Consider the following 71,016-nt stretch of genomic DNA (forward strand, 5'->3'; position numbering starts at 1 on the left):
TCCAATTGAATGTATTCAACAGAAATGTGTCTTCCACATTTAACCCAACCCTCTGAATCAGAGGTGGGAGTAGAGGGAAAGCCAGACCTTCAACTTCAAGACCTACTGTACAGGAGCAAATCAGACCAATACAATGCCAGAAGCTGCTAAATGCATGGAGATTTGAAGGTATTACATTTTGCTAAAGATTTACAAAGTACTGTACTGTTGAAAGGAAATGTTTGGAATTGTATTACTTTAAATTGTATTACTTTAGTTGAGCAACTATTCTATTTCCAAGGACAAACAATGAGTGGCACAGCTGGTGCCATCAAGGAAATATCAATAGTTGAGCCATTAAGCCCTTCCCCTTCAGTCATCCTCCACATCCAGCACAACCCGGTCAACAATGAATACGACCAGTACTGTAGACCTGGACATCTGGCCCGGAGAACTTCACTGTCCCTTGGGGCAAAATGTGCATCAGCCATCACCAGAGGCACACTGCCAACCCCTGGAGAACGAAGAGAGATGGTGAGAATTACAGTAGGTGCAATGAGAGTTGTTGAACCTAATCCAACCAGAGCAGATTGCCGTACAATAGCCAAGAGGATGGTACAACAGTTGCCGAAAATCTTTGCTGATACAATGAAAGATGGCTCTACAATTGGGAGTGGCCATGGATCCCTGTTAAACCAGATGAAAAGACGCGTTGAGCATAAGAATGGTGATAATCCTCTGGTACGACTAAGAAAGAGAAAAACACTCAGGCTCATTGACTGTAGTCAGTGCAAGAGGGCCAACTGACGAATACGGCTGTGTAAGATGGCAGCCTGACTTTCCCACCGAAGAAACGGAAGAACCTTTGGCGGCAAAGCATAAGAAAACGAAGCAGTTTTATTCCAAAGAAGGGCCTACAGGAGGTGACAGAGGACAACTCTCGCAGCTCATGCAAGCAACATTTGACTTACAGCGCAGTGCCATCAACGCTAGCCCAGAACCTAAGGTAGCCGAGCTGAGGAGTGAGTCACTAAGACTGATTGTCCAAGGTAGTGTATCCAATAAGACTTTCTGTGTGAGTAATTGTTTTTAGACAGGGCCTTACAATCGCAAAGTTTCACAGAAGTAATTGTGAAACATGTAAGTGATCTGATTTCAGGGGACATAACGACTGCTGCCAAATGGGATGACAAGCATCGAGAAGGAGGTCGTGATGACGGTCCACTCAAACTTTGTGGAAGCGCCGGCAGCTTTTTTCCCCCCCTCATTCTACACCTTCAATCTGCAATACCAAGAGCAGGCTTCACGCACCCTAAAGTTCATCCAAAGGTAAACAATTCTTCCTTGGGAGAATTCCTTTGGGGTCGGGGGCTTTAAACGGAGGCATTTTGTGTCACAGCTTGGTTTGATAGGTTAATTGAATCAATATATGTTGATAAGTTTGAAAGGCTCCTTTGTCAGAGCGTAAACACATAGCGAAGTCATTATTTGAGCTGGGGACAATGTACATAGGTAATGCAGCACACTTCAGACACTATTTAAGACATCAGGGGACATAATTATCTTTCAGCAATGTGTGTGCTCTTTGTTTCCACAGATGTTTTGCTGGAGAAGAAGAGCCACACAATGAATGTACATGTCTGTACTCTGCCCAGGAAGATAATGGACTTAGAAAAGCTATAGGCTAGTTCCTATTGGCAATACATTTAATTTATTTGAGTCAATTGTGACCTGCTCAAGTAAGTTTGGTTTGTCACTGGGGTTGGCTCTTTTTTTGTGTTTAACAATTATCCAGTATGCACTGAAATTGACACATTGTTGAGGAAGTAATGCTACTTTGCATGTTTGGAAATGTCTGGCATTTACTCAACTTGAGCAGGCAACCCTTATTAAAGCTTGAGCATGTAGTTTTGGGAAGGGCCAAATTAGAAATCTGGGAATAGGACAAAATATCCATTTATCTTTTCTGACCTTAATCTCACAATTCTAAAGTCTAATTACCCTTCCCAAAAAGACATACTCTGTGTTTAACCTGAGAGTGAAGGTAATGACAAACCTAAGATAAGGCCAGGCAGAGAGCAGGCCTACTTACCCCTCTTAGCAGGAAACAATATATTTTTAAAATGTATAGCTCAAAGCGAGGCAATGTGATTTTTGAGTTACCTGTGTGTGAAAAGTTATTTTTATTTCAAAAGCTAAGATATGTACCAGTGCTTTTCTTATCTGTAATTATGTCACTTTCTATGGTGGAACAGTTGTAAACATGCACCTTATTCAGGACATTGATATATATTTTTTTAATTGATACACTTGAAATCTTTTTGTTGAAAAAAATGGCTTTGCATCTGAATGCAGAATAGCCTTGTGACAAACTATCAATATTTTTTTAATGTCACATACAAGCTAGAATATCATACCAATACTGTTAAGATGAACAATTGTATTTTGTCCTAATGAATCATTTAAAAATGTACACTTTTTGATAGGTGCTGGGGGAAAGGTGTAGGTTTGTCGTTGAGGCATTTATGATGCAGCACATTTGGCTACAGTTTATTGGCATTTCCCACCTAGCAATGGTGAAGTTGTACTATGGGAGCTTATTGAAAGTGTTTGTCACATTTTTGGTTTGTTAACATTAAACCATGCTTAAGAAGATATTATTTGTATTGTGTTTACTTGTTTTGGTCATGCAAAACGTTTTAGAAGTTTACAGTACTATTGGCATATTTTATCTGTAAATGTCATGTTACTTTAAAATCACATACAATATGTCACGCCCTGGTCGAAGTATTTTGTGTTTATCTTTATTTATTTGGTCAGGCCAGGGTGTGGCATGGGTTTGTGTATGTGGTGTGTATGTATTGGGATTGTAGCTAGTGGGTGTTCTGGTTAAGTCTATGGCTGTCAGAGGCAGGTGTTTATCGTTGTCTCTGATTGGGAACCATATTTAGGCAGCCATATTCTTTGAGTTTGTCGTGGGTGATTGTCCTTAGTGTCTTTGTACCTTGTTCTGTGTGTATGTGCACCAGTATTAGGCTGTTTCGGTATTCGTTACGTTTATTGTTTTGTAGGTTTTGTATTTAGATTCGTGTTACGTTTGTTCATTAAACATGGATCGCAATCTACACGCTGCATTTTGGTCCGACTCTCCTTCACACCTAGAAAACCTTTACACAATAGAACTGTAGGAAAATACTGGAAAATAAATCACAGTAATTTAACGGCAATTCGAGTTGCCAAGTGAATCCTGTAAATATCATAGATACAAGTAATTACTGTAAAATAGAAAGTACAATAATATATTGCAATTATAAAGGTGTACAGGTACTGTAAAAATACAGCAAATTGCTGTTAATTATAAACAGTAAGTTATTGTAGTTCATCTACAGCAACATGTTGTTAATTGTTTTATTTTATTTTTAATTCACCTTTATTTAACCAGGTAGGCAAGTTGAGAACAAGTTCTCATTTACAATTGCGACCTGGCCAAGATAAAGCAAAGCAGTTCGACAGATACAACGACACAGAGTTACACATGGAGTAAAACAAACATACAGTCAACAATACAGTATAAACAAGTCTATATACAATGTGAGCAAATTAGGTGAGAAGGGAGGTAAAGGCAAAAAGGCCATGGGGGCAAAGTAAATACAGTATAGCAAGTAAAACACTGGAATGGTAGTTTTGCAATGGAAGAATGTGCAAAGTAGAAATAAAAATAATGGGGTGCAAAGGAGCAAAATAAATAAATAAATTAAATACAGTTGGGAAAGAGGTAGTTGTTTGGGCTAAATTATAGGTGGGCTATGTACAGGTGCAGTAATCTGTAAGATGCTCTGACAGTTGGTGCTTAAAGCTAGTGAGGGAGATAAGTGTTTCCAGTTTCAGAGATTTTTGTAGTTCGTTCCAGTCATTGGCAGCAGAGAACTGGAAGGAGAGGCGGCCAAAGAAAGAATTGGTTTTGGGGGTGACTAGAGAGATATACCTGCTGGAGCGTGTGCTACAGGTGGGAGATGCTATGGTGACCAGCGAGCTGAGAAAAGGGGGGACTTTACCTAGCAGGGTCTTGTATATGACATGGAGCCAGTGGGTTTGGCGACGAGTATGAAGCGAGGGCCAGCCAACGAGAGCGTACAGGTCGCAATGGTGGGTAGTATATGGGGCTTTGGTGACAAAACGGATTGCACTGTGATAGACTGCATCCAATTTGTTGAGTAGGGTATTGGAGGCTATTTTGTAAATGACATCGCCAAAGTCGAGGATTGGTAGGATGGTCAGTTTTACAAGGGTATGTTTGGCAGCATGAGTGAAGGATGCTTTGTTGCGAAATAGGAAGCCAATTCTAGATTTAACTTTGGATTGGAGATATTTGATATGGGTCTGGAAGGAGAGTTTACAGTCTAACCAGACACCTAAGTATTTGTAGTTGTCCACGTATTCTAAGTCAGAGCCGTCCAGAGTAGTGATGTTGGACAGGCGGGTAGGTGCAGGTAGCGATCGGTTGAAGAGCATGCATTTAGTTGTACTTGTATTTAAGAGCAATTGGAGGCCACGGAAGGAGAGTTGTATGGCATTGAAGCTTGCCTGGAGGGTTGTTAACACAGTGTCCAAAGAAGGGCCGGAAGTATACAGAATGGTGTCGTCTGCGTAGAGGTGGATCAGGGACTCACCAGCAGCAAGAGCGACCTCATTGATGTATACAGAGAAGAGAGTCGGTCCAAGTATTGAACCCTGTGGCACCCCCATAGAGACTGCCAGAGGGCCGGACAGCAGACCCTCCGATTTGACACACTGAACTCTATCAGAGAAGTAGTTGGTGAACCAGGCGAGGCAAACATTTGAGAAACCAAGGCTGTCGAGTCTGCCAATGACGATGTGGTGGTTGACAGAGTCGAAAGCCTTGGCCAGATCAATGAATACGGCTGCACAGTAATGTTTCTTATCGATGGCGGTTAAGATATCGTTTAGGACCTTGAGCGTGGCTGAGGTGCACCCATGGCCAGCTCTGAAACCAGATTGCATAGCAGAGAAGGTATGGTGAGATTCGAAATGGTCGGTAATCTGTTTGTTGACTTGGCTTTCGAAGACCTTAGAAAGGCATGGTAGGATAGATATAGGTCTGTAGCAGTTTGGGTCAAGAGTGTCCCCCCCTTTGAAGAGGGGGATGACCGCAGCTGCTTTCCAATCTTTGGGAATCTCAGACGACACGAAAGAGAGGTTGAACAGGCTAGTAATAGGGGTGGCAACAATTTCGGCAGATAATTTTAGAAAGAAAGGGTCCAGATTGTCTAGCCCGGCTGATTTGTAGGGGTCCAGATTTTTCAGCTCTTTTCGAACATCAGCTGAATGGATTTGGGAGAAGGAGAAATGGGGAAGGTTTGGGCGAGTTGCTGTTGGGGGTGCAGTGCTGTTGACCAGGGTAGGAGTAGCCAGGTGGAAAGCATGGCCAGCCGTAGAAAAATGCTTATTGAAATTCTCAATTATGGTGGATTTATCAGTGGTGACAGTGTTTCCTATCTTCAGTGCAGTGGGCAGCTGGGAGGAGGTGTTCTTATTCTCCATGGACTTTACAGTGTCCCAGAACTTTTTTGAGTTAGTGTTGCAGGAAGCAAATTTCTGCTTGAAAAAGCTAGCCTTGGCTTTTCTAACTGCCTGTGTATAACGGTTTCTAGCTTCCCTGAACAGCTGCATATCACGGGGGCTGTTTGATGCTAATGCAGAACGCCATAGGATGTTTTTGTGTTGGTTAAGGGCAGTCAGGTCTGGGGAGAACCAAGGGCTATATCTGTTCCTGGTTCTAAATTTCTTGAATGGGGCATGTTTATTTAAGATGGTTAGGAAGGCATTTAAAAAAAATATCCAGGCATCCTCTACTGACGGGATGAGATCAATATCTTTCCAGGATACCCCGGCCAGGTCGATTAGAAAGGCCTGCTCGCTGAAGTGTTTCAGGGAGCGTTTTACAGTGATGAGTGGAGGTCATTTGACCGCAGACCCATTACGGATGCAGGCAATGAGGCAGTGATCGCTGAGATCTTGGTTGAAGACAGCAGAGGTGTATTTAGAGGGGAAGTTGGTTAGGATGATATCTATGAGGGTGCCCGTGTTTAAGGCTTTTGGGGGGGGTAATCACTGATTAACAGGAAGAAAAAAAATCCTCTTAATTTTATGTAATTTCTATAGTATTTTTTTTTTTACAGTGTACTCATTACTCCACATGCTTAATCTAAGTCACTTTTGTTTTGAGCCGACTTCCAGAACGGGGCATTACAGAACCAGACCGGTTCCAAAATGTATGCAATCACTTTTCACCCGGTGCAAAACTAGGCCTATCCTGGCGCCCAGGCCAGCTTAATCGTATCCAAACAATGACAATTTCATCCTAGATAGTTATTGAGATAAGAAGGGGAATGTCGAGCGGTCAGCCTAATGAAGCCAACTGTAGACGAAAGTTGGTGAGTGAAGTTGGGGTTGATGCATCTGCAACAGTCGAAAGCCAGACACTAGTGGTTTTCCAAAAGCAAGGCCCAGATCAACATGGCAGTGTCAACATAACTGCTAGTGTTTATAAAATAAATTATGTAAAAACATTGAAATAAACATTTCTATACCTGCATATCACACACTCAAGAACTGAAAACTAACGTTTGAACAATATTGGTTAGAGAGAGGTCTCAAATGTAACTTTCATTTGTATACTCTGAAGCATTAGAATTACGGCAAAGTTGGCTCCTGTTTCAGTCACATCTTTGGCCACATTTGTTTGTGTGGGTCAAACAAAAGCACACTAATGATAGGTTGACAAATAGTGCCTCCCCACAATGCAGGCCATGGCTGCATGATGAAGTTGTTGAAGTACAACTGCAGAAACTTGCAGTCAAAACTTAATGAACTTTGATCACATGATTTTTGACCAAGTGCATGCAGTTAAAATGTCGGTGCAAGTCCGATTTTTTTTCACCCATAATGCAACACACTTTGAACAGCGCCGACTTCACAAAAGGGATCCTCTCGAACATGCCCAGACTTCAGTTTTAGAATAGCCAGAGGATAGAGCATGTCCCCCTGCAAGTTCAATGTAGGTACTTGATTTTGAAAATGATTTTGAAATATGATTTTTTTAACAACTTTTGTGAGTCATTATTTATATAAATAGCCATTAAAAGGAATGTTCAGTGTCATGTCCTCTTCAAAGTTGCATGTGAGCTCAACTACCAGAAGCGTCTGCATGCATCCTGACTCCTGTGGGAATGACATGCCACATGTCTGCCTTATCATCTCCTCTCGTTCCCTCCTGTGTCCTCATCTGAGAGGACTTACGGGAGTTGAAAAGAACTGACCGCATTCAGCAGTGCAGCTGTTAGTATTGTCAGTCAGAGCCTAACCAGGGGATCAGAGGTAAATTCCAGTTCAACTGCTGAATGTTCTATTCTCAGAGGCAGAGAGACAAATACACTAATTGGTTTTGGTCATCACCAACGACAGGATAGTTGTTGGATAAGCAAAGATATTTGGAGAATTATACTGGTCATATTTATGCTTATATTTTGACAGTGATGTGTTTCTCAAGGTACTGTATGTTTGTGGCCCAATTTATGGATACAAAGTTTACATTTAACATCCCGAGTACACCATATTTTTGATCAGATGTTTGTTTTTGTTTTGTTATCTCTCTCTCTGTTGTCTCAATTCCCTCATAGACCTTTTTGGCATCTATTATTTCTGTGAACATAGAACAATTTAGTGAGTGTCAGATGAAAACAAGGAGACAGGAAAAGGTCACAGGCTTAGTAATAGAATAGCATGGGATAACGACAGTGAAACATCCATTAATACCAAGGGAGACATAAGGCTGGAGCCCAGGTTAAATATTTTGGATGGAGGAGCCATTAAGAAACAAGTAGCATTCTACATATTTTAGATTGCTGACACAATGACATGAATACTACATCCAGAAATTCACGAGCTCTGCTTTCAAAACACACCCACATGCAATTTAATGAACATGTGTAATACAGATTTTGACCACATAGTGGCAGTGATGCCACATCAATATAGGCCTATTTCAGTGGCCAAGTTATTCTTGGATGGTGATTGAAAAATTGTAAGGACATCAAGCCACTCAACTCTGTTAAGTAGTGAAGGAGAAAGGGTGCATGGGTCATTCTCCCAAAATAGTGGCTTTTTGACCAGCCATTTAAAAAAATATATATATATATATATATTTAACCAAAACATAGATCATTGTTTTTTTTTTTAAACCTAATGGAAATCAACATAAATTACAGCTTAATGTAATTTGACATTTTACTCCATAAAATGTTTGCTAAATGCTTGTGTTGCCTTTCTACCTATAATTTAATGTTAATTCAGGCTTTACAGAATGTAATTTGACTACACCTACGGTGTCTTTGGAAAGTATTCAGACCCCTTGACTTTTTCCACATTTAAAAATAAAAAAACTGAAATACCTTATTTACATAAGTATTGAGACCCTTTGCTATGAGACTTAAAATTGAGTTCAGGTGCATCCTGTTTCCATAGATCATCCTTGAGATGTTTCTACAACATGATTGGAGTCCACCTGTGGTAAATTCAATTGATTGGACATGATTTGGGAAAGCACACACCTGTCTATATAAGGTCCCACGGAAGGTCCCACGTGTCAGAGAAAAAACCTTCCAGAAGGACAACCATCTCTGCAGTACACCACCAATCAGGCCTTTATGGTAGAGTGACCAGACAGAAGTCACTCCTCAGTAAAAGGCACATGACAGCCCGCTTGGAGTTTGACAAAAAGCACCTGAAGAGACTAAGACCATGAGAAACAAGATTCTCTGGTCCGATGAAACCAAGATTGAACTCACGTCTGGAGGAAACCTCGCACCTTCCCTACGGTGAAGCATGGTGGTGGCAGCATCATGCTGTGGGGATGTTTGTCAGCGACAGGAACTGGGAGACTAGTCAGGATCAAGGCAAAGATGAACGGAGCGAAGTACAGAGAGATCCTTGATGAAAATCTGCTCCAGAGTGCTAAGGACTTCAGACTGGGGCGAAGGTTCACCTTCCAACAGGACAACGACCCTAAGCACACAGTCAAGACAATGCAGGATTGGCTTCAGAACAAGTCTCTGAGTGTCCTTGAGTGGTCCAGCCAGAGCTGGGACTTAAACCCGATCTAACATCTTTGGAGAGACCTGAAAAAAAGCTGTGCAGCAACGCTCCCCATCCAACCTGACAGAGCTTGAGAGGATCTGCAGAGAAAATTGGGAGAAACTCCCCAAATACAGGTATGCCAAGCTTGTAGCGTCATACACAAGAACACTTGAGGCTGTAATCACAGCCAAAGGTGCTTCAACAAAGTACTGAAGTACTGAAGTACTTTGTTGAAGCACCTTTGGCTGTGAGCGTTGCTGCACAGCTTTTTTCAGGTCTTTCCAAAGATGCTGACAGGGGTATGAAATAGAGTACACAGCCGTGCAGTCTCCATAGACAAACATTGGCAGTAGAATGGCCTTACTGAAGAGCTCAGTGACTTTCTTTTTTTTTAAATGTTTTTTTTTACCCCTTTGTTCTCCCCAATTGGTAGTAGTTACAGTCTTGTTTAATCGCTGCAACTCCCGTACGGACTCGGGAGAGGACTGTGTCGGGCCGGGTGCAGTGTTAACAAACCTCCAGACGAGATTCAATGCCATACAACACTCCTTCCGTGGCCTCCAACTGCTCTTAAATGCAAGTAAAACTAAATGCATGCTCTTCAACCGATCGCTGCCCGCACCTGCCCGCCCGTCTAGCATCACTACTCTGGACGGTTCTGACTTATGTATCACTACTCTGGACGGTTCTGAATATGTCTACAACTACAAATATCTAGGTGTCTGGTAAGACTGTAAACTCTCCTTACAGACTCATATCAAACATCTCCAAAATAAAATCTACAATCGGCTTCCTATTTACCAACAAAGCATCCTTCACTCATGCTGCCAAACATACCCTTGTAAAACTGACTATCCTACCAATCCTTGACTTCGGCGATGTCAAATACAAAATAGCCTCCGACACTCTACTCAGCAAATTGGATGTAGTCTATCACAGTGCCATCCGTTTTGTCACCAAAGCCCCATATACTACCCACCTTTCAAAGTTCTTGAGATTTTTCACATTGACTGATGTCTTAAAGTAACGATGGACTGTCATTTCTCTTTTCTTATTTGAGCTGTTCTTGCCATAATATGGACTTGGTCTTTTACCAAATAGAGCTATCTTCTGTATAACACCCCTACCCTACTTTGTCACAACAAAACTGATTGGCTCAAACACATGAAGAAGGAAGAAATTCCACAAATAAACTTTTAACAAGGCACACCTGTTAATTGAAATGCATTCCAGGTGACTCGTGGTCCTTCTGTGGCTCAGTTGGTAGAGCATGGCGCTTGTAACGCCAGGGTAGTGGGTTCGATTCCCGGGACCACCCATATGTAGAATGTATGCACACATGACTGTAAGTCGCTTTGGATAAAAGCGTCAGCTAAATGGCATATATTATTATTATATTATTCCAGGTGACTACCTCATGAAGCTGGTTGACAGAATGCCAAGAGTGTGCAAAGCTGTCATCAAAGCAAATGGCGGCTACTTTGAAGAATCCAAAATCTAAAATATATTTTGATTTGTTTAACACTTTTTTGGTTACTACATGATTCCATCTGTGTTATTTCATAGTTTTGATGTCTTCACTATTATTCTACAATGTAGAAAATAGTCAACATAAACAAAATCCCTGAAATGAGTAGGTGCATCTAAACCTTTGACTGGTGCTGTACTTCAGCTGTAACTGGTTCTGTTGCACTCATATTTTACAGACATGGACTATCTTCTTTTTTAACAATAGCCTGTATAGAAATCAAAACGTCTCTGGTCCTGCAGCATACTAAAAAAGATTCTGCTCAATTCTATGTCATATAAAATTACATAGAATTACATGAAATGCATTTATAAAAGGCAATTTGTTTCTCAGTCTGCAAATAATATGATCGATTCATACGGTGCTTTTATTATAATATATAATATAAATATATGCCATTTAGCAGACGCTATAATGGAGATCTTTGTCCCCTACCCCGGTCTGCGGTGGTCTGCGAATCCACATCTGGCTACTTTGCCATGTAATGCTTACAATAGGAGGAACCGTTTTTAAAACTGCATCTAAGCCTCTGGTCTGTCCTAGGACTAAGGGTAAACATGTTCTTTGCTATTCACTTTATGTTTTAATTATTATTTTGGGGATAGGGAAGGGTCACTTGTTTTTTTTCAAGCATTAAGGAAGGGAAGAAATATATTTTCAATTCAGAGAGGTCCGATTTTCTCAAGGTATCCCTCATTATAAGTCATGTACAGTCCCTTAGATTATCATAGTTTCAGTAGGTCTATACTAAAAGGCATATCATGAAAATACGTCCTCTCATCACATAAGCCTACACCTCTAGATTTCAAAGTGCAAAAATATTCAGCAAGAATGCAAGATGAGTGTCTTGTCAACAGTAGATCAAGGTGTGTGCTAAATCACTGATGCTATGAGAGAAGAATGTGCAATGATATTTTGGGAAAGACCAATGGCAAAATGTTTTATTTGGGTAGCTGAGGGGTAGCTTGATCGTTGCGTAGGGGTGCTTGCAATCGATGAGGGTGCTTGCAATCGATGGTGTACATGTGTTCAAATGACATTCTGTCTTGGGAGTGCGAATGGCCCACTGGGCACACATGAGTTGAATCAACATTGTTTCCACATCCCTTCTAGGCTTTTCCCCTGGAGCCTCATGGGAAAAACAGATCTACTACATCCATTGGCCTTAATAAAAAAAATCCAGTGGGAATTTGCCCCCACGAGGAATTTTGATTCTACAAGTTACAGTGCCTTCAGAAAGTAATCAGACCCCTTGACTTTTTACAAATGTTGTTGTGTTACAAGGTGGTATTAAAATGGATTTAATTTTACTTTTTTTTAAAAACAATTTACACAAAATATTCAGTAAGGTCAGAATAGAAGAGAATTTGTAAAACAATTATGGATAAAACACTAATATCTTGATTACATAAGTATTCAACCCCCTGAGTCAATACAAGTTAGAATCACCTTTGGCAGAGATCACAGCTGTGAGTCTTTCTGGGTAAGTCTCTAAGAGTTTTGCACACCTGGATTTTACAATATTTGCACATTATTCTTTAAAAAACTCTTCAAGTTCTGTCAAGTTGGTTTTTGATCATTGCTAGACAGTCATTTTCAAGTTTTGCCATAGATTTTCATGCCAATTTAAGTCAAAATTGTAACTAGGCCACACAGTAACATTCAATGTTGTCTTGCTAAGCAACTCCAGTGTATATTTGGCCTTGTGTTATTGTCCTGCGGAAAAGTGCATTTGTCTCCCAGTGTCTGTTGGAAAGCAGACTGAATCAGGTTTTCCTCTAGGATTTTGCCTGTGTTTAGCTCTATTACTTGTAATTTTATCATAAAAACTCCCTTGTCCTTGGCGATGACAAGAATACATGATGCAGCCACCACCATGCTTGAATATATGAAGAGTGGTACTCAGTGATGTGTTGTGTTGCATTTGCCCCAAACATAACATTTTGTATTCAGGACAAAGTTAATTTCATTGCCACATTTTTTGCAGTATTACTTTAGTATATATTTTACTTTAGTTTACTTTAGTACCTCATTGCAAACAGAAGCATGTTTTAAAATGTTGTTATTCTGTACAGGCTTCCTTCTTTTCACTCTGTCATTTAGGTTGGTATTGTGGAGTAACTACAATGTTGTTGATCCATCACAGCCATTAATCTCTAACTGTTTCAAAGTTACCATTGGCCTAATGGTGAAAATTCTGAGCAGTTTCCTTCCTCTCCGGCAACTGAGTTAGGAAGGATGCCTGTATCTTTGTAGTGACTGGGTGTATTGATACACCATTCTAAGTGTAATTAATAACTTCACCATGCTCAGCTTATGTGACTCGTTTTTTATTACTGAACTTATTTAGGCTTGCCATAACAAATACTTATTGACTCAAGACATTTCAGCTTTTCATTTTTAATGAATTTACTAACATTTCTAAAAACATAAATCCACTATGACATTATACAGTATTGTGAGTAGGCCAGTGACACAAAATCTCAATTTAGTCCATTTTAAATCCAGACAGAACAAAATGTGGAAAAGGGGTGTGAATATTCTGAGGGCACTGTACATGCTAGATATAGACTTTCTCTGTATATAGGCAGACAGAGAAAATAGACAGCAGTGAGGGATGTCAGTCAGGAATACTTTAGCTAGAAATGTCAGCGTGAGAGAGAGAGAAGAGAGAGAGAGAGAGAGAGAGAGAGAGAGAGAGAGAGAGAGAGAGAGAGAGAGAGAGAGAGACAGAGTGAGAGAGAGAGAGAGAGAGAGAGAGAGAGAGAGAGAGAGAGAGAGAGAGAGAGAGAGAGAGAGAGAGAGAGAGAGAGAGAGCAGCTCCAACTCACTGATTGACAGAGACAGGCTTCTAGGCCTACACCGACAGCTGAGTCTAAGAATGGTGGCTGGGCGGGTGTGGACACAGTACACAGGTTATAGATATAAATAGAAGACACATGGAGGAGGCCTAGTTATTTAGAATGTTACTGACATTTACAGTAGAGAGTTAAAGAAAACTAAATTACATTGTGGAACTGTGGGCCAACCAATTCAACTGGGACAGTATTTGGGAGCTCTAGCGCTTACTATAATCAAATATCATTGCACAACTTCACACTGCTCATAATGAGTTGAAAGATATTATAAACAAAGTGCGTACTCAGCATTAATGTAGTCTTTTTTTGGAATGCACACAAATACCACATTAACACACAATCACATTAACAGTTGGGTACTTGCTGATTCACTCAATACATTCTGTAACCCCTAAAAAATGTTGTAAAGGTAATGTGACACCTGCAACGGAGGGTTTTTCCAAAGGCGAGAACATATGTCCCACTCTGTCGGTGTCGATGAAAGGGTGAATGGGTGGAGTGAGACGGGAGCTGAGGGGATGTGGGACAGAGGAATCTCTAACTTCAGCTCTAACAGTTGGACTTTACGGTTTACTGTATGAGCACAAGGACAACGAACACGCCATTGTGGATTAGCATATTTTTTTAATGCTGCATGAGCAAGAGGTGGGCAGTTACCTCAGCAATAACAGGAAGAACAGTGGCAACACGTGGAAGTAAATCCCAAGTGGAAACCTAGTCAAGGTCAGACAAGGCAGGATTCAAATATTATTCAACTGTGGAAAACTGCAAGATATTGAATAACAGATTACGTGCAACATTTGTAGAAATGGGATGTACCAACTGTGTTGGATACAGGAGGTGAACAACTGGATTTGTGCACATTCAAATAAGTGAGCTTCTGAAAGTCAGAACCCCTGCCACTTTATTTAAGACATCTACACATGAAGAGTTGAATGTCAAAAACTTGCATCTCGATTGAATTACCAAACCTTTGGATTGATTCAATGAAAAGTGATTTACACCAACTGAAGGTATTGGTTTTGGATTATAACATACAGGATTGGTCAGTCACACGGGCATAGTAAGCAATCCAGAAACAACAACCTACAGGATCATCGGATACACACATGAACTATAGGGTATAGATTTAAAGCCAGAGGAAGAGATAAAAAGCTTCATTATTGTTTCAGTTGAGACTAGATTTAGTCAGTTGAGATGTTTCTCAATACCCTTCTGGTGGTCTTGACTGACCTGGCAGCCGGACTCATGGGAAGTGCCAAATTCCGCCGCCATTTTCACCTGTTCTTATCAGGCCTGATTGTGTTTGGACCTGCCCTGAGCATGTGGGTCTCCCAACACAGCATCTTTGCCAAAAGGACAAATTTTCTTTACAGGTGAGAACTAAGATGGGCCCAAATAACAATGCATGATTGCCTTATTGTTTGTTTCAAGGTCTTTTTCTAAAGTACACAGCAACTTCAGAAAGTTTTCACACCACCTGACTTTTTACATATTTTGTTGTGTTACAGTCAGAATTTTGAGATTTTGTGACACTGGCCTACACACAATACCCCATCAATTCAAAGTAGAATTATGTTTGTAGACATGTTTACAAATTGATTAAAATGAAAAGCTAAAATGTCTTGAGTCAATAAGTATTCAACCCCGTTGTTATGGTAAGCCTAAATAAGTTCTGGAGTAAAAATGTGCTTAACAAGTCCCATAATAAGTTGTATGGACTCACTCTGTGTGCAATAGTCGTGTTTAACATGATTTTTGAATGTCTACCTCATCTCTGGACCCCACACATACAATTATTTGTAAAGGTCCCTAAGTCGAGCAGTGAATTTCAAACACAGATCCAACCACAAAGACCAAGGGGGTTTTCAAATGCCTCGCAAAGAAGGGCACCTATTGGTAGATGGTATAGAAAAAAAAGCAAACATTGAATATCCCTTTGAGCATTGTGAAGTTATTAATTACACATTGGATGGTGTATCAATGCACCCAGTCACAAAAAAAGATAGAGGCGCCTTCCTAACTCAGTTGCAGAAGAGGAAGGAAACTGTGCAGGGATTTCACCATGAGGCCAATGGTGACTTTAAAATAGTTAGTTAGTTTAATGGCTGTGAAAGGTGAAAACTGTGGATGGATCAACAACATTGTAGTTACTCCACAATACTAACCTAAATGACAGAGTGAAAAGAAGGAAGCCTGTACATAATAACAATATTCCAAATCATGCCTGCCAGTTAATTAAAACTATGTTCCAACCATCTTGTCATTTCTTTACCATTCAGAGCATTCCTGCGCTCAGGCTGGGGATGGACCTGCATCTTCGTCGGCTCCTTTGTCTTCCTCCTTTCCTTCTCAGTGCGCAGATCCCTCGTTCTCTCACTGCGACACCTGTCCAGGCTGGTGGTGGCAGGCGGGCTGTGGGTGGGGTTCCGAAAGCTTCTGGATGTCCTTGAGAATGCCACAGGGAGCTGCTACGAGCCCCTCAGTGTGGTAGATGGCCAGCCCACGGTGGACGGCCAGCCCTTCCTACTACTTCGGGAGGGGGCGAGCAAACAGTTGTGTGTGGGAAACGGCATGCTGTGGCGTGGCTATGAGGTCTCTGAGGACATCTTCTTGCTATGTCTGTGCTGCCTGCTGGTGGCAGAGGAGACGGCCGTGTTCGGGCCCTACCTGACTCTGGGTGGGCCCTCGGGGGCCCCGCTGCGCCTGCTCTTCCTGTTCTGTGTCACTCTGCTAGGCCTCTGGATGTTCTTGCTTCTCTGCCTGCTGGCTTACTTCCCCGCATTCCCCACACAGATCTTAGGAGGGGCTCTGGGGTGTCTTAGTTGGAGGGGCCTGTATCAGGGCTGGTACCGCCTGGGCCCCAGCTGGTACTGTCCTGGACGACCAGGGGTGGGACTCTTCACCACGAAGGAAGGGGGGAAGCCTGAGTGAAAGAACGAGAGGAATGGTTATAGGCATAAACACACCTCATTAAACTTAGACAGGAAGCTAATAAATGTGATGTCTTTTTCAGGAACGAATTAGGGGCTAATTAAACCCTGTACAGAATTCTAAGTCATTTTAACTGATGTCAACTATCATAAAGTTATTGTACATGATAAGAAATATTTGTTTGTGAACTTGTCTACAAGCAGTTTTATGATAAATAAAATTCTTCATACAATTCGATGGCTGCCTTTCAGACCTCAGGTGCCATCATTTTGCAAATGTACATGCATATCAATATGGTATTAACTAGGCCTCGAACACATTGTTACAGTGCATCTGACCATACATCATTCATTACATAATGCTGTATCGTTTTGATTATGCATCTTTGACAGTGCAGGACATGTACAGTTGAAGTTGGAAGTTTACATACACTTAGGTTGGAGTCATTAAAACTAGTTTTTCAACCACTCCACAAATTTTTGTTGACAAACTATAGTTTTGGCAAGTCGGTTAGGACATCTACTCTGTCTATGACACAAGTAATTTTTCCAACAATTGTTTACAGATTAATTCACTGTATCACAATTCCTGTGGGTCAGAAGTTAACATACACTAAGTTGACTGTGCCTTTACACAGCTTGGAAAATTCCAGAAAATGATGTCATGGCTTTAGAAGCTTCTGATATACCAAATTACATAATGAGTCAATTGGAGGTGTACCTTTGGATGTATTTCAAGGCCTATCTTCCAACTCAGTGCCTCTTCGCTTGACATCATGGGAAAATCTAAATAAATCAGCCAAGACCTAAGAAAGAAAATTGTAGACCTCCACAAGTCTGGTTCATCCGTGAGGGCAATGTCCAAACACCTGAAGGTACCACGTTCATCTGTACAAACAATAGTACGCAAGTATAAACACCATGGAACCAGGCAGCAATCATATCGCTCAGGAAGGAGCCGCGTTCTGTCTCCTAGAGATGAACGTATTTTGGTGCGAAAAGTGCAAATCAATACAAGAATAACAGCAAAGGACCTTGTGAAGATGCTGGAGGAAACAGGTACAAAAGTATCTATATCCAGTCAAACGAGTCCTATATCAACATAACCTTTAAGGCCGCTCAGCAAGGAAGATGCCACTGCTCCAAAACCGGCATAAAAAAGCTAGACTACGGTTTGCAACTCCACATGGGGACAAAGATCATATTTTTTGGAGAAATGTCCTTTGGTCTGATGAAACAAAAATAGAACTGTTTGGCCATAATGACCATCGTTATATTTGGAGGAAAAAGGGGGAGGCTTGCAAGCTAAAGAACACCATCCCAGCCGTGAAGCACGGGGGTGGCATCATGTTGTGGGGGTGCTTTGCTGCATGAGGGACTGGTGGACTTCACAAAATAGATGGCCTCATGAGGTAGGAAAATTATGTGGATATATTGAAGCAACATCTCAAGACAGTCAGGAAGTTAAAGCTTGGTCGCAAATGAGTCTTCCAAATGGACAATGACCCCAAGCATACCTTCAAAGTTGTGGCAAAATGGCTTAAGGACAACAAAGTCAAGGTATTGGAGTGGCCATCACAAAGCCCCGACCTCAATCCCATGGTAAATTTGTTGAAAGAATTGAAAAAGCGTGTGCGAGCAAGGAGGCCAACAAACCTGACTCTGTTACACCAGCTCTGTGAGGAGGAACGGGCCAAAATTCACCCAACTTACTGTGGAAAGCTACCCAAAATGTTTGACCCTATAAATTATTTAAAAAGGCAATGCTACCATATACTAATTGAGTGTATGTAAACTTCTGACCCACTAGGAATGTGATGAAATAAATTAAATCTGAAATAAATCATTCTCTCTACTATTATTCTGACATTTCACATTCTTAAAATAAAGTGGTGATCCTGACCTAAAACAGGGAATTATTACAAGGATTAAATGTTGGGATTTGTGAAAAACTTTAAAATGTATTTGGCTAAGGTGTATGTAAACTTCTGACCTCAATTGTTGGTAAGAAGGAAAATTTATTAATTGTGATTTTATTAAAATCAGACCAAATGTGTTGAATGAAAATGTTAAACTTTGCATAAGCACCACTTTTCCATGTCAAATTACAATTGGATAATACAGTCTACTACTGTACTTAAACAACTTCAACATCTTGTTTTTTCCCCCTCCAAGTCAGCTTTAATAATACAATTATTTCAAAAGCTACAGGCACAAAAAAAAAGCTGACATGAATTACAAGTCTAAGACAAATAGACAAGTTGTATAACATGCAAATGACAGGTAAATGCATTTAAAAGAAAAAAGAAACCCACAGACTAACCTAAAGTAAAGGTGAGATGCAAGCTTTTGAAATACAAGCTCAAATGTAAGTCTCTCATTTTTGAAAAATAGAGTTACACCAACATTTCTTTACGAAGACAAGATGGTACCCAAAACAGTGTGAAATAAAAAACAAAGTGTCTGGGAGATGACGAACATTGGTTACTTGATATAATCAAATTAAAATGGAAGAATCAAGTTTCGGCAAAAAAAAAGATCTAATAATAATAATCTCGAGAGACAGAAAAAAATAAGCAAAAGACGTGGACAATATATACAAATGACCAATAATGTAGCTCAGAAACATAATGCGTCTCTACTGGTGATTCTTTTTTTAAAACAACGCTGACATTTTCTGTGTGACTGCTCTTTTGGAGAAAATAGACTTTATACTAAATTCATAGGACAAGTTGAAACAGATCAGGAAGTGGAAAAAGGAGGGATTTTTGAAGTGATGGTATCCAGTGGCTGCCAGTGACAGTTCATTAGTGAATCATAGAGCTCCTCACTCCCCTCCATGTATTCTTTGTTCAGTGCATCCACATCCAGGTGAGGATTGGGTTCTGGCAGGGAAGAGAGGGGAATGAAGAAGAGTAAATGTCAAGAAACCAAGGGTTTTGAATGCAACAGAGTCAGGCAATGGTAACAATACATTTAAAAGGAAGAACAAGAAAGACCTTATATCTGAAACACATAGCATTTTCCTTTAGTGCATGTGAAAGTATAGTGAAGAGTTACCTTCTGCTGCCTCTTCTTCAGGCTCATCTGTGGACTCCTGTGTTTGCTAATGTGAAAAACAAGACAACACAAATGAATCATTGTGAACACCTGTTAGCATGAAAACCATTATTAGACAGATTTCATTAGATTAAGGGACAGGTTATGGGAAATGATGTGGAAAGATCCCAGGAGCATGTAAGGACGCCTTACCTCTGAGGATGTCTGCATGTCTGTGGGCATGGGGGGCATGCCGATGGGGGGTGGGGGTCCCATCATCCCATGGGGGCCTGGAGGGGGGTACCCCCCGTAGGGACCGTACCCACCATAGTTGTAGCTGTTGTACTGGTCATAGCCCCACTGAGGGTAGTAATTCTGGTTGGGTTGTTGATAATATGGCTGTTGGTAATTGTTGTGGTAGGAGTTGTGGTTCTGATTGTTATAGCTGTTCATTTTATGGCTAAAAAGCAAGGAAACAGGAACAATTTATGTTAGGAGCAGTGGATGTCAAGTTAGGAGGACAATCACACATCAACTTTCAACAAAGACAGACCAGCATGACACTAATTGACCCTAATACAGTATCATTTATACACTTATTTCAGAAGATTAGAACCATACCTCTTGTTCACAGCTATGCTGATCCTGATTGGTTTCGTCCCCAGGCCTGAAGCATTCTGACACTCATCGATGGCTTTCTTCTGTTCGTTCTCATCTTCAAACTTGATGAAGCCATAACCTCTGCGAGAGCAAGCAAAATGCTAAAACCCTGAGCACACATTCTGTCCGAACTCGCCGTATCATGCTAATCAAATGCGTAATTAATTCGAAAAACAAAAATGGTATGGTAGAACTGAAACTTGTTGTTTTACTTTTAATATGAAGTAGCATCACTTCAATTGTGAGTTGCTCTTGCTTACCCTACATGGGGAAAACAATAGTTTTAGCATAAATGTCAGAAACAAACTTTTCCAGTATTTTGGGGGAAATATACCAGTGGTAAACAGTGGCGAAGATACCCAACACAGTAGTTTAAATACACACACATCCAATGTAATAAGAATTGTTATTGAAACAATTGTCTATTGTAAAAACGCCATGAGCTTTTACAAGGAATTTAAAATGTAATGACATGTCAGATTAATTCAAATTGTGTTCAAAAGCAGGTGGTGCATAACTAGCCTCACCAAATAACACGAATGTATAAGTCTGTTCAGCACACATACCTGGAGTTACCATACTGATCAGAGACCACTTTGCCTCCTTTGCAGGAAGGGTACTTCTTCAAGAAGAACTGATGAAGCTGGTAGTCGTCCACATCTGAAGACAGATCTCCCACAAAAACGGAAAATTCCGGGCTGAGGTTGCATAAAAGACAGACACAGAGAGAGGGATTACGAAGGTGAACCAACACCAAACCATCTAGCAGTTTCTTTCGCACAATCTTTTTTTTCTGGAGATAGAAAACATCACACAGAACAGTGTGATATACTGCAGGTTCCAACAACAGTTCCAACAACAGAATCATGCATCAAATGAGGAAGAAAGTAAAACAGCTTACCCAGCCTCTGGCCGTTTCCCGTAAGTTGCATAGTTTAACTTAAACTTTCTGGGCTATACAGGAAAAAAGAACAAGCAATCAAGCACCTTCAAAGACAAATGCGTGTAGTAAGGACATATATTGCTGGAAAATAAAGAGTATATTATTAGAGAAGAACATTTTATTTGGTTTACATACCTCCACCACCCAGAACAGGCTTTATTCCATTCGTCAGTTAGTTCCTAACAGAGTTTATTCACCAGCTTTAAACAAAGTCAACTTACAAACCGCCTCAACCACTTTCATCAGGAAGAAAACGGAGCTCAGTAACTTTGCAGTAATGTAAATCTGAGATACTGTATTCCGTTCCATCAACCTCAAATTAAGGTGGGGGCCACTGCTAGCGAAGCTCGGCTACCAACAACACATTTGAAACTAAAACTAGAGGGTGGTTGTCTGCTAATACATCTTCAGTAAGTTGTTCAAATGAACTATGAATTTTAGAAATGTCAAGCTTATGATGAGTGCTCACCGGATTTGATCCAGGAACTAGCTTCCCATTCAGTTGGTGAACGCATCGATCAACGCTGGTTTCGTCTGCCATTTCCACAAAGCAATAGCCTGCTGAACCACTGTAGAACAAGAGATTGTATTAGTGCCAACAGTGTGATACAACAACATTTTAGAAACGGGACAAAAAAAAACAATGTGGGGTAATAAATATTGCATTTTGAAATGACAGTATCAATTCACAACTCTGTGGTAAGTAAACCAAGTAACTTCCCTAAAATGACAACAGGAGGCTCTAGATAAACTGACATTTAAGGTTAGGGTAGCCTGGCATTGTAGCTGAATTACTCACAATGTATTTTAATTACTGACTGATTCTAATTTGGGAAAGTAGTTGCTTGATATATAGCCTACATAAAATAGTGTGGACTATTTAAAAACAAGGAAACACATGGCATTACTTGACTACATTACACAGAGGTGTGATGAACATACCCTGTTACTCTGTGGGTAATGATCTTAACACCATACGCCGTCTCGCCCATCGTGCTGAAGGCTTGTTTGATGAAATTCTCATCCATGTATGGGTCCAGCTTTGAAAAAGATTGTGTAGAGTTATTTGTCTGTAAGATATACACTTGCAAATATCCCATTCACATCCATGAAATATAAAGCTGGCTACAGTACAAGCCATGAAATAGAGAAGTGAGAGAAGGCCTGGTTAGGTTAGACATAATGTTAGCAGTGTGGTTAAAGTTAGGTTTAAAATGTTGCTATAATTATGACTTTGTGGCAATTCAATTCGTCAGACACTTCCTTCACCATGGAGTGGAGTTTAGTCAGCTATGATAACTAGTGACAACCCAAATGTTTAAACAAATGTCTGCTTGGGCTAAGGAGTAGCTGTAAACACGTTAGACTATTACCAAAGACAGGTTTAGAAACTCTTGATATTATTAGGTCCTCTACTACTAGGCCCAGCCAGGGCAGCGAGCTAGCAAAACTGTCGGGATTCGGAAACATTACTTTTGAGAAGTTAACACATTTTAATTCGGTACCTAATACGTCACTGGCTGTATCTCTTGTCCTGTTTTTAAACGAACGTCCACATAACCATACAGATTATACACTTCACATCACAACAAATGGTGAATTTAGCTAGCTGACGTTAGCAAATTAGATAACGTTACTAGCTAGCTAGTCTCCAGTAGCTAAAATAGCTGGCTAAAACGTTTGCCTTCAGTCAGTTAGTAACAACACGATTAAAACAGAGCGAACATACATCACCCATCCAAAGGCTTGTCATCCTGTTGAACATATTGGTGGTTTATTTTCGGAGTGTATCCTACAAACACGAATATGTAGCTACTAGTTAAGTTTTATAAATGGATAGCTCTTCCTGCTGAAACTGGTGCTACTGAAATCAAAGATGGTGAAGACCACGCCTCCGGAAATTCGGTTAGCTAAATAAATGGACTAGCAAGAATGGACACATCTTGAATTCATTTCCGCATTAGATTATGTAGGCGACTTCAAAATGATTGACTTTATAGATCAGTGTTAACAAAACAATATAAACCTCCGTGCCAGTGGTTTGGACCTTATTTTCGCGAGGGGGCGATGTGGATTCTATCCGTCCTTCGAAGAAGTGTGACGATATTTTCTTTCAGCTTTGATTATTCAGGAGGGCAACGGCTACCTTTTCCACCAATCATAGTAACGGATGCTATTCTGCTTCCATGGTAACCTCCCAAATCTTTTGAACAAACCAATCACGACAGCGCATTTAGTAATTTAAAGACAGTTCGTCATTGGTCGTTGAAATTTTAAACCTGAGCTGCGGCAGAAAGGAACACGTTTCAGTGAAGTTGGTGAGTTGATTTTCCCTTCCAGTAGTTCTAAAAGTACAATTTTATCATCAACGACATGTGGAATTAATTTTATAGTAAGTAGCTCACGTTTGTTAACACCTACATTTGGGTTTTGTTGCATGGAATGTAAATAGTAAATGACGGAGAAAGCCAACAGGTTTGCTGGCAAACGTTAGCCGTTCAATTATAGCGTCAGTGAATTAGTTTTCTACGGTTAGTTAACATGCACGTTTAGTTAACAAAATATACGCATTTGTTAGTGTCATATTAAACTAAACTATAAACTACTTGGTTCTAATTATTGCAACGTTACCCTGTAGGAAGTCCGAAAGACAGATTCAGACATGGCTCAATTTGGATTTGACAACGACATTCACAGCATTCTGAAGCTGGATATGCCAATCACTAACGCGCCCATGGCGAGGTGGCAGAGAAAAGCCAGTTCGTCGATGTCGACCAGCTGTGCCAACACCAGCGCTCTATCACCTGGCAAATCCGGAAACCGATCTCTTAGTCTGTCCAAGACGCCCAGTAAAACACCAGGTGACCAGCTATTATTTTAGTTTTTCATGTTGAATCTTGCTCTACAGTACTTGCTTATCTATACTTAGGTAGTCTCTTTCAACTGTCTATGGGTGTGGCACTGTTAACAATCTATTTCACCAAGGGTTCTATTACTAATCTGCACTTCTCTCTTGCTCAGGTAAAAATGGAAAGACACAGTGCACACCTTCCAAGGCAGGTGGTGACCGTTTCATTCCCACTAGAAACAACAAACAGATGGATGTGGCAAGCTTCCTGCTCTCAAAGGAAAATGAACCCATGGACACAAACCCCTCAGCAGCGACATCTGTGAGTCTTTTCTCTAACATTTCCAATCACATTTGTTGTTGGTATGTTGTATTGTAACACAGGCAAATTTGTCATTGTAGGAGAACCAGAAAGCATGGTCTGTTACTCTCAATGGATATGACATTGAGGAGGCAAAGATCTTGCATCTGGGAGGAAAACCCTTGAATGCTCCAGAAGGTAGGCATTCTGTTGGGAATGATAGTGACTTGATGTCAGTTGCTTGCTATCAGAATCTGGTGTCAAATTCTCTTTTCTTTGCAGGTTACCAGAACAACCTAAAAGTTCTCTACAGTCAGATTCCTACCCCAGTCTCCACCAAAAAGAACCGATACATACCATCAGTGCCTGACAGAATCTTAGACGCTCCTGAACTCCGAAATGATTTCTGTGAGTCCTGCCAATACTGTACTACAAATGTCTAAAAACCTGTCTGAGGAGCAGGTACCGATTGACTTAATCTAGGGCTGTGTCATAGATGCTCCTGAACTTCAAAATGATGACTGTCTCCTTACACAGTAAATGTCCAGTAACCTACCTGGGAAGTAATCCTAGCTGTGGGTGTAACATGCGCCTGCCGTAATGCATAAATCCAGTGTTTTACATTTTAGTAATTTGGCAGCTGCTCTTATCTGTGGAGGGGGTGTGGGATTACTTCAGATACTCTTTGAGGAGGTGGGGTTTTGGTTGTTTTTGGAAGATGGACAGGGAAGCTGCTGTCCTATCTTGAGGTGGAAGCTGTGTTGCTTCCGGTGAGACGTTTGTATTCTACGATGTTGTAGAGCATGAACTTGCAGGAGTGAGTCACTGCTTTGATGTTGGCAGAGAACGGGTGTTGTCCAGGGTCCGGCCAGGGTTTTTTGCATTCTGGAGGTGTCATCTGTGATGGTGAGGTAGGCCTTTCCCTGGAGGAAGAGTAGCTTCGTCCTGTCGAGGTTAAGCTTGAGGTGGTCGGCTGACATCCAAGCTGAGTTATCTTCCAGGCTGATATGACTGAGCTGAGTGACTTGGTGTATAGAGAGAAGAGGTCCAAGATTTCAATGGAAGATGGAGTGACAAATGGGCCACATCAAGTTGATCGTGTCCTTTTGTCTTCAGACTGACCTAAATTCATTCAGGGTGGAGATGCGTATTCTTTTACTTTGTTAAAAAGCTCCATTTACCTCCGTCTGTTCCCACAGATCTGAACCTACTAGACTGGAGCAGTCGGAACCTTCTAGCAGTTGCCCTTCACAGCAATCTTTATCTGTGGGACGCCACCCAGGGTGACATCGTCCTACTGATGAAGATGGAGCGGGTGGAGGACTACATCAGCTCTGTGTCATGGATCAAGGAGGGCAACTTCCTTGCCCTTGGTACCAGTGACTGCAAAGTTCAGGTGAACGGTCTGCTGTGAACATACCCAGTGCACATCTAACTGAATTGGGCCTCCAATGCAATTTTATTTTGTTAAAGAATGATTTGATGCCTTTTTTCCATTTTGTACATATCACCTGAATTTGTTGTTGTCCCTAGTTGTGGGATGTGGAGAACCAGAAGCGTCTACGCAGCATGTCTGGCCACACTTCCAGAGTTGGCAGTCTGAGTTGGAACAATCACATTCTTTCCAGGTAAATATTCATGTCTTGGCGGGGGGGCGGACGCCGACTGTATGAATAGTCAGTCCCCCAATGCTTTTACTGTCCCAGACAATGTCCATGTTGTGGGCACATTCTTGGGTCGTAAATGGTTGTGGTACGTCTTGGCTCGTTCAGTGTGACATGGATCTGTCGCTTTGATTACTGCTACATGCGGTCGTAGACCCCTTGAAGAAGTTATACCGTGTCCAATTTTTGGGGGGCTTTATCGTGCAGTGTGGCTGGTACGAGCCGATCCCAGCGACTGACAACTAGGAACACTGCCGGTACAGAGTATGCACACTATATGATTCTTGTGAATAGTCAGATTAATTTAATAGTTCTATTTAATGTTTAGGCTACATACTGTGTCAGAACAATTTCCTGGATAGTCTTATTTTCGTGACTCATCTGAAATCAGCCTACCTGATGGGATTATAATAAATGCACAATCGCCAATCAAAATAATCTTCTACCACAGTGACCATGCTATTTTGAGGAAGCCTATTTGATTTAGAGGTTATTTGGAAATGTTCTACAATGCCTACTTTCAGTTATTTAAATTCAATATACTTGCGCATAAGCACAAGCACATGCTCAGATCAAATACACCACTGCAGTTGACGAGGCCTCGCAAGACTATCACAGAATGTGACGCCAGAACTGAAGCGAATTGTACATCTGGACAGGATGATAAAGATTTTAATTTGGTAACATCAGTGTGACGTGACTAAATGTAAAAGATGGAATCCCATGTAGAGTCTGCCACAGCCTTAAGTCAGTCCCTCCTGGATCTTTTGTTTTTGTTATGCTTGTGTCCAGAATGTTTTGATTTGGTGTTTTTATTAACCATCTTGTGATTTACCTTTTCCAGTGGCTCCAGATCTGGTCACATCCACCACCATGATGTAAGGGTAGCAGACCACCACATCTTCACCCTGTCTGGACACTCTCAGGAGGTGTGTGGGCTGGAGTGGTCCCCTGATGGAAGATACCTGGCCAGCGGCGGCAACGACAACCTTGTGTACGTGTGGCCAGGTGTGCAGGAGGGCAGCGGCCAAGGCAGTAATGCTGTCCACAGCTTCAATGAGCACCAAGGTGCAGTCAAGGTAAGCAAAAAAAAAAACTAAATGTAATTATTGGTGCAACGTGCTAAATAAAATACCATGTTTGAAGGATGGAGTTGGGATTGAATAATTTGATGCACATTCAAGTCCACTCACTGTAAAGAGATGCACAACCACAATGATTGTTTCTTACTAAAATTCCTTAGGCTTTGGCCTGGTGCCCATGGCAACCTAACATTCTTGCGTCTGGAGGGGGCACCAGTGACCGTCACATCCGCATCTGGAACGTCACCAGTGGCTCTTGCATCAGTGCCCTGGACACTCAGTCTCAGGTAACTGCACCCATCTTGATCCCTAGTCGGATTGTCTGTTCTGAAGTCTCATTCAATTTTGTGCTAGATGATATTCCACCTCCAAGGACCTGCTGCTCAGTCATAGCGAAATGAATATTTGCATACCAGTCACTTAAAAAAAAGTTTACTTTGCATAACTGCAATGCCTTTACGATCAGGCATTGACTGGTGGTCAAATCTGCCTTACAGGTGTCCTCTTTGAAGTTTGCGCCAAACTACAAGGAATTGGTCTCCGGCCACGGATATGCCCACGACAACGTAGTCATCTGGAAGTATCCCTCCTTGACTAAAGTGGCAGAGCTCAATGGTGAGTGTCTGGCCTGAAATGATGAATCTTGTAATAACTTTACACAGAGCTTTTAAGTTTGTCATTGATGGATCAGTTGACAAGGACTTTTTTTTTTGCCTAAAGCTGTAAAAGCATCAAAGAGCCTGACAATAATGTCCCTCACCCCAGATTTCTTAACTGGGTAAACATGAGCCTAATTTAAACTAAATTTGATTAATGTCGATTTAATTTATGTAGATTTAATTTGCTTAATGTCAATGCTGAAGCATTTTGGGCATGTACACCTCCCAATCCATCTCAATGATGCATGTTTAAAGATGTGCTATGCTGAAATTGCTCTGCCTTTTCTTGGTTCCTAAAATTCTATTAGTTTGCTTAATTTCAGTTTGACAAAATAAGTAGGTATAGTGTAAAGAATCATCTAAACTGCTGTGAAGTCTTTTCCGTAACCAAAAAGTACATTTTTTTGGTGGCAGTGAGTAGGTCCGGAGTCTACAAAATTGAAAGTAAAATAGCACATGTTTCCAACTGTAGCCATTCTGGGGTAAAAGTTCAACTGAAATCTTAAACTTTTTCTCCCCCCCAAAGGTCATGAGGGCAGGGTCTTGAACATTACCATGAGTCCAGACTGCTCGACTATCGCCACTGTAGCCGGTGATGAAACTGTCCGCCTCTGGAAGAGCTTTGAGCTGGATCCAGTCAAGAAGAAGGCCAAAGAGAGGATGGCGAAGTCCACCAGCAGCAGCATCCACCAATCTATCCGATAATTAACCTTTTTTGTATTGTGTGTTCAAGTTATTGATAAACTCCTAATTCTTTACTAATGTACAAAATGTTTATTCACTGTAAAATAAAGATTGCCACTTTTAAATTTTCTTTGTTTGAATATTTTGCAGCCTTGCTACTCTATGACAAATCTGATTTTCCAGTTAAGAAAATCTTCAAGTATTATAACCTGGGTAGAGTGTAGTGAAATACTGTCCAGGCCCTCATTCAATGTGAAACAGATTTTCTTTGCTGAAACCATATTAGCCTCTGCTTTTGATTCATTTTTCTGTGGTTAACATTATTTTGAAGTACACCTGAGTTTATTGGTGATGCGCTAGTTGAATGTGGTCTTATTCATAAATGGCTCTTTAACCAAGAATGGTGTTTTCTGAAATGCATAACTCGGGCTTGATTAAGTCCAGCCAGGTGGGATGGGTTCTAGGTCATGTGATAACAGCTCAGGTCAACAATCCTCTGAAACTAGCTGTGACCACAGTAAAGACTACCTGGAAAACCAATGGGTGCTTTCCAGTAAGACAATCTGCAGAATACAAGACTGTTGATCGGTAGGTTTCTGAGAAGCAATTCTGCAGGAATTAAGATAGTCAGCTCGGCTAACCCAATTGAGACTGCCTCGATCTAGGTTGGTCTAAACATGGCGGTGGTCGAAGACTTCCATTCCTGTCGTTGAAAGAGATTGTGACATTCAAAATGGGGCTACTTAATGTTAGATCCCTCAGTTCCTAGAAAGTTATGGTCAATTAACTTATTGTGATTGACCTGACAAACATGGCTTAAGCCTGATGAATTGACTGTTAAATGAGGCCTCTCCTGGTTACACTAGTGACCATATCCCCCGCGCATCCAGCAAAGGCGGAGGTGTTGCTAACATTTACGATAGCAAATTTCAATTTACAAAAAGATTGCATTCTCATCTTTTGAGCTTCTAGTCATAATCTATGCAGCCTACTCAATCACTTTAAAGCTACTGTTTACAGGCCTCCTGGGCCGTATACAGCGTTTGTCACTGAAATCCTATCGGACCTTGTCATGGCAGATAATATTCACATTTTTGGTGGCTTTAATATTCACATGGAAAAGTCCACAGACTCACTCCAAAAGGCTTTCGGAGCCATCATCGACACAGTGGGTTTTGTCCAACATGTCTCCGGACCTACTCACTGCCACAGTCATACTCTGGACCTAGTTTTGTCCCGTGGAATAAATAAATATTGTGGATCTTATTTTTCCTCATAATCCTGGACTATCTGACCATTTTAAGTTTGCAGTCGCAACAAATAATCTGCTCAGACCCCAACCAAAGATCATCAAAAGCTGTGCTATAAATTCTCAGACAGCCCAAAGATTCCTAGATGCCCTCCACATACCCAAGGACGTCAGAGTACAAAAATCAGTTAACCACCGGAGGAACTAACTAATACCCTAGATGCAGTCACACCCATAAAAACAAAAAACTTGAGAAGAACAATCCATTTATTTTTGATACTGTCGCAAAAATAAATAAAAAGCAGCATTCCCCAAGAGAGTATGGCTTTCACTTCAGCAGTGATAAACTTCTTTGATGAAAAGATCATGATCATAAGAAAGAAAATTACAGACTCCTCTTTAAATCTGCATATTTCTCTGAAGATCCGTTGTCCTGAGTCTGCACAACACTGCCAGCACCTAGGGTTAAGGGAGACACAAGTTTTTTAATACTATATCTCTTGGCACTGATGAAAATAGTCATGGCTTCTAAACCTTCAAGCTGCATACTGGACCCTATTCCAACTAAACTACTGAAAGAGCTGCTTCCTGTGCTTGGCCCTCCTATGTTGAACATAATAAACAGCTCCCTATCCACCGGATGTGTACCAAGCTCACTAAAAGTGGCAGTAATAATGCCTCTCTTGAAAAAGCCAAACCTTGACAGCAACTCACAGCTTTCCTGAAGACAATGTATACGAAACGTTTCAGTCTGGTTTTATTTTTCCCCCCCTTTTCTCCCCAATTTTGTGGTATCCAATTGTTGTAGTGGCTACTATCTTGTCTCATCGCTACAACTCCCGTACGGGCTCGGGAGAGACGAAGGTTGAAAGTCATGCGTCCTCCGATACACAACCCAACCCAACACTGCTTCTTAACACATCCATCTGGAAACCAGCCGCACCAATGTGTCGGAAGAAACACTGCACCTGGCAACCTTGAGACAAGGACATCCCGACCGAACAAGCCCTCCCTAACCCAGACGACGCTAGGCCAAATGTGCCCCATCATAACACTGAGACTGCACTCGTGAAGGTGGTAAATGACCTTTTAATGGCATCAGACCGAGGCTCTGCATCTGTCCTCGTGCTCCTAGACCTTAGTGCTGCTTTTGATACCGTCGATCACCACATTCTTTTGGAGAGATTGGAAACCCAAATTGGTCTACATGGGCAAGTTCTGGCCTGGTTTAGATCTTATCTTAAAGATATCAGTTTGTCTCTGGATGGTTTGTCCTCAACTGTAAATGTCAGTGTTCCTCTTGGCTCCGTTTTAGGACCCACTATTGTTTTAACTATATATTTTACCTCTTGGTGTTGTGATTCGGAACCATAGTGTTAACTTTCACTACTATGCAGATGATACACAGCTGTACACAGCTGTACATTTCGATGAAACATGAAGCTCCAAATTTGCTGACCCTGGAAGCCTGTGTTTCAGACGTAACTGGATGGTGGCAATTTCTCCCTCTTTTCACTCAGAGGATCTGAGCCCTAGGACCGTGCCTCAGGACTACCTGGCCTGATGACTCCTTGCTGTCCCCAGTCCACCTGCTGCTGCTCCAGTTTCAACTGTTCTGCCTGTGGCTATGGAACCCTGACCTGTTCAGATGTGCTACCTTGTCCCGGACCTGCTGTATTCGACTCTCCCTCTCTCTACCGCACCTGCTGTCTCTAACTCTGAATGATCGGCTAGGAAAAGACAACTGACATTTACTCCTGAGGTGCTGACTGGCTGCACCCTCAACAACCACTGTGATTATAATTTTACCCTGCTGGTAATCTATGAACAGTTGAACAGCTTGGCCATGTACTGTTATAAATTGCCACCCAGCCAAGCCAGAAGAGGACTGGCCATCACTCATAGCCTGGTTCCTCTAGGTTTCTTCCTAGGGAGTTTTTCCTAGCCACCAATGAATGGAGAAACGTATATCGCCCCACCCAGCAGACTGTCAAAAAATCTTGTTCACGTTGTGTCACGCAATCCCTTCTAAAAGTCAGTGTTTGAGTCGAGAAACCTGCCTATTCTCTGCATTGCTTGCTGTTTGGGGTTTTAGGCTGGGTTTCTGTACAGCACTTTGTGACATCGGCTGATGTATTTGATTGTGGATGCCTTATGTGCCTCCCGGTAAGTATGTTTAATGACTCAGCCTTACTTAAAATGTGTTTTATTTCAAAAAAAAAAGTTAAATATAAACAGCACCAAAAAACAAAACCATGATGGACATCAATACAAATCCCATCTCTTTGAAAGAGACCTGGGTCAGCCATTTACAAGCATGTTCCAGTCCTTTCAGTGGAAACTACAATATTTTCAAGCAACACAGGAGTCATGCCAGCCAAACAATAAGTTAAAGTCCAAGGGTGGGCTTTCATTGGTCATTTCAAAACTGGGTTGGAGGTGAATAATAGTGAGGATGAACACCTCTTCATACAGTGTGATCTACAGTTAGTAGTTCCCTCCAACCACTCAAAATTTAACAGTGTGTCAAATAGGGACCAACTGGTAAATCCATTAAGCCATTCATATCCCAAAAGCAGTGTAAATAAATATAAAAAATATACATTTGAGGAAAGTGATCAGTAGCTAACATGTGAAAGAGTAGCATTGTTTTGGAATCTTTGGCATTTTGGAGGCTCACTCAGACAGTTATGCTTCACCGTCCAAAATGACAAAGCTAGACTTCCTTCACTTTGCCGAGTTGGTTATGGCCGTTGACACGGTGCGCTGTTGTCCCATTGCCGTTCTCCACTTGTTTGCCGTTGGGAACCATGGAAATGTTGCCAATGGTAATGCCGTTGGTATGACCATTAGTAACGCCATTCTGCTTGAGCTTTGCCTCCTTGGTTGCTGTAGGCAGCCGTTTACCCTTTATGTAGGCCTGAATCCAGAAGTTGGAGAAGAGTACGAAGAAGAAGGTTCCGTACATCCAGATGAGGTGAATGAACATGGGCACCTGAAAGTCACACTTCTCCATGAAGTAGTATTGAGAGATGTGAAGTGAGATCAGCACAAACTGGATCTGAAGAAGGAAGAAATAAGGGAGAACATATTAATGATGTTTGTAGATTGCACGCAAGTCACCAATTCACAACAGTAACACCGGCAGCTATACACAAATCAATGCTTCCGTTTAACAGTTTCTTCCAATTGTACATCATTAAGAAAGAACACCCACAAGCTGGATTGCGGTCATGTACTTCTTCCACCAGAGGTATTTCTGGAAGCGAGGTCCTGCAGCGGACAGGCCGTAGTAGGTGTACATGATGACGTGGACACATGCGTTGACCATGGCATGGAACGAGCTCATTCCCCCTGCTGGAGATTCACAATGACAGGCACATTATTATAAAACAAATGGTTGAAATGTACCCTTTATTTAATTAGGCAAGTCAGTTAAGAACAAATTCTTATTTACAATGACGGCCTACACTGGCCAAACCCGGACGACGCTGGGCCAATTGTGCACCACCCTAACGGGACTCCCAATCATGGCCAGTTGTTATACCGCCTGGATTCAAACCAGAGTGTCTGTAGTGACGCCTCTAAGCACTGAGATGCAGTGCATTAGACCACTGCGCCACTCGAGAGCCCCATTCAGAGATTCTGAATAGTCACAGGGGCATAACAAAATACATGTTGTTCCTAAATCATTTTGTTAAACTCCTTTTTCCCTGGTAAAATTGTAAAACTTTCCTTTTGTGGTTATGAGGTTTATTGAACAACAAACACCCCCCCACACACAGTTAACTACTCTAAAGTTAAACAGGTTATATGTGCGACTGTAAGCACACTGCATGGGGATGATGTCATTATGAGGTCAAGATTACCAGGAGCGATGGTCATACCCCACCACCACGTGAAGGGCATGAAGGAGTGATGGAAGACATGAAGAAATGTAATCTGGCTGTGTTTCTTACGCAGCACAAAGAATAACTGCAAAGCAGAAAAGAGTTTAAATTACTCTAAAGCAAACAAATTCTAAAATCTCCATGCGTGTCAGAAAGACGAAGTCAGAAGTTGATTTATGCTAACGTCAAAGGACAGTTCATGCCAATATTTTTTTTATCCACACAAACATGTTTTAATAGAAAAAAAACCAAAAACATTCTTACCGTGTCCAGAAGCTCGATGAATTTAGAGAAGTAAAACCACCAAGCCACTCGAACCATCTGACAAAAAGGAGAGAAAAGTACAGAGAATAAAGATGGCATCAAATAATATAATTTGACCTATTAAAATAGCTATGCATGTTTAAAATGTATAATATAAAACATTTTCAATGAATGAAAACATGGATGGCATCTCATGAGATAGAAAGCAGATTCTCTTATAAACAAAGCTTACCCTTAGAGCCTGTGGGCTGCTTGAGTAGTCACAAAGGTCACATCTCCAGGTAAAGGTGGTGCCCCATCCTGACATCAGGAACTGCAATGGCAGAGCACAGAACTGGCTGTCAAATCATACATTCATAAAAGCTGTTTTAATTTTTTTAATTTTATTTTTAAATCGCACCTAGAGTACAGTCTGCCTTCACAACAAGGTTCTTTGAGGAGCTTAAATTCTGCTGAACGACTAACTGCTTTGCTCACCTCATAGACAAGGAAGGCGTTCAGGAACACCATGCTGAAGTTATAGACGATCATGGCCGATTTGAGGTGATAGGGCTTGCGGTTTACCATCAGGCGAGGCCCTGCATACAGCGAGAAGAATACATAGCCCAACAGGATGCTGGTCATCTGGAAGGGGGTCCGCATCAACGGGTAGGGCAACAACCGGTGGTCTGAGGATAAGCAATTTATCAAAGACAACAATACAGGTTACACACACAGCATGGTACAACATGTTCATCTACAAACTGCAATTCAAATGTATTTCATTCATTTACAAATTGTAATAATAAAAATATCCATTTTAGAGAACACACTCACCCGTTCTCTGCAATAAATACTCATACAACGACATAATATTGGATCCCAGTTCTAGCAGCATTTTGATGGCCTCTTTCCTTCTTTATTCAGTTGATCAAAAAACCCTGAAAAAAATAGACGAAAATACAATTTGGTTGAAAAGACAGTGGGTGGTGATAATGGCAGCTAATGCTTTTATGCCTACATGGAAAGCAGTAGTGTCCCCAGAGACATACGGTGATGAACATAGCAGCCTAGTGTAACACTGCCTCCCCTACTAAACAAACAGAGACAGCTGCACAGGCCCATCATATATCTGAACCGGAGGCTCTGCTTTGATGACTGACTATCTATCTGATAGACAAACAAAACAAACATAATTCACAACCGTAAAAATCGGCACAAAGGGCATTGTAGTCGGTCTGACCATGTACTGTAGGTCAGTCAATGCCCAATAGATCCTACTGGGATTTTTCACAGATAAGTAATATTATATGAACTTTTCTATAGTAGCTAAGTGTTTTATTCCACTATCAGCCATGGACATAAAACCAATGATGTAATATTAGGGATTATCTACACAACAGATTGCAAAAGGCAAACAGACACACCAACACAATCACAACTGAACTGCATTTCACTTGTTCAGTGTTTACTTCAGTTTCTAGCAAGAAACAGGGGATAGGTTACATTTGCATGCAGTTGTATACCATAGATGAATCTGGCATACCAGGCAGTTGCAGCCCCACCAGCTTTAACCTACACAAGAATATACTATATAGGCTTTAGCATTGAGTCAACCTAAAAAACAAACACGCCACTATACTAATAAAATCATCTCACACACCGCGACCCAAGATGGTGGTAGTTTTACAAAGAGCTTGTTCAGCAGCATTTAACATTCCCTTAGCGACTCTTTTGAGACAATGTGTTCTCTCAATGACTAACAGATCCAGTCAAACAGGTGAGGTGAACACATTTGAACAGTCAGTATGTGGTATGAGCTCACTAGATAGTAATGGATGAGGGATTGAGAAACATGACAGAGATGGAGTGGCTTGGAGGTGAGCCGGCAAACCAAACTAAGAGCGAAGAACAAAAGAGAGAATATTTAATATTTTATTTTTTATGTCCTTTCCATAAAACGGCAATAAAACCCACTCCACACAAAGATGGGACAGCGTTATCATATCCACCAGATCTAACTACAAGAAAAACCTATCCTGACAGTTTATAAAAGTAAAAAACTTGAAAGACACTGCAGTGCTAGATTGAGTATAGCACTGAGCATTACTGAGATTATACAGACAGACATTTTTTTGTTAACACGACTCACCTACTAAGTTGTCCTCAGTACTGTCCTCAGTACTGTCCCCAAACCCTCAGGCCTTTAGGCACACAGCCAAGAGAGCAACAACCAATGACCCTACAATGGGCCAGGCCCAGCAAAACAGGAGTCAAAAAGAGAGATTCTCTGAAAAAGTGTAATGCTAGTCCCAGAATTTCTTGTTTCTCCCTTGAAGTCCTCAAAATGTTGAATCAAATTACCTTCTAGAAATAGCCACAGAAAGCTCAGGCAGACTAAGTCAGAGAGAGAGATGTGTACAGCTATGAGGGAAGACAGCTGTGTTGGGACTCATTCAACCTAGATTTAAACCAAAGGCTGCGCACACTACTAAGTGACAACACCCAGCTAGTTTCAGGAACACACCCTGTTTCAACATTTAGACCCATCCTCCCCTAACCACTATGCCTCTCTCTGATTGGTTCAGCAGAAAAAGTGGGAATGGCCATTGGTCATCAGAGCAGGGTTGGGTAGTTGAAGGTAGTAAGAGAGGGAGAATCCAGTAGCAACCTCTGTGCCCAGTTTTCAAAAGTTATATGGATTTCACCTATCCGATGGGATTGAATGCATAGAAATATAATGAATAGAACTTCACTTGAATGGGGATTCCTGTTCTATTCATTCCATTTGGCAAAATCTGGATAGATAATTTTTGAAAAACTGGGCCCTGGAGAGTTTGAATGGCCTCTTAAATAATGGGGGCCTATCACATAGTTTTTGTTACATATAGACGTACTAACACATCCCTTATAATAATAAGGGGGATATGAGAGTAAATCACGGGGATGTAATGTGTCCATGTGGCCCTAACTGACAACAGGCACAGAGCCTAGGCTTAAACTCACGTCTGTCCCACCTACAGACACAATATGACAGGTTCCACTAACTTCCAGTAGCTCTGGTTCTACCTGTTCCTCAGACACTGAGAACTGGAAATGAGTGTTGTGGTGAAAGAGGGGGCCTTAAAATGTTATCACTCAATCTTACATTGGTATGAATGGCTGACTGGAATTAGAAGAATCTTGGCATGAGCAGTGTACAGACAAAATTTAAAAACACACACATTGACAACAGTCAGTTTACACAGTGCTTTAAGACTTTCCCTGGGGGAAAGCACATGGGGGGTATACACTGTAGAAGGCCATATACCCTCACGTGATGACCTGGCTGTTTAGACAAGATGACATATCATAGGAATTAGTCCATATTTCTCATACCGAGTTGCCAAGTTAAAATGTAGGCCTACAGCCAGTATGTATTTAAGACAGAGGAGAGAATGATGAAGTAGGGTGGGGCAAGTGGAGGAGGAAGACACCACCACATCTAAGTGAAATTATGATAGGATTAGACCAAGAAACAAAAATTACACCAGAACCAACCCTAGAAACACCAACCAGACAGGGTTAACCACACATCAGATTCTTTCAAGAGCAAATACACCTCTTCCCTATGGGCTGAGGTTTTGGGCAAATCGCCAACATTCAGAGGGCAATCACTCTCTCATCCCTCTTTTCAGCATCCCTCTAGATGGGAGATTGACTGGACCTGTAGTCCCATACTGGGTGTAGTTGTCTGCCACAATAGGCCATCGAGAACCGGTACTTTCCACTCATTAAAAAAGGTTAAATGTTTTTTTAAATCGTTCAAATAGCTCTAAAATTGACATAAGTGGCAAGGATAAGAGACCCTAGGGTTGCCTATTCCACTGCTGCTGGAATAATTGTGGTCTGGTACGATTTGGCGGGAATATTGGCCCCGAGTGCTCTCACGTAAGAGGCGTGGCCCCTGGCCTCTCCCAGGACACAAGACCCAGACAAGTCCAGAGATATTTAGAGAAAAGGTGGAAATAGGAATCCCAGTTGCCAATGAATGGAGAAACGTATAAAGCTCCACTCAGCACACTGTCGACACATCTTGTTCGCATTGCGTCACGCAATCCCTTCTAGAAGTCAGTGTATTAGTCGAGGAAACCTGCCTATTTTCCTCAAAAGTACGTAATGTCACAAGTTAATCATTTCACATCCCAAAATATATTTGTAATATAGTACTTGTTCACGTAATTCAGGCTAATGTTGGGTTACGGTAGCGCCCAATTGACTCCCATTAACTCTTAGAATAAGGTTACTCCTTGTCCCAGCATCGGCAAGAATGCACCGTGCAGACCTTTGATGACGCATGGACAATGTGCACAGTGGGAGTTAATAATTCTCCAATGGAGTTTCCACATCCCCTCAAAAGTATCTCTGGACAGTCACAACAAAAATGGACAACATTACTTACGGCACGGATGGAAATAAAGTTTCCAAGGACCATGCTGTCAACAGCAGACACACAGCAAACGATCTGTCAAAAAACTTTGTTTAGCCAGCCCCCCCCCCAAAAAAAGAAGAGAGTTGGATGAAGGATGTGGAAAGAGCAGATGGTAGATAAATTCTTCGGAAACTGTTGGACCGCAAACTGTTGGACCGCATTGTTAGTGCACTAAAACATGGTTACTCAATTCATAGACGCCAACTACCTTCAGTGCATATTGACAGTAGTACTGTAGCGACCCGTACAGACAGCTGTGTTTTATGTGTTAGGTTATTAGTTGGTTGTGTTGTACTTACCAGTACCCAGTGTTCGCGGGGTCCACCATGCCAATCAACCTGCTATCTGCCAATCCCGGGAATGCCTGGAATGTTCTGATGCCGGGCATCCTTGTGGTTGGCGGAGTGGCGTGGTGGGGGATGGAGCATTGGAAGTTGAGACTAGGTTTAGCCATTGTTCTTTCTCTTACGTCTGGGCTTCACAAGAGAAGGTCACGGTTGGTTTGTGGGGTCTTTCATTTATTTTGTTTGGGCTACAGCCAAACAGTAGCCTGTGTATAGTTGAGTTAATAAACCATCAATTCGTCAACTCAATCCTCTGTCTGGACAATTGTCCCTTTATGATCTAGTCAGATCATTACATTGGTGTCAGGAGTTTTAAAAAACGTTGATAAACGTTAGCCAGCTGACTTCTGTGGCTAGCTACCGTATGTGAGAACGGGGGTTGAAATTGCGTCGAGGGAATCCCGAAAGTGGAGGTAGGGGACGATTATGGCCAAGGAGGTGCGTGTGCATGGACGTCAGAGGATCTGGCTGAGGAGATCGCCAGGGCGTTGGAGCCCAGAAGCCGCTTGAAGGAGGACGTTAGAGTGATGACGGCTGAAGCGAGCATGAGTGCTTCGTCAACTGTGCCTCGCGAGGATTCTGGTGGACGGACCGAAGGGGTGATGTAGACACGGCAGGACGAGGAATCTGGGGCTCAGGATGTAAACGAACATAGCGGCACCCAGTTCCCGGCTGCGTCTGTTTCTGTTTAGAGCCTGAAGTATTCCGGTAAAACGGATTGGGAAGCTTTTCATGCTCAGTTTGAACTATTAGCTCATTTTAGGTAGTGGTCGGATGAAGAAAGGGCACTGCAGTTGGCTTTATGCCTCACTGATGAAGCTCTGGCCTGTTTGATATTGATTAGCCTCGAGGACAGACGTGATTATGGTGCTTTAGTGGGAGCACTGAGGCACTATGGACAGTGTGTACAGCCCGGGCTGCTGCGCTCCGAACTGAGTAATAGACGCAGGCAGCCTGGAGAGCCTCTACGGGTGCTAGCTAATGACATTGAGAGCCTCTCTCGGCGGGCATATGTACACATGCCCGCCCGCCCGCCCGCCCCGTGCAGAGCGACCTAGCACGTTAGCTGTGCATACAGACCCAGCTGGCTCATCCCTAGTCATTTCAGATAGCCTTGGAGATGGCTTTGGAGAGGGAGCTGGTGTGGGTTGGGGCTTTGGTGGGGGTGCAGGAGACAGACCCTCTGTAAGGGCTGGGGGGCAGAGCAGCCCGGAGATGGAAAAGCCTGCATGGGTGGCTGGAATGACAGAACTCATTCGTGCTGTGTTGCTACAGGCGGCACGAAACACATGCCCACATGCCCTGTTCCCAGCCAGGTCATCTACGCCGGGATTGCCCCATGTCCCCCAGAGCTCAGGGAAATGGCTCGAGGTCCGCATGGACCAGGTAGTACAGACCCCTGGCTTTCTTTCTCAACCACCATCTTCAGGAAGAGCCCACCGGCACCACCGGCACAGACAGAGAAGCAAAGCTCCACTTCCCCCAGAAGCAGACGAGGGCAAGCTGATGGAGCCTGTTGTTGAGGTGGGCCGGACCTGTGTTGGGGACTTTTGTCATGTCCCTGTCACTGTGGAGAGGATGCCCTGCCCTGGTGGACACTGGGTCCACAATAACCCTGGTGAGGCCGGATATTGTGCCAGGTTGGACTCTGTGTGAGCCCACAACTGTGCAGCTCCGCAAATACGCAGGTGAGCTGGCACCCATGAAAGGGAAAGGAATAATGACTGACAGTAGGGGGCAGGTCTGTGCAGGACCCTTATATCCTGTGGTTGGACTTTCTTAGAAGCACAGGCTGCCATTTCGACCTAAGTGGAGGCACACTGAGCTTCCAGGGAGGGCCGGCAGTCACCATGCCCCCCCTAATGTCACATACACGCAACACAACAAACCCTTTACTCCAACAGTTAAAGCAGCAGAGATTCATGGCTCCCCCCCCCCCACCGATTTGGCCAATATATTTTTTTTACACTTTTATTTCATCTTTATTTAACTAGGCAAGTCAGTTATTAAGAACACATTCTTATTTTCAATGACTGCCTAGGAACAGTGGGTTAACTGCCTTGTTCAGGGGCAGAACGACAGATTTTCACCTTGTCAGCTCAGGGATCCAATCTTGCAACCTTACAGTTAACTAGTCCAACGCTATAACCACTTGCCTCTCATTGCACTCCACAAGGAGACTGCCTGTTACGCGAATGAAGTAAGCCAAGATAAGTTTAATGCTAGCTAGCAACTTATCTTATAAAAAACAATCATAATCACAAGTTAACTACACATGGTTGATGATATTACTAGTTTATCTAGCATGTCCTGCGTTGCATATAATCTGACTGAGCATACAAGTATCTGACAGAGGTGGTAGGCAGCAGCAGGCTCGTAAGCATTCATTTAAACAGCACTTTCGTGCGTTTTGCCAGCAGCTCTTTGTTGTGCGTCAAGCATTGAGCGGTTTATGACTTCAAGCCTATCAACTCCCAAGATGAGGCAGGTGTAACCGAAGGGAAATGGCTAGCTAGTTAGCGGGGTGCGCGCTAATAGCGTTTCAAAAGTCACTCGCTCTGAGACTTGGAGTGGTTGTTCCCCTTGCTCTGCATGGGTAACGCTGCTTCGAGGGTGGCTGTTGTCGTTGTGTTCCTGGTTCGAGCCCAGGGAGGAGCGAGGAGAGGGACGAAAGCTGTACTGTTACACTGGCAATACTAAAGTGCCTATAAGAACATCCAATAGTCAAAGGTATATGAAATACAAGTGGTAGAGAGAGAGAAATAGTCCTATAATAACTACAACCTAAAACGTCTTACCTGGGAATATTGAAGTCTCATGTTAAAAGGAACCACCAGCTTTCATATGTTGTCATGTTCTGAGCAAAGAACTTAAAACGTTAGCTTTCTTACATGGCACATATTGCACTTTTACTTTCTTCTCCAACACTTTGCTTTTGCATTATTTAAACCAAATGGAACATGTTTCATTATTTGAGGCCAAATTGTTTTTATTGATGTATTAATTTAAATAAGTGTTCATTCAGTATTGTTGTAATTGTCATTATTACAAGTAAATACAATAAAAAGTCGGCCAATTAAATCAGTATCGCCTTTTTTGGTCCTCCAATAAATCGGTATCGGCGATGAAAAAAAACAACATTTTTTTTTTCTTTTAAAATCAGTCGGTTGACCTCCAGTGGGGACTGGACACTTTGGGGTCACAAAAACACTGCCACCTCCTTCAGGGCTTTTACTGGGGGCAGCACAAGAGGGATGTGGAGGACGTGCCGCCGCTGTGACAACTGCACAGCGAGAAAGGGCCCCCCAGGCCACTCATGCTCAGCTCCAACAGTTCCCAGTGAGGGCTCCCATGGAGAGGGTGGGAGTGGATGTAGTTGGGCCATTCCCCACCACAGACAGTGGAAACCGCTGGGTGCTCACGGCCATGGACTATTTTATAAAAATGGCCCGAGGCCTATTCTGCCTGACCAGGAGGCAGAGACCATTGTCGACGCCCTGACAGCGGGGATGTTCAGCAGGTTTGGAGCTGCGGAGTCCATCCACAGCGACCAAGGCAGAAACTTTGAGTCCCGTGTGTTCGCCACCATGTGTGAGAGGCTGGGTATGCACAAGACCCGCACTACTCTTCTCCATCCTCAAAGTGATGGCCTTGTGGAGTCCTTCAACAAAACGCTTGGACAGCAGCTGGCCATCGTCTCTGCCAAACACCAACATGACTGGGACAAGCACCTGCCTATGGTCCTGATGGCATGCCGCTCCGCTGTCCAAGACTCCACCTCCTGCACGCCTGCCCTCCTCATGCTTGGGAGAGAGATCTGCGGAGATGGCGTTTGTTTGGCCCCCGGATAGCCCTCATGTTCCCCCGGGGCCGGAGTATGCCCGGAGACTCCAGGCCCACCTGGAAACAGCCCACACCTTCGCCAGAGAGCAGCTGGTGAATGCAGGTGCGAGGCAGAAGAGGAACTATGACATGCACACCCAGGGAAGGCACTTTGTGGCTGGGGAGCTGGTAAAAAGGCAGATGCCCCAAGTTGGACAGTCACTGGGTGAGACGCTGCAGCGTCCTGGAGAGGGTAGGAGAGGTTGTTTACCGGGTGCAGCTTCCTCCCAGGGGGAGAAAGGTGGCACTGCCCCGGGACAGATTAGCCCCGTACAGAGGGGCCTCTTCTCCCCAAACCCCAGGGACCCCCACAATTCCCCTCTCTGCCAATGACATTCTCCAGGCACCCAGCCCCAGGTGCCGCAAACAAGGCTCCAGACAGCCCACTCCCCCTGTCTCCCTCCCTGTGTCACCACGTGCTTCCCCGGAGCCACGGACTGTATTCCCCGTTCCCGCTTCCTTGTCCCCCATATCCCAGAGGGGCAGCCCCCTGCCAAGGATGGAGCCCCCTGTTTCACATCTGGACACTCTGCGACCATCACGGCCACGCAGGCAAAGGAGACCTCCAGGTCGCTTCAGAGACTGTTTGTTCCCTCGGGGACGAGGGACTTTGTGGTGGGGGGGCCTGTGTAGCAACCCACACAGTGTTTTATGTGTTAAACTATTAGTTGGTTGTGTTGTACGTACCAGTACCCAGTGTTCGCAGGGTCCGACATGCCATCTGCAAATCCCGGGTATGTTCTCATGCCGGGCATCCTGGTGGTTGGCGGAGTGGCGTGGAGGGAGGTTGGAGCATTGGAAGTTGAGACCAGGTTTAGCCATTGTTCTTTCGCTTACATCTGGGCTTCACAAGAGAAGGTCACGGTTGGTTTGTGGGGTCTTTCATTTATTTTGCTTGGGCTACGGCCAAACAGCCTGTGTATAGTTGGGTTAATAAACCGTCAATTCGTAAACTCAAGCCTCTGTCTGGACAATTGTTCCTTTATGATCTAGTCAGAACATTACAGTACCTTCTAGCCAGGGGTCTTTTGTCAAGAGCCCAAATGGTGAAATTTAACGCATTGCTTGCGGTAAGGTTTTGCAAACATAAAACGAACAGATCTTTCATATCAGCAAAAAAATTTTTTTTTTTAAATGTTGCTTTCCCACACAGCCATATTTCCATGTTACAGTGTTTATTTACAGGAAACAGACTACCTATGCTAATTAGCCATCTGTGTCTCCAAACACCTGTGTGTAAACAGAAGGACGCCACAAACGTGTTGTCACTGAAAAATACTGTCGATTGCAAGTGTTAAAACAGTGTCCAATAAGTGGATAATTTGCATTTGTGAAATGATTGATGTCATATGAAAGTAGAGGGCTTTACGTTTCTAGAACCGTACCACAATTGAGAATCAATTCACTTAAGTGTTTGGCTGCCATAGCCAATTTTCTTCTAAAAACAGAACATGTCCTTGGACTAAGAAGTAATGTTTGGCTCCTTTAGTCCATTATTGGGCTGAAACCTGGTAAGCTAACTCAAAACTAAAATGTTAGCTTTGCAACATTTACTAGCTATTCAGCCAATGTTCCAGCAAAGCGCTACATATTTTTTACTCGTTGTGGAAAGACAGCAAAAGTAACCTTAGGCTACCGTGGCTGAGAGCCACATTAATTTCCTATTCAGAGTCTGTGGGGATTTGTTTACAAATCATATCTTCATTTCGGCCCATGCAATTTATTTAGTTAGCTTCAGCATTTAGATTTAACCACAGCCATAGAATAGTAGTGCCCTGAAATTTGAGTGGTGTCCGGTCATTCTGAATGGGGAATGACTGTTTAGTCTAAATTACACTAGCTACAGTGGCCTGAAAATAAAATTGACTTTGCTAAAGTAGGAAAATAATTAGTAGAAATCATTATATCGTCAAATGTACTTACGAGAGATTGCAAAGGTCTTAAAAAAAATAGATAGCAATGCTAACGTTAGATAGCGAAAATCCAGTGCTGTAAACTCAATCATAGCTAAAGTTACCTCACCAGGGGATGGTGCTCGAGTACTGAAAACGGGCACCAATAACTTTGACCCCTATTTATGAGCAATTGTATTAGTATAAAACTAAGATGTCCCAATTTTTTTGCATACAATCTAGCTCAGCATTGTATTATTTATTTTATAATATTTTCTGGTCATCTTTGTCAAGTGTTCCAATAATTATGTGCCTGACAGTAAAAGTTTCTTTTTTTTTTTATCCAGAAGCTAAAGCATTTGCTTATTCCTAATTTTTAGGATGGAAATGGTTGACTTATTCAACATTGTTACGTCACAGCCTTATTCTAAGCTTTATTGGTTTTTCCCCCCACCTCAATCTACACACAATACCGGACAATGGCAAAGCAAAAACAAGTTTAGAAATTTTAGCAAATGTATTAAAAAAACTGAAAAAAATATATAAAAAAATAATAATAAATCACATTTACATAAGTATTCAGACCCTTTACTCAGTACTTTTTTGAAGCACCGTTGGCAGTGATTACAGCCTCGATTCTTCTTGGGGATGACACCACAAGCTTGGCACACCTGTATTTGGGAGTTTCTCCAATTCTTCTCTGCAGATCCTCTCAAGCACTGCCAGCTTGGATGGGGAAAGTCACTGCACAGCTGTTTTCAGGTCTCTCTAGAGATGTTCAAATTGGGTTCAAGTCTGGGCCACTCAAGGATATTCAGAGACTTGTCCCGAAGAAACTGCTGAGTTGCCTTGGCTGTGTGCTTTGGGTCATTGTCCTGTTGGAAGGTGAACAGTCACCCCAGTCTGAGGTCCTCAATGCTCTTGAGCAGGTTTTCATCAAGTATCTGTACTTTGCTCTGTTCATCTTTCCCTAAATCCTGACTAGTCTCCCAGTCCCTGCCGCTGAAAAACATCCCCACAGCATGATGCTGCCACCAGAATTGGAGGAAACCAGACAACCACCCCTTACGTGATGCTTGGCATTTAGGCCAGAGTTCAATCTTGGTTTCATCAGACCAGAGAATCTTGTTTCTCATGGTCTGAGGGTCCTTTAGGTGCCTTTTGGAAAACTGTCATTCGAGGGCTGTCATTCGACCTTGACTGAGGAGTGGCTTCCGTCTGGCCACTACCATAAAGGCTTGATTGTGGAGTGCTGCAGAGATGGTTGTCTTGGAGTAAGATCAGTCTGGAGATGTAGGGGTCTTTGGGAAGGATCATAGGATTCTTCAGTGCCTTAGGCATAGCAGCTTTGCTTATCCTTCCTCCCACTCAGAATGCCATTGTCAAAAATTGGATCAAGCTTACAGATTGAGCCGCTTCCCTTGGCACATCGTCTTCCTTTGACAACGACTGCAATTTCTTGTTTAAAATGCTGTCTTTGCTCAAATTGAATTATGATATTTTCTGCTTCATCTAAGTCATCTACAGACAGACTTTCTTTTCCAAATGTCAGTTTGAACTTGTCAATTTGTTCCTTCAGTGAGTTCCTTCAGTGAGTTTGTTAAACTGATCTGATCCTGGATCCGTTTGTGTTAGAATTGTACTTTTCTGGCTTAACTGTAGAAGTAGTATCTTCAGTTTAAGCAGCCAGGCAACTGTTTTCTTCAAGCTGTTCCATGTTGAATAGTACTCCGTTTGCTGGTTGGACTCCTTTCTTCCACACTTGTACTGCTGGTATGTGGTATCATTGCAGATGTATTTTAGCACAGACTGGCAGTCTTTCCAGAAAGTTGAGTCCTCGAGTTCAATCTTGAGCTCCAACCATAACATCCTGTCCACTCGCACCACCAATGTTGCTGCAGCAAGTTCTAGTCTGGGGATCGTCATCTGCTTGAGTGGAGTCACCCTTGATTTCTCCAGCATGAATGCGATGTGGACCTTTTGCATACAGTTTGTGAACTTGCCGTGCAATAATTTTGTTCACTTGAGTCACTGAAGTGATGCAGCTCTGCGGTCTTGACCAAAGTTCACAGGCATCATGCACCTGTCAATCTGGAAATTTGTTCAAGCTCAGAGCCATCTCTGCCATGAAATAGAGTGTTTGTCAGGGATGACTTCATCAAAAAAGAGGGAAAGAGCACAGAGAGAGAACAAAGGACTAACTCCTAAATCCCCAAAATGGGAGAATTAAACGAATTCTACATTTGAGAATGGTCCGTGGACACTTAAGGGACAGTTATGACGAGTGTATTTCATTTGGTGATCTCATGAAGGACAGGAAACACACATAACGGTATGTCTTAAAGTATACATTTCCCAACTGGCAGGTTTACATCTAAATATTGGGAAAATAATGTGATTAAACATGAAACTATTTGTGAAAAGATGTGATAACCTTCTAAATGAGTATGGATTTTCATATAAAGATCAACTGGTCAGTGGCCACGCCCCCGTGAGCCCAGACATCGCATTATAAGCGTCATGGACCGCCCTTTTCTACCGAAATGTATAAAACCCACTCCTGATGAAATTCACACCAGAGCACGCAAACCCCGGTGTAAGCGTAGGTTGCAAATGGTTGAATTTCTGAGACCATAACATGCCAGGTGACGCTGGTGTGTGAAGTGGTTTAAACTACAACTCTATCAAAGGACAAGACTATACCACATGGAGCATGGGCTACACGGCTGGAAATGGTTAAACTAAGGCTATCGATCTCTACAGAATAAGAGCAAATCTTAGACATCATTTCTAGCAGCAGACTAGTAATTCTGTAAACCTAGGACGAGAATACAGACAACAGCCAAAACATTTGTTCTATGAGAACATTTCTGAATGGTACTCTGAAGTATCCATTCTAACAACTACAAAATACTTTGATCTTCAGGGAAACGCAACCAGAGAGACTGATTAACGCTCCAGCAGACAGACAGGATTCTAACATAGAAGACAACGACATATGGGCGTAATTATAAATTGCAATTTCTTTTTGAATGAGCGGTCATTCATGTAAAGTATTAGCAATTTCTATGAGTGTAGTAATCTTCCGAGTTTGCCGCTTTCTCAGTCACACCCCTTTCTTTTGTCTACCAAGCAGTCATATCGGTTTTGTCTGCTAGGGACTTTCCTTTGTATCATGTAGCAACCCAATGTATAATATCTGCTGTTTATGTATTTATGTGATTTGATTAGTTAGTAAATAATTAAGCCAATTTGTAGATCGCAGATTCATCATTTATGCTAGGGTTTGTTCAGATAACCAAGAATTTTATGACGTTCAGATGAGACTGATAGAAGGTAATAATAATACATTAATGAGACTGACTAATCGATCAGATATTAAAATAACTTATATTCTGAAAATTATAGCTCTGTAAATCAACATTTTCCGTGGTTCCCCAACTTCCTAGTTAATTAAGTTTACATAATTAGTTTAATTAGTTTAATCATGTAATAATAATTACACATAATTGAATTGATCAAATTAGTCATTAAATGTGAATACTGTTAAGACAACTTGAACCCACCCTGAGAGCACACATCTGAATTTTTTTGTGAGAGCTATGGCTTGTTCTTCTGTGGCCACTGATTTGTCGTCATCAACACTGAAACAGTCAAGTCCAACTTTATCACCTCTTCATCGTAATTCTCACAATTGTCTTTCGCAGGGCTAAATTTGCGCAACTCGGAGAGGATATAGCACCGAAAAGGTACGAGGTCTGCCATCATGTCAAATGTGCTCTTGCCAAAATCTTAGCAAGACTCCGATAAACGTGTTTGCCAGGTCAGGGCCTTGAAATCAAATTAGTCACATGCACCGAATACAACAGTGAAATGCTTACTTACGGGCCCCTTACCAACAATGCAGTTTTAAAAAAAAATACAGATAAGAAAAAAGATAAGTAATTAAAGATGTCGTTCTGCCCCTGAACAGGCAGTTAACCCACTGTTCCCAGGCCGTCATTGAAAATAAGAATGTGTTCTTAACGGACTTGCCTGGTTAAATAAAGGTAAAATAAAAAAAATAAAAAGATAAGCAGTAAAATAAGAATAGCGAGACTATATACAGAGTCAATGTGCGGGGGCACCGGATAGGCGAGGTAGTATGTACATGTAGGTAGAGTTAAAGTGACTATGAATAGATGACAATAGAGAGTAGCAGTGGTGTAAATAGTTGGTAGGGGGGCACTGCAAATAGTCTGGGTAGCCATTTGACTAGATGTTCAGAAGTCTTATGGCTTGGGGTAGAAGCTTCTTGGACCTAAGCTTGGTGCTTTGGTACCGCTTGCTGTACGGTAGCAGAGAGAACAGTATATGAATAGAGTGGCTGGAGTCTGACTATTTTTAGGGCCTTCCTCTGACACCGCCTGGTATAGAGGTCCTGTATGGCAGGAAGCTTGGCCCCAGTGATGTACTGGGCCGTTTGCACCGCCCTCTGTAGTGCCTTGCGGTCGGAGGCTGAGCATTTTCCAGGCTGAGCAGTTGCCATTCAACCAGTCAGGATGTTCTCAATGCTGCAGCTGTAGAATGTTTTGAGGATCTGAGGACCCATGCCAAATCTTTTCAGTCTCCTGAAGGGGAATAGGTTGTTGTAGTACCCGCTTCACGACAGTCTTGGTATGCTTGGACCATGTTAGTTTGTTGGTGATGTGCAGCCCTGTCGATGAGAATAGGGGTGTGCTTGGTCCACTTTTTTCAGTAGTCCACAAAGATCTCCTTTGTCTTGATCACATTGAGGGAGAGGTTGTGGTCCTGGCACCACATGGCCAGGTATCTAAACTCCTCCCTATAGACTGTCTCGCTGTCGGTGATCAGGCCTACCATTGTTGTGTCAACTGCAAATTTAAATAGTGGTGTTGGAGTCGTGCCTGACGCACCCCTGAGGGGCCCCTGTGTTGAGGATCAGTGTGGTGAATGTGTTGTTACCTACCATAACCACCTGGGGGCGGCCCGTCAGGAAGTCCAGGATCCAGTTGCACAGGGAAATGTTTAGTGCCAGGGTCCTTAGCCTATTGAGTCAGCCACGACTCAGTTTTTAAATGTCCGGTTGGTAGGATACAGTGGGGCAAAAAAGTATTTAGTCAGCCACCAATTGTGCAAGTTCTCCCACTTAAAAAGATGAGGCATGTAATTTTCATCACAGGTACACTTCAACTATGACAGACAAAATTAGGAGAGAAAAAAAACATTGTAGGATTTTTGTATGAATTTATTTGCCAATTATGGTGGAAAATAAGTATTTGGTCACCTACAAACAAGCAAGATTTCTGGCTCTCACAGACCTGTAACAACTTCTTTAAGAGGCTCCTCTGTCCACTCGTTACCTGTATTAATGGCACCGGTTTGAGCCTGTTATCAGTATAAAAGACACCAGTCCACAACCTCAAACAGTCACACTCCAAACTCTACTATGGCCAAGACCAAAGAGCTGTCAAAGGACACCAGAAACAAAATTGTAGACCTGCACCAGGCTGGGAAGACTGAATCTGCAATAGGTAAGCAGCTTGGTTTGAAGAAATCAACTGTGGGAGCAATTATTAGGAAATGGAAGAGATAGAAGACCACTGATAATCTCCCTCAATCTGGGGCTCCACGCAAGATCTCACCCTGTGGGGTCAAAATTATCACAAGAACGGTGAGCAACACGGGGGGACCTAGTGAATGACCTGCAGAGAGCTGGGACCAAAGTAACAAAGCCTACCATCAGTAACACACTACACCGCCAGGGACTCAAATCCTGCAGTGCCAGACGTGTCCCCCTGCTTAAGCAAGTACATGTCCAGGCCCGCCTGAAGTTTGCTAGAGAGCATTTGGATGATCCAGAAGAATGTTGGGAGAATGTCATATGGTCAGATGAAACCAAAATAGAACTTTTTGGTAAAAACTCAACTCGTCATGTTTGGAGGACAAAGAATGCTGAGTTGCATCCAAAGAACACCATACCTACTGTGAAGCATGGGGGTGGAAACATCATGCTTTGGGGTTGTTTTTCTGCAAAGGGACCAGGACGACTGATCCGTGTAAAGGAAAGAATGAATGGGGCCATGTATTGTGAGATTTTGAGTGAAAACCTCCTTCCATCAGCAAGGTCATTGAAGATTAAACGTGGCTGGGTCTTTCAGCATGACAATGATCCCAAACACACCGCCCGGGCAACGAAGGAGTGGCTTCGTAAGAAGCATTTCAAGGTCCTGGAGTGGCCTAGCCAGTCTCCAGATCTCAACCCCATAGAAAATCTTTGGAGGGAGTTGAAAGTCCATGTTGCCCATCAACAGCCCCAAAACACCACTGCTCTAGAGGAGATCTGCATGGCGGAATGGGCCAAAATACCAGCAACAGTGTGTGAAAACCTTGTATAGACTTACAGAGGTCAAATGTTTTCTGTCATTGCCAACAAAGGGTATATAACAAAGTATTGAGATACACTTTTGTTATTGACCAAATACTTATTTTCCACTATAATTTGCAAATAAACTCATTTTAAAAAATCCTACAATGTGATTCTCTACTTTTTCCCTCATTTTGTCTGTCATTGTTGAAGTGTACCTATGATGAAAATTACAGGCCTCTCATCTTTTTAATGTGGGAGAACTTGTACAATTGGTGGCTGACTAAATACTTTTTTGCCCCACTGTACATGAGGCTCTGTACTTTCAGTCTTTTATACAATGTTTAAAAATCGCCTCTAACAATCCCTGTTTAGTGAGCATTTTTCCTTTACCAAGATAATCCATCCACCTGACAGGGTGTGGCATATCAGGAAGCTGATTAAACAGCATGATCATTATGCAGGTGCACCTTGTGCTGGGGACAATAAAAGGCGACTAAAATCTGCAGTTGTGTCACACAACACAATGCCACAGATGTCTCAATTTGAGGGGGTGTGCAATTGGCATGCTGACTGCAGGAACGTACACCAGAGCTGTTGCCAGATCATTTAATGTTCCTTTCTCTACCATAAGCCACCTACAAAGTTGATTTTGAGAATATGGCGGTATGTCCAACCAGCGTTACAACCGCAGAGCTCACTGTATGGAATCACGTGGGCGAGCGGTTTGCGGATGTCAACGTTGTGAACAGAGTGCCCCATGGTTGCAATGGGGTTATGTTATGGGCAGGCATAAGCTACAGACAACAAACACAATTGCATTTTATATATGGCAATTTGAATGCACAGAAATACCTTGAGATCCCAAAGCCCATTTTGAGGCCAATTTTTTTTTAAGGTACCTGTAACCAACAGATGCATATCTGGCGCAGCGGTCGAATGCATTGCATCTCAGTGCTAGAGGCGTCACTACAGACCCTCGTTCGATTCCAGGCTGTATCACAACCAGCCGTGATTGGGAGTCCCATAGGGCGACGCACAATTGGCCCAGTATCGTCCGGGTTAGGGTTTGGCCGTCATTGTAAATAAGAACGTGTTAACTGACTTGCCTAGTTAAATAAAGGTTAATTCAATTAAAAATATGTATGCCCAGTCATGTGAAATCCATAGATTAGGGCCTAATGAATTTAAAATTGACTGATTTCCTCAAATTAACTGTAACTCAGTAAAATCAATGAAATTGTTGTATGTTGCGTTAATATTTTTGCTTAGTGTGTGTGATATATTTATATAACACACACAAAAGTTGACACACCTACTCATTCAAGGGTTTGTCTTTATTTAAAGCCTTATTCTAAAATTGATTAAATTGTTATTTTCTCCATCAATCTACACATAACACCCTATAATGACAAAGCAAAAACAGGTTTAAAAATGTTTGCTAATTTATTACAAATAAAAAAAACTGAAATAGATTTATATAAATCAATTGCTATGAGACTTGAAATTGAGCTCAGGTGCATCCTGTTTCCATTGAGTATCCTTAGACTCCACCTGTGGTAAATTCAATTGATTGGACATGATTTGGAAAGGCACACCTGTCTATAAAAAAGGTCCCACAGTTGACAGTGCATGTCAGAGCAAAAACCAAGCCATGAGATCGAAGGAATTGCTGTAGAGCCCCGAGACAGGATTGTGTCAAGGCACAGATCTGGGGAAAGGTACCACAATATCTCTGCAGCATTGAAGGTCACCAAGAACACAGTGGCCTCCATCATTCTTAAATGGAAGAGGTTTTGAACCACCAAGACTCTTCCTACAACTGGCCAAACTGAGCAATCGGGGAGAAAGGCCTTGGTCAGGGAGGTGACCAAGAACCCAATGGTCACTAACAGAGCTCCTCTGTGGAGAGGGGAGAATCTTCCAGAAGGACAACCATCTCTGCAGCACTCCACCAATCAGGCCTTTATGGTAGAGTAGCTAGACGGAAGCCACTCCTCAGTAAAAAGCACATGACAGCCCACTTGGAGTTTGCCAAAAGGCACCTAAAGGACTCAGACCACAGAAAACGAGACTCTGGTCTGATGAAACCAAGATTGACCTCTTTGGCCTAAATGCCAAGCGTCACGTCTGGAGGAGACCTGGCACCGTCCCTACGATGAAGCATGGTGGCAGCATCATGCTGTGGGAATGTTTTTCAGCGGCAGAGACTAGTCAGGATCGAGGGAAAGATGAAAGTACAGTGAGGTCCTTGATGAAAACCTGCTCCAGAGCACTCAGGACTTCAGACTGGGGAGAAGGTTCACCTTCCAACATGACAGCAACCCTAAGCACACAGTCAAGACAATGCAGGAGTGGCTTGGCTTTGGGACAAGTCTCTGAATGTCCTTAAGTGGCCCAGCCAGAGCCCAGACTTGAACCCAATCGAACATCACTGGAGAGACCTGAAAATTGCTGTGCTGCTCCCCATCCAACCTGACAGAGCTTGAGGATCTGCAGAGAAGAATGGAAGAAACTCCCGAAATACAGGTGTGCCAAGCTTGTAGCGTCATACGCAAGACAAAGTACTGAGTAAAGGGTCTGAATACTTATGTAAATGTGATATCAGTTTAATTTATAAGTGTGTTAACATTTCTAAAAACCTGTTTCCTTTATGGGGAATTGTATGTAGATTGAGGGGGTGAACTATAATTCATTTTAGAATAAGGATGTAAAGTAACAATACTTTGAATGTACTGTTTATACACTGACACTACAAATAATCTAACTAACAGAACAGCAAATTAGATCACCTAAATGAAAATGAGTGGTTTGCTGGGTGAAAAGCTTGAGTCTTGTAAGAGCTGAACTCTCCAACCTCTGCCCTGCCTTAGCCTACAAAATAGTTTGAGTAATTACTTTTGAGAAGTAAATCCCATTATTCAAGTCTGAACATTCCACGAGGGGAATGACAAATTGTAAAATGATTGTCAGTGTAACAAAAGCAAATACAAAAGCTCTCCCATCAGATTGGCCATTAAGTCACCCATTTCTCATTGTTGTGAAATTAGGCAACAAGACTGACCGTCTGGACCTTGTGACTAGGCAGAAAAATTGTTAGCTCCTCAGTCACTGGTTTAAACCCACACAGAAGAAGTGTGTGATGGAGACAAAGACGTATAGAGCAATATTAAATGTTACTCACATGAGTATGTTTTTTGTATCTACGGGTTATTGTCCAGCTTCATTGCTAACGAATGGACAATGTCCACTGGCTGGTTTGGTCTTACAAAACCAAAGTCCCCCGATGGGAGAGCATAATATACAAGGAAATTCTCAAAGCTGCTAATGTGAACCTTCACCATCTTGTACCTAGCCGGTGGGGATTCCAGTTGGGTGCGCCCACCCAGGCATTGCTGGCAACACTAGCTGCAGTAACCCATGTGGAGGGGGTCTCACTCGGCCATTCAGAGGGGGCATATTATTGTGGCCCTGGTGGCACAAAATCAACAAATGTCTGACTGCACAGAGATGCTTGGGATATATGGTCAAATTGGGGGACAGCGTGTGGGTGTTTCAGGGGAAAGGGGTATATCTGATATCCATCACCTAGGCAAAAATGGGGAGATTTGATTAACCATTGTCAAATCTCCCCATTTTTGTCAATTTTTTGCATGCCTTCTCATACAGCTGCAACTCTATATGCATTTGTAAATCAAGGTCTTTCTTGAGTTGGGCTCTGAGATGGAACAACTTTTGAGCATCTGAGTGTATGGTTGTTTGTTGAGGAAAGGGGTTGAGTGTGTATGCATCCCACAACTTTTGCTTGGGAGTAAAGATGTTAGGGACAATATTGGATGAATCAATTGTTTGGTGAAAGTCATTTTTGTAATGGCAATACTGGTAAGAGGTAACAATCCTACCTATATTTGTACCTACATTACAAATGTTAATTAAAAAGCAGGATTTTTTAATGTATAATTCTTTTTAAATAGCTGTATATAAATACACAACGTTCTCTCAGTGGCCATGGGATCCGGGGGGAATTACGGTGGGAGATTATAATATGGTTTTAAAGACGTCTACGGACCGTAAAGGAAAATCACCCTCATGCAGTTAAGGAAATCATGAATGTCATGGACATATTGGATTTAGTGGATATATGGAGGCTTAAAATACCCTGACCAAGTGAGATATACACCGTGGAGGCTAAATCAAGCTAGTCGTCTCTAGTCATCTTGACAAAGTAATCATTCTCTCTGGCAACAAGTTTTTAAAATGTTTTTATGTAAGTGTCGATGGGGACAGAATACGGTCGGACCATCACATAATTGGCATACAGTGCCTTGCAAAAGTATTCATCCCCCTTGGCGTTTTTCCTATTTTGTTGCATTACAACCTGTAATTTAAATAGATTTGCATTTGGATTTCATGTAATGGACATACACAAAATAGTCCAAATTGGTGAAGTGAATTTTTTTATATTTTTTACATTGTACGGAAAAGTGGTGCGTGCATATGTATTCACCCCCTTTGCTATGAAGCCCCTAAATAACATCTGGTGCAACCAATTATATATATATGCCATTTAATATAATATATATATATGCCATTTAGCAGACGCTTTTATCCAAAGCGACTTACAGTCATGTGTGCATACATTCTACGTATGGGTGGTCCCGGGAATCGAACCCACTACCCTGGCGTTACAAGCGCCATGCTCTACCAACTGAGCTACAGAAGGACCACAAAAATGGGGATTACCTTCAGAAGTCACATAATTAGTTAAATAAAGTCCACCTGTTTGCAATCTAAGTGTCACATGATCTGTCACATGATCTCAGTATATATACACACCTGTTCTGAAAGGTCCCAGAGTCTGCAACACCACCAAGCAAGTGGCACCATGTAGACCAAGGAGCTCTCCAAACAGGTCGGGGACAAAGTTGTGGAGAAGTACAGATCAAGGTTGAGTTATAAAAAAAAATATCCAAAACTTTGAACATCCCACAGAGCACGATTAAATACATTATTTAAAAAAATTGAAAGAATATGGCACCACAATAAACCTGCCAAGAGAGGGCCGCCAACCAAAACTCCCAGACCAGGCAAGGAGGGAATTAATCAGAGAGGCAACAAAGAGACCAAAGATAACCCCGAAGGAGCTGCAAAGCTCCACACCGGAGATTGGAGTACCTGTCCATGAGACCACTAAGCTGTACACTCCACAGAGCTGGGCTTTACGGAAGAGTGGACAAAAAAAGACATTGCTTAAAGATAAAAATAAGCAAACACATTTGGTGTTCACCAAAGGGTATGTGGGAGACTCCCCAAACATATGGAAGAAGGTATTCTGGTCACATGAGACAAGATAAAACACTGTCTGAGAACCACATCCCCACAGTGAAGCATCATGCTGTGGGTATGTTTTTCCATCGGCAGGGACCGGGAAACTGGTCAGAATTGAAGGAATGATGGATGGCTCTAAATACAGGTAAATTCTTGAGGGAAACATGTCTTCCAGAGATTTAAGACTGGGACCTTCCAGCAGGAAGGTGAACCTCCAAACCTCCTTCCAGCAGACCCTAAGCATACTGCTAAAGCAATACAAGAGTGGTTTAAGGAGAAACATTCAAATGTCTTAGAATGGCCTAGTCAAAGCCCAGACATCAATCCATTAGGGAATGTGTAGTATGACTTAAAGATTGCTGGACACAAGCGGAACCCATCTAACTTGAAGGAGCTGGAGCAGTTTTTCCTTGAATAGGCAAAACTCCCAGTGGATAGATGTGCAAACCTCGGAGACATACCGCAAGCCACTGTATTATAAACTCAGCAAAAAAAGAAACGTCTCTTTTTCAGGACCCTGTCTTTCAAAGATAATTAGTAAAAATCCAAATGACTTCACAGATCTTCATTGTTAAGGGTTTAAACACTGTTCCCCATTTCAAGACACTAACAGCCAATTAAGGTCACAGTTATGAACACGTAGGACACTAAAGAGGCCTTTCTACTGACTCTGAAAAACACCAAAAGATGCCCAGGGTCACTGCTCATCTGCGCGAACGTGCCTTAGGCAAGCTGCAAGGAGGCATGAAGACCGCAGATGTGGCCAGGGCAATAAATTGCAATGTCCATATTGTGAGATGCCAAAGATGCTATAGGGAGACAGGATGGACAGCTGATCGTCCTTGTAGCGGCAGACCATGTGTAACAACACCTGCACAGGATCAGTACAGCCGAACATCACACAGGTACAGGATGGCAACAAATGCTTGAGTTACACCAGGAACGCACAATCCCTCTATCAGTGCTCAGACTGTCCGCAATAGGCTGAGAGAGGCTGGACTGAAGGCTTGTAGGCCTGTTGTAAGGAAGGTCTGTTGTAAGGCAGGAAAATATCAGATATCAGTCAAAAATGACACTAGTTTATACCCGCACAACAGAAGTGTGTGAGGCAGACAGACGTATAGAGCCATATAAATGTTATTCCCCATGGGTAAGGTTTTTTTGTTGGCATCTACGGGTTATTGTCCAGCTTCATTGCTAAAGAATGGACAATGTCCACCCGACTAGCCATATGCTCTCAATCATGTCTGTTAGAAAACGTATTCCAATATCTCAGTGGTTAGAGCAGGGTACTGGCTACAACAGGAGCTGTGGTTTTGATTCCTCCATGGGCCACATTCTGAATGTCACTCACTGTTAATGTAGACAGTTCTGTAAGTTGATTTAGATGTAAGCGTCTGCTAAATGATCATGCTGACAGGACAGACCATCTGAATACTCTGGGCTTCTGGGGTAAAGGTTACATATTTAGGAGCGGGTTAAAGTAACTGTCCAGTGTTTCCAGCTTTCTATGAAATATGAACTATTATTCATTACAATAAGAGTGAAATACTTACATTTGGAAGGAAAAGTATATTAAAAAAACGACTGATGTGTTGGTATGGTGTGGGAGTACCAACAACAGAATACTGTGGGCATATACTGGTCATTACGCATAATCATGCAAGTAGACTGCAGTTTGGCCAGCTCAGCCAATGAGCCAACATGACATTCTGAAATAGCAAGCATTTTTTTAAACGTTCTGTTTGAGATACAAGTCTGAGGTGGAGTTTTTGAATAGTTTTTTTCTCCAATTCATGTTTTGGCCACAAATACAAGTATAGGATGAGTCAACAACATTATTTGGGTATGAGTTAATAACAGAATATGAACTTTTAAAAAGTGAGATTGTCACTGGACACTAACGGAGAGAGCAGAAGTTACGCAACAACTCATGTGTCCTCATTCCCAAACTTCCCTTTCTACTGACACTAACCACATTTCCAACCACAGTTTATGCAAGTAAAGTCGTAAAAAAATGTTTAAACTAATCACGACAGCTTTGATGGAAAAAGGTAGTGTCGGTACAAATTTAAAAATGCAGACAGAATTTGTTAATTCGACATGGTGGAAAACCACACAGTTTATTAGGTTACAGATTAAATCAATTATGATGAACTTCACAAGGTGGTGTATGGTGAGCTTGACACTCCTTTCCAGTAAATATTGAGGGTCTTATTCTAGTGACATGACGATCAAAGCTTGACTGCCATTTGACAAACAAAAACATAAAACACCACTGGTGGGAAAATCTGCATATTTGCTTTATGCCGATTTTAGAATATTTGCATGATAATCTATCGGCAATTGAATGGAAATCTAGCTAGTGACATAGTTGGAATCCTTGGATTGTGTTTCATGTCTTGTTGCCTACATGTCAGGTTGGATTTGATTTATGAGGGATAGAACATAGTTAGTCTTGGTAAAACTGCTACACTATCTCAGAGTTTCTGTTGGTTGTAGTTTCATTTCTACGAGAGTCAATATAACATTGAATTTAGGCCTAGATTACTGTGACATTTCTACTTGGTAATGTGTTCATGTCATGCATGTGCAGAATTTCCTTTATTCTATAGGGGGAATTCCATGATGATAGAATTACTATGAGACTCAAGATTTTTCACATTGAACTCTATGCTAAACAAAACCCATTGATTTCTAAATTTAACAAACCATACAACTCTATGCACAAGGACTACTTTTAACAATTTACACAGAACATCTTACAAAAATATTTCATTGAAGAACGGTGCAGATGCAAAGTCGGTACTTTGTATCTGCACTGTACTTTATTTTGGGGGTAACATTTTCTGTGGAAATTGTTAGAAGTAGTTATTGTGAATATAGTTGTATGGTTTGTTAAAACTTTGAAATCAATGGATTTTGTTTGCCATACAGTTTAATGTGAAACATCTGAATCTCGGCGTAATTCCGTTACCATGAAGTTGTCCATAGGCTACTGCTCTGTATCGTGTACCAGCGCCACAACATATTCAGGGACCTAAAAGGAAAATACAAGATTTAAGACTAAAAATGTAGGTCTCTCTACGATACAAGTCAATAGAATAGCATTTTTGTTTGACAAATCTGCTTTGATAAACTTGATATTATTTTAGACAAATGGCATAGGCATTTCATTCTCTTTGCTGATAGTCATGCAATGGAAGAAGAAAAATATATTGAGGGACTAGGAAGATTCTAGCCTACATGACTGAGGACTGAACTTGCGATAGGCCTAGATTTAATTAAACCTCATTGTAGTTTTTCCACATTGGGATTTGACTTTACTAAGTCACACACTTATCTTTTGTGATAGGGCAAAACCACTTTCTGCATTTCACAGCCTGGGCGATATTGCAATTCTAATGATGCACATAAGCTAATGACGTTTGCATTACAAAACCATTACAATTGCTAACGTTACTGGTGAAAGCGTAGCTTTAGCGTCAGCACATCCAACCTTAATATTAACCTTCTTTATAAAGATAAACACCTTAGACCAAATACCTTGAAGTAGTTAAAGGTCGTTTCAAATGATACATGTGTGTTCAAGGTTTATCACAGCTTTTCCCCCGCATGCATGCACTCACTCACCTGAGGTTTTGTAGGCTGTGTATGTGAACTCGCTCCAGGGTTGCGGTGCAGAAGCCCTGGACAAGCCCCATTAATTGGCCCACAGTGAACTTTTCCAATTATTTCTTGGTAATTGTATAACTTTTTTTCGCCACTGAAACACTCGAGCTGTCACAGCGCGCTTAGGTCAAACCAAAGAGTGTGTAGCCTACACAGCACAATCCCTCCTCTGACCAGAAGGTTATGCTGTTTACCATGTGTTGCTCCCTTCATATGCCTTCCATTTTTAGCAAAAGTGTGCCAGATTAGAGGATTATATAAGGTTATCATAGAATTGTAATAGAAGTAACATTTAAATGATCAAGATTTAATGTTTGATATAGGTGTTAAATACTATACGTTTGGTTAATGATGCTTGTACAAATTTCCCAGAATCTCCTCAGCCAATTTATAGCCAATCACCAGGGAGAACAGAGGAAAATGTCCAAGGTTTTGCATGTCATCAGTCTTGGGTTGATCTGCTTTCAGGTTGAGGGAACTGATTATTTACAGTGACTTGGCCGAATAATTTTAAACCCACGCCAGTCATCTCTGTTGTCCATCCCCTGCTGCAGAGACAGGCCTAGATGACCATTCACTGAGACAACATTTCCACAACGTTAATTTGATGTAGCTCCTTATCCTCCCACTGCACAGCTCTAATGAACCTCTAAATTGTTGCTCTGACCATGTTGATGTATTTTATTCCCCACCCTATATATATATATATATATATATATTCATGTATGTTTCACGTGTTCCTTCATTTATTTCACACAATCCTAATGCCTTTGTATTATACAAGGGAACACACATTTTTCTTCAATAGTGTGAAACTCTTTTTTTCTCCCTCTCTCTCTCTCTCTCTCTCTCTCTCTCTCTCTCTCTCTCTCTCTCTCTCACTCACTCACTCACTCACTCACTCACTCACTCACTCACTCACTCACACACGCACACAGTTGTTTTTTAAAATGTTTAATGACCCTGTCACATTGTTACAAAGTATACTGTCTGGGAAGCAAACATGTCTTTCAAGCACCAGGATATTACCACAAGGCATTAATATTAGATGTTACGATTAAAGGGGAAAATTATGCAGCTTGAACAGGAAATGTGTCACTGTTATTTCCCTCCCGATAACTTAATTTGTTACCCAACTCGCCGGTGTTAATTCCGTTCACCCTCAGCTCCCTCTGTTGCCATGGATATGCTATTCCTATGGCAACTACGGGTCTTTGTGGATGGCCTCGGGCCTCGACCACAGAGGACTCTCAGAACCTTTCACTACATTCCCTTCTAGCTCACAGACACTAACAGTGGCAGTGTTCTCTTATCCTCTATCTCTTTCTTTATTTCTTTCTCTCTCTCCTCCCTTTCCCTCTCTCTCCTCTCTCTCTCTCTCTCTCTCTCTCTCTCTCTCTCTCTCTCTCTCTCTCTCTCTCTCTCTCTCTCTCTCTCTCTCTCTCTCTCTCTCTCTCTCTCTCTCTCTCTCTCTCTCCTCTCTTTCTCTCTCTCTCTCTCTCTCTCTCTCTCTCCTCCCTTTCCCTCTCTCTCCTCTCTCTCTCTCTCTCTCTCTACAGTGGCAGTGTTCTCTTATCCTCTATCTCTTTCTTTATTTCTTTCTCTCTCTCCTCCCTTTCCATCTCTCTCTCTCTCTCTCTCTCTCTCTCTCTCTCTCTCTCTCTCTCTCTCTCTCTCTCTCTCTCTCTCTCACACTCTCTCTCTCTCTCTCTCTCTCTCTCTCTCTCTCTCTCTCTCTCTCTCTCTCTCTCTCTCTCTCTCTCTCTCTCTCTCTCTCTCTCTCTCTCTCTCTCTCTCTCTCTCTCTCTCTCTCTCTCTCTCTCTCTCTCTCTCTCTCTCTCTCTCTCTTTCTCTCTCCTGCTTGTCTTTTGCGTAATCACAAGCATTATGTTACCTTAATCTCAGTGCACATTCCACGTCAGCCAGGGTCTTGAGAGCTGTAGGCAATGTGACTGTGCATTTATGCTTCATGACACCCAGCATTTACTACAGAAGCCTCCCATTGTACCACAGGGAGGGGAACTACAGAGTGACCACTCACAGTTTAGTCCTAATTACCATCCCTGACTGAGCCATCAGTTGTCTAAGTATTCCTGTGGGGGAGGGGGAGGTAGGGACACCTGTGACCAGATTTGTAGAGTAGTTTGCATACCCCTGCCTTGAGGGTGAATGAATGAATGAAACAGGCTTTTTAAAATTTTCGGTGGCAAAGGGAAACCAGAGCCCTGTCTTTAATGATGCATGAGGAGTATTGAAGCAGGCCAGAGCAGAGACTGGCTGCCAGAGAAAGTGCTCCTGTGTCAGTGAGAGTAAAAGTGGCAGTGAGTACTTGCATCCAGTGTTGCTGCTGACACAGGTGCTACAGCTGGGTCAGAATCTGAAGGCTAGGTTAGGTCCAGTCTCTGACAGTCCTAGTCCCTCTGTGTGCCTAGGGCCTTAGGCGGGTGGTGACCAGGTGGGGGGTCTCCTCTCCACCTGCCGGATGAACAGGGTCAGCATTGGGGAGAACCATGGTCTGCGGGTGGGCTTGGCCCTGCTCAGCATCGTGGCAGGGTGCATCATCATCGGGGGGTCAAGGGAGTGTGATGAAGATGCCGTAGGAGGAATCTTCATGGGTGCAGGGGGGCTGGGTAAGTACATCCAGGACTACACCTATTCTTTGGTTTTGCTTAGTGCAATGCAATGTGCTATGCAAAACGTGCTATACAAAAAGTGCTATGCAACATGTCATTGGTACTTGCAGGGCATAACATTGCAAGAGGCATGCAAACATTATTTATAGCTAAAATATATGTCTACAGATATTTACTGGTAGCTTATTCAGTTCAGAAACGAGTTCATCTTTGATGGTGAAACCACCAGTAGTCTTTTCCCCCAATATATTAACACTTCATGCAAATGTAAAGGATGCACTCTGAAGTTTCCTGTGCAGGGAAGGGGAAATTATGTTCACAAAAAAAGTAAATACACTCATTGCAAATAGATTACCTTGATGTAAAAAAAAGCTTAATTTTAAGTGTTTTTAGTAAACATTTTGACTGATATGGATGTTTATGAGCAGTGTGCTCAGTTTTTTTTTAATGGGACAGATTCACTGTCTTGTGCTACTCAGCTACAAATGAGCTACCACATGATGGTTAGCCTACTGGTATAAACATGTTCTATACAATTATGTTCTTTCTCCAATTCTCATGACGTTCTGAAAATAATGTTTTTTCATTTATTTTTGCTTTTGTTTTAATGGATTCTAATTGTATGTATTCACAGACTCTTTTTTTTGATAATTGGATTTCCCTTTACTAACTTTATTAGCCCAGACGCTCTTTCAGTCTCAGGAGTCCACTAGGAGTTGTGAATGCATCTAAACAGCTCCAGCTACCCTGAGGCAGGCAGGCTGAACACACTTATTGATTTCCGTTCTGAGCGACAGAGAGAGCTGCCATTAAACAGTGGCTGGTCCTGAGGGTGGCTGTGTGCGACTCACACGCATGTCTATGCTGCCAGAACATCTCACCAGTCGCCAGGCTGCAACAGGAGCGAAAAGATCTTCGCAAGAACAGTTGGGTTCATTCAGTTTATAGCCACAGGCATAGCCTACTTGGATTGCAATTGTACTCTTCGGAGCAAATAATATGCGAACACCTGCACCTCAGGACATTTAGATTCTGCAGTGAATGGGGAAAATCCCATCATGGGACATAAGGGGTTGTCTGTGTGCTTTATTTCTCCATACAAAATGTCTACAACTATTTGAGGAATTCATTACTACCCTATTGCTTTGTTTAAAAGCAATACATTGTTCTTTTATTACAAGGAAAATAACCTACAGTTTGGGATGATCATAACAACAACAAAATGCAGAGTTCAAAGTTGACTTTGAATGACATACTCTGCAGTAAGTGTAGGTCAAAAGCCGGCCACTTGTTTTCTTCTCTCGGACACTGCACTTCTCATAGTCTCCTGGGTTGAGTGGAATACCCTGCTCCCCATGCTGCTATCAACTGGGGAGCAGGGTATTCCATGCTGCTATCAACTTAGATTACACCAGCGGATCAAACGATCCCCGGGTGTGTTTTCGATGGAAGTGGATGGAAAATGGCATGGTCCAATGATCATCCACAGTCTTGTACAGGTCTTGGCAAATATTAGACATTGCAGCAGGCCTTGTACATCAGAGAAAGTATGACCTCTTAGACCCATATGACACCTTAGGATAGAGATAAAAATGTCTGACGTTCCAACAATGCAGTATAAAATCCCTCAGTTACAGTTTACAGTGTAAATATTGTAAAGATAGACCACAAAGATTAAAATGCCTGCCAACCCTCCTGGCCCTGAACAACCGACATTGAAACAAGAAGGTAAATGTCAGTTGGCCATGTTTGTAGTTTTTAGTCAATTGCTGTAGTCACCAGTATTGTGGTCAGTTATAGTTTGAAGTCATACAATTCATTGGATAGAATAAAAACTTTATTAAAAACAAAAGGGCAATTTCTAAGATCTAAGTAAAAGGCCTTATAACTCTGCAGGCTGGGCCAGATAGGACATGATAATAAACTCTGCCAGGAGAGTGTGTGATGAAAGAGCATGCCCATTACATTAGAAAATACTCATCACACTCACTTCTTTATACTCTTTGATGAGATGGAGATTACTTTGAACAGAAGCAATTGGGCTGGAGAGAGCTATGTCTGTAGGATGCTGCACAGGCACCACAGTCACTTACCATAGCAGTTAGTATATTCTATAATAGAATGATGTAGAGAGATGGCTAGACTAAGTTGTATAAGCTACAGACAGCTAAGGCCAGCCAAACACTGCATCACCAGTAGTGTTTATTAGGTTACAATGACCTTTACAAGTGGTAATTTCTCAGACAGGCATGAACTGATAATGCATATTGTATTCACATTGTATTAATATGCACACTTATTTCACTTCAGGTAGTGGTTTTATAACAGTATGTTTCATAGATATTCTCATTGTTCAATGTGACCCAGAGGTTGTTGTGTTCCGTTCTCTGAAAGTGACTCAGAGCCAGCTGAATCTAGAGGGACATTTATTGACGCCAGACCCATCGCTGAGGCCTCCGCAGATGAGGGTTGAGATATGACAGACAGATGGACAGACACACACACACACACTCAAACGTTATCATATTTGAAATAGTCATGTACATTTTAGTTTCACAGTATGGGAATCCCTTGGGTTGTGAATATTTTTATTTCATACATCAGCTGATGATGCCTAGCTAACAGCCAGCCACTCAGTGGCACTCCAGAGTAATGGAATGATTTGGATTGCAGCCTGCTTGAAAGTATGATGCTATGCGCCTGCCTGCTTCTCTCACACTCAGTTCAGAGAGGTTTTGATAGTCTCTGCTGGGACCAGATTAATGTAATGGCTTCATGTAGACTCTCGAGTAATGTGTTTGTGAGATTGGTCTGTGAGATGAGTCAGGGGTACTGGCACACTCACCAGTGTTGTGTTGCCACTACCATGACCTTCTCATGATAACATGTTGCTATAATGAACAGTGAGGATAATAGCAGAGGACACACGGTATTACATCTAAATTATAAGGCAACAGTAAGAATATAGAGCTTACTGTCGATGGAGAAAATGAAACAAGTTAAGCATTGAAGCAAAGAAAACATTCGGGTTGTTCCATGAATAGAGGACATTTTGCGTCCCTTTGACATTTTAACTTGGAATTGTGTACCAATATCGAATTTTAAAAGCCTGTTGTATTAAATTAAGTTTCTTTTAATATAAGCCACATGGAAAATGCAATAAATCAGATTTTTAATATGAATAAAGACTTTTCTTTGTCCCTTTCGACTTTTAGGGAAAAACAATTATTTTACCCCCTTTTCTCCCCAATTTCGTGGTATCCAATTGTTAGTAGTTATTATCTTGTTTCATCGCTACAACTCCCATACAGGCTTGGGGGAGACGAAGGTCGAAAGCCATGCGTTCTCCGAAACACAACCCAACCAAGCCGCACTGCTTCTTAACACAGCGCGCAACCAACCCGGAAGCCAGCCGCACCAATGAGTCAGAGGAAACACCGTGCACCTGGTAACCTGGTTAGCATGCACTGCGCCCGGCCCACCACAGGAGTCACTAGTGCACAATGAGACAAGGATATCCGGCCAAACCCTCCCTAACCTGGACGACGCTAGGCCAATTGTGCGTCGCCCCATGGACCTCCCGGTCGCGGCCGGCTGCGACAGAGCCTGGGCACGAACCCAGAGTCTCTGGTGGCACAGCTAGCACTGCGCCACCCAGGAGGACTTTTAGGAAGATTTTAACCCACTTAATCTCAAAATGTTTTCCCCATCATTGTTAAGCCCGAGATATGTTTCTGCTTTGACAAAGTATTTTCTAGGGATAATTATTTAATTAATGTGATAAGTGGTTAATTTATGTCTGTCCCTCAAGGTCAACCCTGTTACGTGAACTGAACTCTTGTTTTATTATGGTGAAACAATTCATTTTTTTAAAGAAACACTAAACATACAGTGCCTTGCGAAAGTATTCGGCCCCCTTGAACTTTGAGACCTTTTGCCACATTTCAGGCTTCAAACATAAAGATATAAAACTGTATTTTTTTGTGAAGAATCAACAACAAGTGGGACACAATTATAAAGTGGAACAACATTTATTGGATATTTAAAACTTTTTTAACAAATCAAAAACTGAAAAATTGGGCGTGCAAAATTATTCAGCCCCTTTACTTTCAGTGCAGCAAACTCTCTCCAGAAGTTCAGTGAGGATCTCTGAATGATCCAATGTTGACCTAAATGACTAATGATGATAAATACCATCCACCTGTGTGTAATCAAGTCTCCGTATAAATGCACCTGCACTGTGATAGTCTCAGAGTCCGTTAAAAGCGCAGAGAGCATCATGAAGAACAAGGAACACACCAGGCAGGTCCAAGATACTGTTGTGAAGAAGTTTAAAGCCGGATTTGGATACAAAAAGATTTCCCAAGCTTTAAACATCCCAAGGAGCACTGTGCAAGCGATAATATTGAAATGGAAGGAGTATCAGACCACTGAAAATCTACCAAGACCTGGCCGTCCCTCTAAACTTTCAGCTCATACAAGGAGAAGACTGATCAGAGATGCAGCCAGGAGGCCCATGATCACTCTGGATGAACTGCAGAGATCTACAGCTGAGCTGGGAGACTCTGTCCATAGGACAACAATCAGTCGTATATTGCACAAATCTGGCCTTTATGGAAGAGTGGCAAGAAGAAAGCCATTTCTTAAAGATATCCATAAAAAGTGTTGTTTAAAGTTTGCTACAAGCCACCTGGGAGACACACCAAACATGTGGAAGAAGGTGCTCTGGTCAGATGAAACCAAAATTTAACTTTTTGGCAACAATGCAAAACGTTATGCTTGGCGTAAAAGCAACACAGCTCATCACCCTGAACACACCATCCCCACTGTCAAACATGGTGGTGCATCATGGTTTGGGCCTGCTTTTCTTCAGCAGGGACAGGGAAGATGGTTAAAATTGATGGGAAGATGGATGGAGCCAAATACAGGACCATTCTGGAAGAAAACCTGATGGAGTCTGCAAAAGGCCTGAGACTGGGACAGAGATTTGTCTTCCAACAAGACAATGATCCAAAACATAAAGCAAAATCTACAATGGAATGGTTCAAAAATAAACATATCCAGGTGTTAGAATGGCCAAGTCAAAGTCCAGACCTGAATCCAATCGAGAATCTGTGGAAAGAACTGAAAACTGCTGTTCACAAATGCTCTCCATCCAACCTCACTGAGCTCGAGCTGTTTTGCAAGGAGGAATGGGAAAAAATTTCAGTCTCTCGATGTGCAAAACTGATAGAGACATACCCCAAGTGACTTACAGCTGTAATCGCAGCAAAATGTGGCGCTACAAAGTATTAACTTAAGGGGGCTGAATAATTTTGCACGCCCAATTTTTCAGTTGTTGATTTGTTAAAAAAGTTTGAAATATCCAATAAATGTTGTTCCACTTCATGATTGTGTCCCACTTGGTGTTGATTCTTCACAAAAAAATACAGTTTTATATCTTTATGTTTGAAGCCTGAAATGTGGCAAAAGGTCGCAAAGTTCAAGGGGGCTGAATACTTTCGCAAGGCACTGTATAATAGTTAAAAGCAGGTGAGCTGTTTCTACCTTTTATGGCCATTTTTTTGGTGTTTTGTGTTGGAAAACTGAGTGCTTCGGGCATAACCTGTTACCCATAGATAGACAGGCTATAAACCCATAGATAGGCAGGCTATAAACCCATAGATAGGCAGGCTATAAACCCATAGATAGGCAGGCTATAAACCCATAGATAGACAGGCTATAAACCCATAGATAGACAGGCTATAAATCCATAGATAGACAGGCTATAAATCCATAGATAGGCAGGCTATAAACCCATAGATAGGCAGGCTATAAACCCATAGATAGGCAGGCTATAAATCCATAGATAGGCAGGCTATAAACCCATAGATAGACAGGCTATAAACCCATAGATAGACAGGCTAGAAGTATTTCAACAATAAATAAAAATGTGTGAAGCTTGCATTGAATTGCCCCGTCACAAGGGGCACTATTTAGAACTATTTAGTTCATGGCTGATTTAGGGTGTGTTCGTAAATTCAATCTGGAGTGCCACTCAGAGTACCCACTGGGTGTTCGTAAATTCAGTGTTGTCAGAGTTTTCAGAGAGCACTTTGGATGCTCTGCCTGAGGAGTAGGGTTGACCAGAGTGTTCTGACCTCACAACGTCAGTCAAGCACCCAACTAAGTGGCAAACGTTGGCTAGATTGCGAGATACTCCCAGACACAAACGAGAGAACACCTCGCTCTGACCATTTAACTCACCCTAGCAGAGCTGGTTAGGCTGTTTTCATGTTATAGAGCTTTGGGGACTGTAACTGTGCTGCTGGCAACAATTGAATTACGTTCTTTTTGCCGACCTTTACTAACACTGGGCCATATTCAACCGGTGTTGAGCTTTTGTAAATTAATCAGTTATTCTCTGCTCTGGCACAGTCAGACAAGAGTGCTCTGAAATCGGAGTAGATAGCCACAGTGAATTTACAAATGTACCCTAAAGATGAAAACCCAAACCCTGTTACGGTCAACACTGTTTCTTTAATGGCACTTTATTTGCACTTATGATAGTATATATTTTTTTCACTCCTTGAGATGAGAAAACATGTTTTTAAGTAGGTTGAGCATGTGCTCTTTCTGACCAAGCTACACTAGCCAAAATGTACTCTATTCGTGGAATGACCCATTAGCATTGCTATCTACCAAATGAATACTTTCATAGATTGTGTATTTGATGTTCATTCTTTCTATTAAAAAAAGAACAAAAAATAATCATATCCAGTTCAGTACAAAGAACCAATATGTGTGTTCTGTCTCCTTAGCCAGAGCCCCACATTTTTAGCTTGCCTGTTTTGCATGTTATTTTTGCATTAATACATGTCACATATCAGTTTGCAAACAATGTAAAAGAAAATATCATTGAGTTAATAAAACTGCATACAAACATGGTCTCTTTTTTGTTTTCTTGAGTAAGACAGCTCCAAAATGCAGGTGCTTCAGCCTAGCTTTCTGTGGTGGTGGGGCGGGCCAGCAGAAAATATGGAACGTTGCGCCGTGATTAGCTCAATATTATGTTACTCATGGGGACAACACGTCTGTAATGTCTGCTTCCAACTCACACTCTCAAACACGTAGATCCCTTGAACGCAGCTCACATTCTAGCCCACTTTCCAGCTCACACTCTCAAACACATAGATCCCCTGAACGCAGCTCAAGCTCCAGATCCCAATCACCTGAATTCTGATCACCTGTTCACACACCTGTATGTCATTATCACACACTATTTAGTTCAGTTCTTTGCACCCCATCATTGTGAGGTATTGTTTGTTTTGTGATGCATGTCTAGTTGGAGTGATGGGTTTCCTGTAATTTAATCCTACTGTGTATGATAGTTTTGACCTGCCTCATGCCTATTCCCTGCCTGTACTTTAGCCTATTGGATTTGCTGTTATCAACCAACTGCTTGATCTCCTGGACAACGTTACTAGCCTTTTCCCTGCCTGTACTGTTGTCTTTCTGGACTCCCTGTATATGACCTCCTGCCTGCCCCTGGATCCAGCTACCGGCCTCCATCTGTGGTCCTTTACAAATAAACACCTGCTGCACCCTGCGCTTGAAACCAGCTCTCTGTCTCCCATCGTGTTCATTACAACAGTTGAGATAGAAAATTCTCACCCCATGGGTGCTGCCATAGAGTTACATTAGAAGTGCCCATCCAAGAAGGCTCAAGGTCATTGGCCACAGATAAAATGATAAATCACGTTATGTACAGTCAACATACTTTAAATATCTTAGCTGGCAGTGATCTTCATGAATCAATTGACAATCTACAGGCAAATCCTTTTTAATCCTTGTCATATGAAGAGAAATTAGAAATTATAGGTAAAATGTATCGGTGCTCATCGGCCATTGGGCAAGAACATTACATAAGTTGGATATCGCAAATTCAAGAATGAGTGGTTTGGAAGGAATCAATGACAGTGGCTAACTGCAAGCATTGCAAAGCAATCACTAGCGTGCTATTCATTCGAGTGGCTGTGTGGTCCCAAATCTGGGATCAAGGGTCTCTTTTCCAAGTTTAAAATGATAAACATTTAACATTGGCCGTGCAGTCAATGAAGCATGATTTGTGCCGCAATCAAAACAACTGTTAACTCGGAACTGCGAGAACTTGACTTCAGTGAGTTCAAGACAACTGGGAAGTCATGAAAAAATGAGCTCAGACTGGGAAAATACATTTTGAATGGTCATCCAACTCGTAATTGTAAATCTGGCTTCTTTCTAGAGCTACGACCTGAAGCTCAATGATGTCATCATGATTCGACCTTGTTTTATTCTGAGTTCCCAGTTGTTTTGAAAGCACCATAAATCCATAGAATGCCAGACTTTGATGACAAAATATGCCCACGAAGGACCGCCACGCTCAAGTGTTCAAGTGAACACAGCACAAGTTGTATTGTATGCTGCTGCATAAATGATGTTATATGCCGGAGAGATATTTATACTGTAGCTAAGAAAGTAATACTAAGTGTTAGTTGTGTAGTAAGATGTTAGTAGCCCATATGCCTCACCCTAATAATTTGGCCTATTTTCCCCTCTTAATTTAGCCTACTGTTCTGACTTGGTGGTGCACATGTAGCCTATGACCTGTTTTAGAGAGATGTGATCATCGAATATTATAAGAGCTTTCAATGTCTGATTATATGCCCCTATTATTTATCCTACAGTACAGT

General features: G+C 42.1%; 4 protein-coding genes and 1 long non-coding RNA gene across 10 annotated transcripts; 3 read left to right on the forward strand and 2 right to left on the reverse strand.

Annotated features, from left to right (window-relative positions):
- The first annotated feature begins 589 nt into the window (after positions 1–589).
- LOC118395118 (uncharacterized) lies at positions 590–3,111 on the forward strand. Its single transcript, XR_004827897.2, has 3 exons — positions 590–1,028; positions 1,139–1,308; positions 1,577–3,111. It is a non-coding gene; the product is annotated as an uncharacterized LOC118395118 (long non-coding RNA).
- A 10,745-nt stretch (positions 3,112–13,856) lies between these two features.
- LOC118394729 (fat storage-inducing transmembrane protein 1-like) lies at positions 13,857–16,692 on the forward strand. The gene is made up of 2 exons (XM_035788216.2): positions 13,857–14,897; positions 15,804–16,692. The coding sequence occupies exons 1-2, from the start codon at positions 14,719–14,721 to the stop codon at positions 16,453–16,455; spliced, it is 831 nt and encodes a 276-aa protein (XP_035644109.1). The 5' UTR covers positions 13,857–14,718; the 3' UTR covers positions 16,456–16,692.
- Positions 16,693–18,473: 1,781 nt separating this feature from the next.
- On the reverse strand, positions 18,474–23,167 carry LOC118394731 (tRNA selenocysteine 1-associated protein 1-like). Its single transcript, XM_035788219.2, has 9 exons — positions 22,826–23,167; positions 22,039–22,136; positions 21,566–21,665; positions 21,055–21,107; positions 20,720–20,851; positions 20,115–20,234; positions 19,707–19,953; positions 19,515–19,560; positions 18,474–19,339 (listed from the first exon to the last, which is right to left on the reverse strand). Exons 1-9 carry the CDS (start codon positions 22,859–22,861, stop codon positions 19,197–19,199), a joined length of 975 nt encoding a protein of 324 aa, XP_035644112.1. The 5' UTR covers positions 22,862–23,167; the 3' UTR covers positions 18,474–19,196.
- Positions 23,168–23,281: 114 nt separating this feature from the next.
- LOC118394730 (cell division cycle protein 20 homolog) lies at positions 23,282–28,459 on the forward strand. Of its 2 annotated transcripts, none has more exons than XM_035788217.2 (11): positions 23,282–23,414; positions 23,735–23,957; positions 24,118–24,266; positions 24,347–24,443; positions 24,528–24,653; positions 25,445–25,641; positions 25,779–25,873; positions 26,754–26,988; positions 27,153–27,278; positions 27,489–27,606; positions 28,177–28,459. In XM_035788217.2, exons 2-11 carry the CDS (start codon positions 23,759–23,761, stop codon positions 28,353–28,355), a joined length of 1,521 nt encoding a protein of 506 aa, XP_035644110.1. In that variant the 5' UTR covers positions 23,282–23,414; positions 23,735–23,758; the 3' UTR covers positions 28,356–28,459. The 2 variants fall into 2 exon arrangements, with proteins under 2 accessions (XP_035644110.1, XP_035644111.1); XM_035788218.2 differs by lacking the exon at positions 23,282–23,414 and adding an exon at positions 23,421–23,488.
- A 3,314-nt stretch (positions 28,460–31,773) lies between these two features.
- On the reverse strand, positions 31,774–59,860 carry LOC118394732 (elongation of very long chain fatty acids protein 1-like). Of its 5 annotated transcripts, XM_035788222.2 has the most exons (9): positions 36,081–36,214; positions 35,869–35,958; positions 34,554–34,657; positions 34,215–34,405; positions 33,970–34,050; positions 33,738–33,794; positions 33,453–33,558; positions 32,801–32,940; positions 31,774–32,644 (listed from the first exon to the last, which is right to left on the reverse strand). In XM_035788222.2, exons 3-9 carry the CDS (start codon positions 34,612–34,614, stop codon positions 32,300–32,302), a joined length of 981 nt encoding a protein of 326 aa, XP_035644115.1. In that variant the 5' UTR covers positions 34,615–34,657; positions 35,869–35,958; positions 36,081–36,214; the 3' UTR covers positions 31,774–32,299. The 5 variants fall into 5 exon arrangements, with proteins under 5 accessions (XP_035644115.1, XP_035644114.1, XP_035644116.1 ...); XM_035788221.2 differs by lacking the exons at positions 35,869–35,958; positions 36,081–36,214 and adding an exon at positions 59,634–59,860; XM_035788223.2 differs by lacking the exons at positions 35,869–35,958; positions 36,081–36,214 and adding an exon at positions 59,547–59,619.
- Between the last annotated feature and the right edge of the window lie 11,156 nt (positions 59,861–71,016).

This window comes from Oncorhynchus keta, chromosome 15 (genome assembly GCF_023373465.1).
Source record: "Oncorhynchus keta strain PuntledgeMale-10-30-2019 chromosome 15, Oket_V2, whole genome shotgun sequence".
Lineage (NCBI taxonomy): Eukaryota > Metazoa > Chordata > Actinopteri > Salmoniformes > Salmonidae > Oncorhynchus > Oncorhynchus keta.

Excerpts from the sequence above, each read along its gene's own strand:
- LOC118394729 (XM_035788216.2), top strand. The coding sequence starts at position 14,719 with ATGTTTCTCAATACCCTTCTGGTGGTCTTGACTGACCTGGCAGCCGGA. Across the intron at positions 14,898-15,803 it reads AGGACAAATTTTCTTTACAG|AGCATTCCTGCGCTCAGGCT; the intron begins GTGAGAACTAAG and ends TTTACCATTCAG.
- LOC118394731 (XM_035788219.2), bottom strand. The coding sequence starts at position 22,861 with ATGTTCAACAGGATGACAAGCCTTTGGATGGGTGAT. Across the intron at positions 22,137-22,825 it reads CAAGCCTTTGGATGGGTGAT|CTGGACCCATACATGGATGA; the intron begins GTATGTTCGCTC and ends TCTTTTTCAAAG. Across the intron at positions 19,340-19,514 it reads TGAAGAAGAGGCAGCAGAAG|AACCCAATCCTCACCTGGAT; the intron begins GTAACTCTTCAC and ends CTTCCCTGCCAG.
- LOC118394730 (XM_035788217.2), top strand. The coding sequence starts at position 23,759 with ATGGCTCAATTTGGATTTGACAACGACATTCACAGCATTCTGAAGCTG. Across the intron at positions 26,989-27,152 it reads AGCACCAAGGTGCAGTCAAG|GCTTTGGCCTGGTGCCCATG; the intron begins GTAAGCAAAAAA and ends AAAATTCCTTAG. Across the intron at positions 27,279-27,488 it reads CCCTGGACACTCAGTCTCAG|GTGTCCTCTTTGAAGTTTGC; the intron begins GTAACTGCACCC and ends TCTGCCTTACAG.
- LOC118394732 (XM_035788221.2), bottom strand. The coding sequence starts at position 34,614 with ATGCTGCTAGAACTGGGATCCAATATTATGTCGTTGTATGAGTATTTA. Across the intron at positions 34,406-34,553 it reads GTATTTATTGCAGAGAACGG|ACCACCGGTTGTTGCCCTAC; the intron begins GTGAGTGTGTTC and ends GCTTATCCTCAG. Across the intron at positions 34,051-34,214 it reads ACGCCTTCCTTGTCTATGAG|TTCCTGATGTCAGGATGGGG; the intron begins GTGAGCAAAGCA and ends CTGCCATTGCAG.